This window comes from Cibotium barometz, chromosome 1, assembly GCF_041138505.1.
Source record: "Cibotium barometz isolate CiBa-2024 chromosome 1, ASM4113850v1, whole genome shotgun sequence".
Lineage (NCBI taxonomy): Eukaryota > Viridiplantae > Streptophyta > Polypodiopsida > Cyatheales > Cibotiaceae > Cibotium > Cibotium barometz.
In genome coordinates, this window is record NC_141046.1 from 59,411,592 (window position 1) to 59,470,364 (window position 58,773).

Consider the following 58,773-nt stretch of genomic DNA (forward strand, 5'->3'; position numbering starts at 1 on the left):
AAGGAAGGACATTTTGGAGTCTTTAAAAAATCATTTGATGCATGACAATAGGAGTAACATTGAAGAAAATTTGGAACTCCCTATTTTTATGCTTGAGGTGTATGGCCTTTGAATGATTTTAGAGATTTAAGAAAATTATTGTGTCATAATAGATAGTCCCTAATCTCAATCTCAAAAGGGTATATAATTGCAAACCTACGTTGTAAATCCCTCAAAAGCTATCATCTTGGCTTTTGTTTATGGAAAATTTATAAAAGCTCTCCAAGTTAATCATAAACCTCTTACTTTTATAGGCATTTGAAGACTTGGAGTCATACAAGTTGGTTAATGAAGACCCACAACACTCTCTTTATGATTATGTCATTATCTACACAATGTTTATGCTTGTTCATGATAAAAGAAACTAATTTGAATAATACAAGACTTTGCATGGAAATGTTTGATTTTGGCGATGTAAGCTTTGTAAAACAATTATATAAGTAATAAACATTAAGACCTTTCCACATGGCTATTGTTTGTTCATGAGGAGGCTTTCATGAGATGACAACAAAGATGATGGCTACATGAAGATATTTGTTCATCAAGTTAGGTGCCCTTTCAACTTGGGCTCTTCTCTTTCTTTCACTTTCTCAACGAAGTACCAAAAGATATTATTGTATTCAGAATAAGGTAATTTGAAAGAATTCCTTACAACATTAAAATTTGAAAAAGTATTGCTAAGGAGAGTTGAGGGTAGTGGCGTGTGTGACCACTCATCCAACACTAGAAGATTTGTGAAGATTAACATTGAAAGGGATGTAAACTCTTTAACTTTTTGAAAAGTTCAACAAGGCAACTCTACATAGATTATCATCAAGTTATGTGTTTTAAAGCTCCTTAGTTCATGGCTATTTGATGATGCTAACATCTTTTCAACATGTAACAATTTTTATTCTTATTATTACTAAGGAGAATTTGTGGAAGGGGTTCTACTGAAATGGCCCACTGAAAAGCTAGAAAGTAGAAAGCCATAATGGCTAAAGGAGCCCATGAATTCGTATTAGCTGTTGGGAGATGTCCAGTGCCTATATAAACTATTACAATACGTTTTTGTATTAGGTGGGAGATGTCCAATGCTATGCACAAACTATTTACAATGCACCATGCCGCAAGATCCATCGTAAATTTTTCACCGTCATGTGTAAAAACGATAAAAAAAGGTAAAATGGGGTCCATGAACAAAAATAGCTTTTTGGCTAATCATCTCACAACTTTTAACAAAGATTACCAAAGATTACCAACAACACAAAGTAGGTTGTGTAGTTCATGAATTGGGTTCATGTGATGAGAGATCCCATTCCTTCCACTTCAATTATGTATATAATGCTTGGTTAACACACACTCACTTCTCTCTCTCTCTCTCTCTCTCTCTCTCTATCACCCAATGTGTGGTAGATTGGTTAGCTCATGGAGTTGTTATTCAACACCTCTTGTGTTCGAATCTCACTCCCGTCGGATAGATCATATTTGGTCTCTTGGGATTGTTCCTACGACGTTAAAAGAGCTTCTTCTTCTTCTTCTTCTTCTCTCTATGTGTCTCTATCTCTGTCTTTGTGTGTGTCTATCCCACACACACGCACTTCATTTATATGTATAGAATGCTTGGCTATGAAGTAAAAAACACACACACAGAGGCACTTCATGTATGTATATAGTGCTTGGATACGACGTTGAAAACACACTCACCTCTCTCCCCCTCTTTCTTTCTCTCCCCCACACACGTGTGCGCATGCGTGGACACACACGTCTATTTTATATATACATTCTTATAAAAGATTCTCTCTGCCCCCTCTCTCTCTCTTTTCCTTTCCCCCCTTTTCTTTTCTATTCTTAGTATTCCATGGACAGTTTTGTATCACCCCAGTGAGATAACTATGTTTATGTTTTCTTTCTGTTTTATTTTCCATTCCATGATGAGATATGCAATGGTATCACTTTGGTCTCATAGGCCCATTGGGTCTTTAGTAGACGCTTAATATATCTCTCTTTCTTTTCTCTCTCACACACGTGTACACACGCGTACAAAAGTCTAACCAACGGTCAAAATGGCAGGGGCAAGAAAGTGAAAGAGGTTAAGCTTAACCGTGCCAACAAAACCGCTAATGGCAAAGTAGTAATGGCATGGCGCAGCTTGGAAACACAAGGCTTCGTATTTTCCCGGTTAGTTAGGGCTTTCTCATCACTCCCCCATCAGAGTTCTAATCGATCGAGACCACATACATGCGCTTGATTGCCAAGAAACCCTAAATACACAGGCTTTGTTTTCATCGTCTGCAAAGGGTTAACTAATCGAATCACAAATCTTAAGGCCTGGCGCATGGTTACAGCTTGGAAACAAGCAACAAGGCTTCATCTTTTCCCAGAGTTCCAATTGATCGAGATCACACAGATGCGCTTTTGATTGCCAGAAAAATTGATTAGGCTAAACCCTTGGTTACAAAGCTTAATCAGGATCACAAAGATTGAAGGCGATAACGGACCGTTGGACGAATCCGCGCTTTTCATCATTTTGGCTATCTCTGCCCCACTATGTGAAGCGGAAGTGGACCTTGCAGAGGCGTCGAATGGGATCTGTGTGCTCATGTGCTTGCTTGTCAGCCAACAATGGCGAGGGTAAGCCTTACATCTCTCTCTATTTTTTGCCAAACTGTAGTCCCCTGGAGTATTAGTACTTGTGGTGGCACAAGGAGGGTACGGTTTGCTTTAGTATTGGTTAATTAGATGGTTGGATGGTGATGGGATCATTGATGGATTGATAGTGTACGGAATCTGTATGAATAGCGGATTTGTGATTGGATGATGGATGGATGCATAATGCAAGGTGTATGATGGATCGATGGATGTGTGATGAATGATGGACGATGAATGAGTGGGGAACGTAGTGTGGATTGATTGTTGGATGCACATATGGATAGTTATCTATTACAACAGAAAAACAGCAGTGATCTTAACACAAGAAATAGCATTCATCACCGCGGGCGGTTTTTAAGAGCTTGGTGACAACTTGACTGCAAGATAGGTTTTAATTTGCCAGCAAAGCAGCTTGCTCCAAAAAACATTGCAGACTGAATAAAATCCCACCTACCTCTAGCATCTTACACACATTCTCACCTCCTAGAGAGAACTGTTGCTTCGTCCCAAAGTTATTATTGTAATAAAGTCCATGGTAACTTGTTCAAAAGGTAACTCAAAAATCTTTGAAGAGCGGCAATCTTTGAATGCTGCTTCTTTCCTTTCTGACAAATCGAACATTGATCACATAAGACAGCTTGTGTCATCATCGGGTTTCTTGCATTTCTTAGTATGTGTTCAATTTGGATCATGGTACTCTTGGAGCAACCTTAACCTCAACTTTGGGTGAGTAATAGGTGCTCTTTGTAGAATTATGACGACTGTGAATAGCATAGTATTCTCCATACTCTGTGAATTTAGCCTTGAAGACCTTGTTGGCTACGCAAATCTGTAGTCTTTTGGTCTTCACACTTCTTAGTAGATTTGACAGTGGGGTTGCAATATGTGAGAACTTATTCACCTTGCGCAGACCTGAGCAACCCCAAGATTCTTTACTCTTTCAAAACCAGCGAGCAACTTTGCTTGGGTGCTGACGAGAACATAAGTATTGTTTGTCTCATAGGTCATTGTGGCCTTTTGCAGATGTTAATATGACATTTCGTTTCATTTCCTCTCTCTCTCTCTCTCACACCCATAGTGCCCATGGCCCCCAATGTGTGTGGCCAAAGGGCTGCCCAGAGTCATTAAAAGACCTTAATACAAGTCCTCATTAGCTAGTTGGTGTTGCTAGTTCTTTAAAATAAAGGTTTGAACTTTGCACACACATGGATGGGAAAAGTGACAAATGGCTTGATGACGCTCACTCAGCTAGTAGCCTGATGAGGGGACAACATGACGCGCGCGCGCGCGCACACAAACACACTTCTTTTGTAAGCTAATTTTCTTGGTTTAGATCATTACTTGCTAAGTTTCTTGTTTTATTAGTAACTCTATCAGTTTAACTTTAGATTTTCTTAAATTTGTATTTTGCCCTTGTATACTTAGCAAAACTGTTTCTAGTGATTTTCTTGTTTGTAAGCTGGGATATATCCCAATCATATAATCATGCACGTTCGTAAAAGGTGAATTTGGGCATGTTCCTGGATTCATCTATATATATATATATATATCTATGTATATCCACAATAAATTGCTAGAGCGCATGCAACTTTGCTGCTCCACCATGTTCTTAATCTTGGCTGGGCTCAATGCTTTAGCTTTTTGCAGGATATCTTGTAGTGAGTATTTGAGCCAACTTATGACTTCCAGTGCCAACTTATGACTTCCAGTATTGAAAGCTTACATGCACGTTACAACATCATCATGTTCAGTACACTGCGCTAACTATTAACTTATATTAGAGTTTAAAAGTTTGAACTATTCTCTTGTCGTTTCCATTTGAGATACTCAAGCAATTGAGCTTCTATAATACATTTATAAGTTTCAACGTTACATGCAGAAGCTCAGTGGAACCTTTTACTTGACATAGAGAGATCATTCACAAACTGGAAATGAGAGAGAGAGAGAGAGAGAGAGAGAGAGAGAGAGAGAGAGAGAAGTTCCCAATAACCCTGAGAGCCCCCCCCCCCACCTGTTTGTATTACTGTATTAAATAATGGACTGCCTATTAGATGTAGCACAGGTGCAACAAGACACGACGATGGTCGCTAACAGGCCCCCCCCACCCCACCCTAGAATTCCCGTGTTCCAACACCTTAAAGGCGGAGGGATAGGGGGGCCAATTGGTTATTTAGCCTTTTATCTAAGGTCATAGACCTTCAGATTTTTTTATATGGGATATCTAGGAGTACACGTGTCAGCCGAGGAGAACGACCTGCCAACACCCTCCTGTCATCCAACTCGGTGTCACGCACAATATCTGACAGAGGCTGCAGCATGAGGGATGGCTTGGCTCAGAGGTGCTTAGGCTTGGCTTGGCTCTAATGGCCGCTTGGCTCCGAGGCGCATGGCAGGCTTGGGCTCGGAGAGGCTCTAGGGCTTGGCTTGGCTTGGCCTATGCCTTGCAGCTTGTACACAAGGCGGAAGCAGATGGCAACACAGAGGTAGACTGCGATGGCTCTGATACCATATTAGATGTAGCACAGGTGCAACAAGCCACGACGACGGCCACCAGCAGGTTGCCCCTGCCACCCTGGAAATCCTGTGTTCACCACCTTAAAGGTGGAGGGATAGGGGGGCCAACGGGCTATTTAGCCCTTTCTCTAAGGTCATAGACCTTCAGATTTTTTATATGGGATATCTAGGAGTATACGTGTCAGCTGAGGAGAACGACCCGCCAACACGGACCTGCAGGGCTGTAATTCTCTGTGTTTACTGACCAAATTGACGTGCAGATGCTGAGATATGGGGGCCGAAGGCTGGATGCCAGTTGTAGCATCTGCTGAACAGAGATGTACTTGCATTTTTGCTCCACACAGGCTGACATGCTTGTGTTTTACTTCAGTGCTGTCTTGGAAGTTGGGACTGAATCTAGACCTCTGCAGCCTTGTGTTTATGGAAGAGGGCTGCATCCAACAGCTGTATCGACCATAGATCTGGGAATGAGAGATGCTGGTTGTGGGCTGAAGTGCATGCTTGTGTAGGTTTGCGGGGGCTGGCTGGCTTCTTCGTGAGTAGGTGGACTTCCATCGGGGGCTGATTTTGTCTTGCGTTGACCTCTCCCATGGGCACCTAGCCTTTGGGCCTTGTGCCCAAGGCAATGGGCACCCATAGTGCCCATGGCCCCCAATGTGTGTGGCCAAAGGGCTGCCCAAAGTCATTAAAAGACCTTAATACAAGTCCTCATTAGCTAGTTGGTGTTGCTAGTTCTTTAAAATAAAGGTTTGCACACACATGGATGGAAAAAGTGACAAATGGCTTGGACGCTCACTCGGCTAGTAGCCTGATGAGGGGACAACATGACGCATTACAATCATACAAGAGGGCTACATGGGTATGTGGGACAGGAACAACACTAATGTGTGCGGGGGATGTACACGACATAGACCGTGACTACCCCTTGGTGGAATGTTCCCGGACAAGGGCTCACAAAAATGCCTGGTGTCTGGCCTTATGGCCTTGCACTTGTGTTGGTGTAGTAATCCCACGGTATCCAAGTTCGTGATGCATGTTACATCCCTTCATGTTTAGCTTGATGATGGGAGTCCCATTCATTGCCTCCTGATAGCCTGTCAGCAATGCTGGATACTCTGAAAAGAACTGTGGAATGTAGGGTTTACGGTGCATCTCCACTTGTGAACCTCCTTGAGGGGACATTAGAGTGCATACGTATAGTGTCATATTTATGGGCATGTGAACGGTCTCTAAACTAAGTGTGTGAATACACTTTAGTGCACTCACTTTGAGGCTAGGCCCAGTGCCTATATAAAGGATCCTCATGTAACATTATTTATAAGTGCAATCAAGCTGAAGCAAGTTCCCTTGTGCTCTATTCCTCTCTCTTTTGCAAACGTGTGTGCGCTCATGCAATCAAGTCTCTCCTCTTCTCTCCCATAGCTTTGTGTTTTACTAACGTGGTATCAAGGCTTTGGCTTTGAGCTGTCTTGGTGCGTTTTGCTGCTCTTTAACGTGAAGAATCGACTCCTATTCATCTCGTGGTGCCACAAATGCGTGTGGATCTGTGCATGTGCAGTCCTGCTCCTAATTCATGCGAGCTCTTTCTTGTTTTGTTGCTGTCGGCGCCTTGTTGGAGTTGTGTTTTTGCTGCCATAGCAGAGTTGACTGTGCGCACAGCGATAGGGAGCCCTGGTGAAGTCGTGTGCTGCTGTTCTTTATTGTGTGGGGCTGAAAATATAAAGGCATATGCTTTTTTTTCCATCTTGTGGAGTGATGATTTGCTGAAAACATTGCTCTTCGCGTAGAGGTGAAAACACAAGAGCTTTTGTTGCCGCTCATTGAATGAAGAAAGGGTCCGCTGAAAAACGTGCACTCAGTGCTGATTCCTCATCTTATGGAGGGAGGAAAGGTGATTCAAACCATCTTCAGAAAACGCAAGTGTTGTGCAACTCTTCATCAAGCCCAAGTTGTGGAGAGGATTGTTTCCAGTTCAAACGCAAAGGGGTAAGCTGTTTTTTTTTGCTGCAAGTGGTGCTCGTGTGGTTCTTGGAGTAACCGGTTGGGATGGTAGTACCTAAGGTGGATATGGCAATTGGGATGATCTATGCATACCGTGGTAAGGGGTGGCATAAGTATTGGTTTAGCCTACCACAAGGTGTCATGTCCGCACTATGGAGCCTGTCCATAGGTATGGAAGTGTAGAGAATGCCCATGTTACGACCCTGTGTTTTTCCCTCTGGACAACAAGCAGATGGGCATGGGCACGGGCACGGACAGTGTGAACAGGCCTTAGTTGGATATGATGATTTACAAGCATTATTATTTTTGAGGCATGCGTTTTTGCCATCTGCTTTTGGCGTTTTTGAGAAAAAGCGAATCGTATCTTTATAAGGTGAAGGGTGGCACATGGTGTATGATATTCCTTGAGCAATCGCACTGGCACGTGGAATATTCAGGCGCATCACCTTGGATTCAGGTTGCCGTGTGGAGTTGCCGCAGCTGCGCGTACATATGGTACTGGCGGTCGTGCGTGAGGAAGTATAGGCGGCGGGTGCTACTGTGCGTATGGCTACCAGGTGGTTGTACGTGTGGTACAGGCTGCGCATAAGTGTGGTATAGGCTACGCGTATGTGTGGTATTGGTGGGCGATGCTACACGCAAGGGTTACAGGCAGGCTGCAGCCAGCAAGCTACATATACACAGGATGATGTTCTTGGAAGAGATGTGTGTTGCTCTTCGTCCTGGACTTATGTGTATTCAGGGATTGCTTGACGCGTCCTCTATCTTTCTCTCTCTAGGTTTCGGCAACCTTGATTGGATAGTTTATCTATCATAGAAACATGACATTGGTTTTCGGGAAGAAACAGGATTCTGGTAATGAGGAAACAGGCCTATGGTTTATGGATACAGGTCTTTGGTTTATCGGATACAGGTCTTTGGTTTCATGTGGAAAACATGTCTCTGGATTCATGTGAACAGGTTCTAGTTTTCTCGAGCTTACATGCAAGCTGTGACTATAGGGAGGACGTGGTTTGGTTCAACGCTATTGCTGTTCGGGAAAGGGTTTGTGGGATCCATGGTACAGCTGGAGAAGACCTTTTTAAGCAGGGAGGTGTCGTATAGGTGTGCCTTCTCTATGGAATACTTTGTTGTAATAATGAGAGTTTTTATTTGGAAGTCCTGGGTGAAAGCTTCGAGGGATCCTATTGGTAGAGGATTCGACAAGTTGTACTTTGTACTCAAACTTTGATCAAGTAAAGAAATACCGCTAGGAGCGCCACTGCGTTTTGGGGCCAATCGGTGTCCTTGTACTATTTGCAGGAGCACTCTAGCTCCCCTTGTTTGTTTCCTTTTCTAGGTTCTCATGGGTGATGAAGTGTTTTATGTGCAAGTGTTTGTTTCACCGCCCGTCAGATTTGTGAAGGCCGGTTTCAGCCCAACTAATGACAATTGACTCCGGATCTTTACTTTCAACGATGGATTATTGGACCGATCCAACTTGCTTAGCTCTGAGAACCCAACAGGTAGTAGAGATGGATGCCATGCCTCAACCGGACCTACATCTACGCCAATTGTCATGTGGATTGACACCTCATGGTAGGGGATTGATGTCTACACTAGGGGCCAGTAGGCTGGGTATGAGAGGCTAGGGATTTTGGTCGGCGTGCATATCGAGATTACGGTATTCCGGTTGGCTTGGGAATGTAATGTCTATGCCTGGAATGACCGCCTGTTACAAGCTAAAAGAAAGGGAGATTTACCAATATATTCTTATGCATGGCATACTTGCATGCCTAGAACTATTTTCGCGTGAAATGTTTTATCGCGTGCAAGATTTGTGTGTAGAGTTTACGGGCAGGGGACGCCCTCTCGTGAACCGTGCGTGTGAAAGGTCCACTTATGGGAGAGGTGTGGTTTTGATTGAGGTGGCCCAATGGCCACTCATTATACTTATGGAAAGGATTATCCTCTCCCTCCCTTCAAGGGAAATAGGCGCCTACTTCATGAGGAGATAAGGGAAGGCGATTTTCAGCAAACCAGTCCATATACATACTTTTTGGCATGGTTTCTTGCTTCTCCAACTCTTGGAACAGCCGGCAAATGAGTGCTACATTGCTGTCCAGCCCCTGGGAGTCCTTTTCAGTTGCTATCACTTGGATATGCACTTGCTGAAAATGCTTTGGAGCATTTCTATCACCAACAATTTGATCAAAAGCTGATTTCTTCTCTCAAAATCAGAAAATTCAGCGGAAAGAGCTTTCACAAATTCTCTTTACCTACTCTACATCTGCAGGCTTGACCATTAAGGTCTTCTATGACTTGGCTTGGCACACACATGCTTGTGTATGGATGCCAATGGAGCATAGCTGCTTGTGGCAAGACACTGGAGATTAGGGAGTGAGGTTCTTCGTGACTAAAGTTGTGGAATCAAACTCTGCTTCGACAAAACATGGCTGGAAAATGTTTTCATTGCGTGGATGTCACTAGAAATTTGGCATGTGATGCCCATGAAGCTTGTATCTTGAAAATTCCTTGATAATACAAACATCAAGGGGATCGGCCCTTTCCGGCCCTATTGCAGTGTCATGTAAATTTCAGCATTGCTATGTGCCATTTCATCTTGTTTATTAGTATTAATAGTTTAAGTGTGTGACAAGATTGTGCTCAGCCCTAGCCCTATGTGGGGCAATTACATTGGTGTCAAAGCTTAAGGTCTTCCTCCTTTCCGTGTGGAAGATGATTCTATCTTGCATTGCATACACTAACTGTTAGTGCTTTAAATGTTATGGCAAGCGATACATGTAGTGGAGTGAATGTATACTCAAGAAGGCAAGCCCGTGGAGAACAGGTTGTTGAAAATGTACACCATGGAACCCGTGCAAATGATGAACAACTATGCCGAAAATGTATCTCATGCATTCCATGGCAATTATGCACATGAGGGACAGCCGTCCCGTAGTAAAGGGAAAGACTGTGGTGATTGTGTAAATGAGGGACAGCCGTCCCGTGGCAAAGAGAAGGTGCAAGACACTAATGAACTTGATGCTATGCATGCTGAGATGGAAAATCTCAAGAGGCGCTACGTGAGAAAGATGCCCAATTGAAGAGTTTGCATGAAGATCCAGAAGTTAAGTAGGTATTTGTTGCACAAAGGCTCTCAGCTTTTGTGAATGCTGCATTGGAAACTGTTGCACTTGAATTGGGTGTCAAACCAAGGATCAAGGTGATACGGTGGAGGAAAAAGAGGGCGAGCTTATGTTCAAAAAGCCACCTTGTCCAAACCCTCTTGGAGCGGCTTCCACAAAGCTGAAATCTACAAGTCAACAAGAGAGCAGTAACCTGTCGCTCTATTACACATGGAATCCCATCCCACAGGCATGCTTCTTCATTTTCAGGTACACATGGCAGGGAACCGACTCATGTTTTGGCTCCTACGTGGAAGGAATTGGACTGTTACATTCCTCATGGAGACAAAGGCAAAAGAAGAGCCAACATTGGTGAGGAGGATGTGCATCATAGCAAGAGGGCCAAAGAGTTCAAGGTAGGAGACAAATCTGTAAAATTTGAGAACCACCATGGTGACGAGTATGAGTCTACCAAAGCTTTATCTTTCATCTCCTAGTTTGAGATTGTTTTTCACGAGGGAGAGAGAGTTCACAGAGGGATCATAGCTTAGACATGTTGGCATGTACATGAAGGGAACTATTGCACATTGGTCGTTGGCCGAGAAGCTCTTTGGCAACACCATTGCTACATGGGCTGAATTCAAAAGCAAATTTTGTGCTCAGTTTGTCTCTCCCAATTTTGCGAAGAACATACGCAAAAAGTGGGATTAGTTGGGCTAGAAAGAAGGGGATTCAATCACTTCTTATGTATCAAACTTTTGGAAGGTATTATTGGAAGTGATTCCCTTTATGAAGATAGATGAAGAGGAAAAGAAGAGGAAGTTTGAGTTGGGGTTGCAACCCATCTTCCAAAATGCACTAGAAATTTACCACAATCAAACTCTTCAACAACTCATAAAGTTAGCTTTAGCCTCTGAGCAACTCAATGTCAAATGGGTGCAATCAAAGATTGACGTAAGCATGGGAAAAGAGAAGGACAAAGCTAGTTTTAGCGTGCAAAAAAGTGGACAGCCACCGAAAAGTGACTTTAAGGATGCCAAAAGTGCTTTGAAAGCCGAAAATGTACAAGAGAAGAAGCCTTGGAACAAGAGAAGCACTTATGGATTAGAAGCCTTGGAACAAGAGAAGCACTTATGGATTATCTCAGTAGCAAAGGGCACAATACATGCGAGAGGGAAAATGCTTTAAATGTGGTAGTAAAGACCACATATCGTGTCAATGTACAAGAAAGCAGATGATCGTAAAGTGCATGTGAGTATGGTGCCCGATTGCAAGGCAATACAGGACATGCAAGCATGGATAGAGTGGTATGCAAAGCATGGGGTGAACTTAAAGATCAGCCCGCCTCTTTCATGTTTGGTGATTGCTCTACCGACAGCTTCATCTTTCTATCCGTGTGCGTTGACTGCTTGGATAGGGTAGAGCACTTGGATTCCAAAAGTGCACAAGTTCGGGTTTGGGGAAAGTGAATATTTGGGTTCTCTTCAGTGCACTTGGGTTATTTGGGCTATATTGTACTTCCCTACTCCACCAATCCTTACCTCATTGCACATGGCTGAAATCCCTCACCCAATCCTTGATCACTTGATATTTGTCATGGATTCACAAATGCAATGACTTGCTTCTCAGCATGAAGGCATCCATAGATACGCAGGGGCTAAAATGGAGACTATATTTGTCTGGCTTGATAGGATGGAGTTCGCACCTCGAGCACCTAGTATTCCGGATTAGGAATCTACAAGGGCTTGTGCTTCGGAGCAAGTGTTGCACGATTTTCGAGGATGAAGTGGAAAAACTTTATGGAGGAGGAATTTTCACTCCTTTGAATGTAGGCAAGGATGTACTAGATGCGCTTTGCTCGGCAGTCATCATTCTACCCTTGTGCTGGCAGGAGATACGCCGTTCGTATCATCGATTGTCTCCTTCGTGGAGTCCTTGTCGACCAGAGTCTCCAAATAGCTCCTGCTCACCTTCATCGACTCAACGTCAAGGGACTTTGTTTGCCTAGTTCTTTTTCCATGCCTCATGAGGAATGAGCTCAATTATTGAAGCTTGTGAAGCCTCCCAAGTTCAATGAGAAGATGGACGAAGAAGTCGGCACCAATTGGACCCGCGAGATGGCTACCACTAGCAGCAGGTGGTTCAAGTACCTTTCAGCTCCATTTGGTGCATACAGCTTTGATGGATGCTGCTTTCTTGTGAGAAGACCACCTTAGGCACCACTCTGTGACTTGTTGGGATAACCGCCACAAGGTAGTCTTGAAGAAGTTTATTCTCGTAGATTATGAGCGTGAATTGAAGAAATAGTGGGAGCATTCTATGGAGAAACAAGTGGAATCAATAACCGACTCGCACTCGTTTTTGGAAGCTTTTTGCTCATGTTCCCAAGGACTGTCCAATGGTCGGAGTAGGTTGATTGATTTGTTGATGGTTTGAAACCTCCTTTGCATGTAGACAGTCGTGTAGACGGACCCCATGATCTTACAGATGCGGTTTGTCTTGACACAACCCCCTCCAGACGTAGGAGAGTTTGAAGTCTAGGACTCAACAACAACAGGAGCAACAGAAAGGCAAAGACAAAGGTAGCCAGTCCAAGGCCAAGGATGGTAAGGACAAGGCAAGTAGGGGGAGTCTGAGTGACTCGCCTCACCCCTGAAGAGTGTTGTGCCAAGATGGCAGTGCTTTTATTTTGACTCCAGCATGCACATCACGTTGAATTGTTCGAGGACCTTAGAGGAGCAATCCGAGAAGAAGGCTTCTTCGGAAACGTAGTAGTAGTCTGAGGAGAAGGCTTACCATAGGGTGAAGGAGATGCATGTGTGCGCGTCTCAGCTTTTTTAATTTCCCTGGTCGAGCACACACCCTAGGGTGCTTCATTGCATCATGCCACAAGTACGAACAAAGGAAGTTTTCAGCCAGGTCTTTGAGAGAGAGTCTTTAGATTCGCCGTTTGCACTCAGTGAAGAATCTTTGGCTTGTGTGGTGGTTGCTTCAGTTTCTGGGGTCGTTCATGAGGACTCTTCTCAACTGCCATTTGCATTGGGTGGAGTATCTTCAATGTTTGATGTCATGGAGGCACCACAAGAGGACATGGCATCTGATTTATCTTCACCTTGCGAGGATAGGCTAGTTGGTGTATCTTCACAGTACATAGATTTCTTGGTTACTGACAACTGTACAGAAAACGATCGATGTTTTGACTTTAGTGTATCAGCGCGGATGATGTATTTCTTGAAGTATGTTTGACATGACATGGGTGGTTTAGACATACAGTTGCGGAGTAGTGTTGATGTATATAGATTTGGTGCAACGTTTCTAAGGAGTATTGTTCTTGGTTTTGCTTCCTTCCTTTGGGGTGCATTGGAGTTGGTGCAAGCAGTTCTTGTGCTCCATCTGAGTTGATGCATTAGTGGTTGGGGACCGCAGAGTTTTGCTTGGCCATTCTTTGGATTGTTCTTCTTGTGGGCTACTGGAGGATATTCCGAGGTCTGTATGGACAGTTGGATAGACGGGGAGTGCGCAGGTCCTTTGTAGGTCTTCGTGCTGTTGTGGCGAGGACTGAATGTGAGCCTTTGCAGTGGACACAAAGTGGTCTCATAGTGTTTGGGATGTGGGGTATTAGCTTTGCTTGGATTTTTTCCTTTTATGGAAGGGCACTTTATATGAACACCGTGTAGTTGAGAGGACAGTTGCAATGCAAGTAGGAGAGAATGTGACACACCTATGAGTATGTAGGCTAGAGCCACACATCAGATAGCAATTGATGGATAGGGTTGGACAACACATGTGACACGTGGTAGTGATGATGTGGCAGTGACATGGCATTGATGACGTAGTTGTCGGGTACAACTAGCCGGGCAGCAATACTATTGGCCGACTAGGAGCATTGGTGCATATATATATATATATATACGTGGGTAGCCAAATTGTCATATTCATCTACGTTCCGTAGTGTTGGGAAGACTTCATAGGGCGTTTCTCTATAGGCTAAGTGCTAGCTAGAAGTATTTACTAGGTCATAGGGCTGTGATATGACGTCTTCTTTCTCAGCCACATCTTGTACTTGAATTCTAGTTGTATTACTTCTTTCTTGTACATAATACAGAGCAGTAGTTTAGGACTCGTATGTGTTGTATGTATGATTTTGCCGCGCTCTTCTTTCAAACCCTAGCACATAGGTGCAAGTGTTCTACACGTGTACATCCCAGCTTTTTTCACATGACTGGTTCAGCACACTTCAGGGGTGCTTCGTTGCATTATGCCATACATTAGGCCATAGGCACGAGCAGAGGTACATCAGGCTGGTACAGCATTTAGGGCATCTGGTACGGTTGGTACAACAAGTATAGAAGCTGGTACAGTAGGTACATTGGCAGTACAACAGTTATAGTGGTTGGTATAGTAGGTACAATGGTTGTCACAGCAAGTACGGTGGTTGGTAAAGAAGGTACAACGGCAATATAGTAGGTACAGTGATTGGTACAAGTAAAATGGTCGATAAACCCAGTACATCGGCTAGTACACTTGAAATAGCAAGAATACCGCCATAGAAAAGCTAGAGAGGTAGAGTATCATTTTGTAGAGGAAAGTGAAATAGTGTGGAGACTCTCCATAGAGTGTTGTAGACAAGAATGTGAGCAACCAACATGGTAGAGGCTAATTTGTAGCAACAGAGCCTGCTGAAATAAAGACAGAGGGATCCAATTTATAGATTTGTGGCTCTCATGAGCTAGAATGGCAATAAAAGCTATAATGACAAGTGGAGAGGTAAAGTGACGAGTGTGAGGTGTAAGCCCAGTGGGGAGTGCAGTGACAGACTCAACCATGTGACCAAGAGATAAAGATAGAGAGAGAGGGGAGAGAGAGAAGGGAATAGGGATCTTGCACAATACACCACACTGAGCGGGGAACATGACCCACCCCCTTTCAGGAATCTATTTAGGAGCAATCCACGGGCATGTTGGCCAGGATCAATACAATCAATGAATACAAAACAAACAAATATGGCGATGTAGGATATCCAAGTCGATGTCGATGTCGAGGCAGGTTGGCTAGGATCAATACAATCAATGAATACAAAACAAACAGATATGTCGATGTAGGATATCCAAGTCGATGTCAATGTTGATGTCGATGTGGAAGATCTCTGATGCCGAGCACACCACAAGGATGACCCACAAGAAGCTCTCACCGAACTAGTACCAGATAATCCAATGAATCCAAGTCCAATGAATCTAAATCCAATGAATCCAAGTCCAAGTCTAAATCCAAGTCCAAGTTCAAATCCAGATCCTAATCCAAGTCCAATTCCAATCACAGCCATTAAACAATCCACAAAGCTGAAAATAAAAGTTGCACAACTGACACCACATAGAGGCCGGAATGGGCTGACCTCCCCCGTGGAGTATTTCATTATCCAAGGAGAAATATAACATGTACAAGCTTTGAGGCTCAAGCCTTCCTGGAAGATGCCAGATTATCCATATACAATCATAAACCTGTCCTTCATCCAATATGGCTATCTAACATGTCCTTCCATAGGCACACAAACATGTATAACAGTCCACATGGCTCTTCCATATGCGCATAAACTTGTATGACAACCCATATGGCTCTTCCACGAGCACATAAACCTGTAAACCAGGCCATGTGGCTCATCCATAAACTCATAAACCTGTAAACCAGCCCATGTGGCTCATTCATGAGCTCATAAACGTGTATAAAAGCTTGTATGTCGCATCCACCATGAGTGCCAAAACCAGCTCATATGGCTCATCCATGAGCGCATAAACTAGTATAACAGCCTGTATATCACGTAAAACTAGAAATTTCAGCAAGCTTTAGGACTGTTTTACTGAAAAACAGCCATCCGGGGTATGCAAGATGGTGTAGAGTAGTGAAAATCATCTTCCCCAAGCTGGATATGGCTATGGTGGGTTTAGAAATGAAGAGAAATGGAGAAAAATCAGAGTTCATAGCCTCCAAAAACCTGCTTGAAGCTCAAACTCGCCCAAGTGATAACTCTCTCATGTTCAAATAAGCAAGAAAATGCTACAATGCCATGTGTAGAGTTGAATTGACAAGTGTGAGGACACTTGTCTCACTTTTATCCTCTTATCTGCCACATGTCCAAAATCCAAAGGCCAAAAATTCCACAATCTTTAGCTCTAAAAATATCCTAGATGATAGCTAATTTCACATCGGTGCTTTGGCAATACTCGATCTTTGTCGAATTCCGGAGGTAATTACATGAACGGAAATTCCATCGGAGATCGCCAAAAATAGCAACTTTTCCTAAAATTTAGGAGATGATCTCTTTGTGTTTCACCACATGAGAAATACATGTAAGCACCATGTAGAAACCTGTTTCATTGCTCGATCTCCCCCAAATTCTCAAGAGTTCACCATACATACTTTCCACTTGACACTCCAACTCCAAAACCCGTTTCTGTGTCCAAGAAACCGTCTCGAGTGTATGGACCATGCTACGAACACTTGGTTCTAATCCCCCATTTCCAAAGCTTGTACATTCTTGATCTTTTGGGCATCCAAAGCCCATCCACACACACGTATTTTGGAGATGCCCAAAATGATACATCCCATGAGTAATCTCTACAACTCCTATATTCTTGTTGATGAAGGAAACCATGGAAAAGCTCTTTCTGGCAAGAAAACTAATATAAAACCTGTTTTAATGGTTTTTGGGGGATAAAAACCTCCAAAAAGCAGTTTTAAGAGTTTTTGGAGCAATTTAGGATTTCTGAATTTTTCAGTCTATACAGCTCCGTACATTTCTGTACAATCCCGTATTACTGTATAGATCCATACAGTCGTACGGATAGGTGATGACGTGGCCTAACAGTTGATGGAGACACCCTTGAATCAACGGGCAACGATGAAAAATTCCATGATTTGATTCATGATCAAGTAGATGATGATGGAGAAGATGATCTCCCGGCTTCAATGAAGATGGCAACGTGATGAAGAGGTTCTTCTTCAACTTGATGCTCAAAAGAGACTCTTGCTTCTTTTATACTTGGAGAAGCCTTGCTTTTTGCCAAAAAGTGATGCTTTTGCATTTTTACTTTGTTTTTGGTCTTTTTAATAGTAAAATATTACTCAACTTTAGTCCAAAGTTCTTGTTTTGCATTTCCTTTTTTTTTTTTCTCGGGAAAAAGATCCTTCAATTAGTTAAAGAAAAAAACAGCCGCAAATGTACAACCACGAAGGGCTAAATGCAAACTCGCCTCATATAAGGGCGGGTAACAAGTAGTCATAAGGGGAAGAGATGCTTCTTCTTCGGCTAGCCGCTCTATGAGAAGAAGGCTATCTTATACAGGGGGTTTGCCGGGCCGAGGGGGGGGGGTGGCGGGGGTGGGGGACAACCACACAGGTGGTGTGTAATGCCAAATCGGGTCACTGTCTCTATCTGTGAGGAAGGGCCTGACCTCCAAAGTCTCAAGAAGGCTTCCCGCCGCTTCCGCATGTAGTCAGAACCTCCATGTAACTTCCCCCACTTACCGCGGAGGGTGTCAATGATATCAAGCCATATGCTCTTGATGGTCTCGGCCGGCGGAGTGTGGGTACCCTTGATGGCCTCGCTGCATCTACCACGCCAAATGTACCAGGTTGCGATGCTACTGCAAATCTTCCATCTCTGGCATGAGCCTGGCCGCCAGGCACCTGTAGGAAGGGTTGTGACTGGTTCTGCTGCAATACAATGGTGAGAAATGTGAAGGGCTTGTCCTCCCCTATCCTCCTCATAAGCCCTGATTGCACTAGCCTGTGTGGCCCAAGCGACAATGCCCCAAGTGATGATCCGGGTCAATGGCCCTGTCCATAGTGAAGATGCGGAGAATTCGTTGTCAAATTTGTTGAGCCTTCGGGCAATCCCGAAGGCAATGTCGCTAAGACTCTTGATGGTGGTTGCACCACGAACAAAGCCGCTGACAACCTCCAATTACGAGCCAAGTACCGACTGCCAAACTCTTGTGTGCCACCAGCCAAAGAAAGAGTGTGATCTTTCTAGGCCGAAAGCTATCCCAGAGCCTCTTCCAGAAATTTGAAAGGAAGCGTTGTGACCTTGTGACTGCCAATGTGCTGTTGCTGTCGGTGTGCCATCTATCTCAGGCATCCGGATCCTGCGGCCTAGCCGCGCTGTATATACAAAGAAGGGGGCATCCAGAGTCTCCTCCCGATCCGCAGGATCATGCCAAGTCCACTTTGCTGGGTCCCACTGCAGCTGTGTGAGAGGTCGGCACTCCCAAATCCATAGCCGCTATAGTCTCTCCCTGGCCACCTTGGCCGGTGCTAGATCTATGTGCCATTTCTGTGCCGGGAAACTGATCACCCTCACCCTCTGCAAGGTGCAGCCTCTGAAATCCTCCAAGGGAAGCTTTGATCTCTCTAGTCTGCCCTGGAATCCAATAGAAAAAGTGAGCCGACCGTTGTCCTCATTTGCTCCGTGGATCGCCACGAGGATATCGTGTTTGGTAAACACTCCTAGCCAAACTGGGGGGGGGGGGGGGGGGGGGGGGGGGATCTGGAATAGGTGACTGCCACTCCTGAGGGATGGCTGAGTCAATGCCGATACTGAGTCTATCTTGACCCCAAATCCCTGTCAAGCCTCTCTTCTGCTCCTCCAGTGGTAACTGCCTGTGTGCAATCCAATCTCCAAGAGACTTGGCTGGTCCCATGCTCAAGGCTTCCCAGGATACATGCGGTCAGACCCCTAACATGTGGCCACTGGGTAAACAGATCAGGGGTTCCAGACCAAAGGCTACTAAAGCCGCTTCTTTGCGGCCACTGGTACTATCTGTCTGAGGGCTGGCCTTAGATGATCCAAAGCTTGAAGTAAACTGGCTGCGAATCTATCTTCAAAAGCTGGGCTAAAACCACGGGCTCGCATCTCTATGAATATCCATCAGGTACTCTGCGGCCACAGGCCCCCTAGGCTCGGAGTGCGGGCTAAAATCTGGGCCAATAAGAAATCCTTCTAGGGCTCACCATCGGGAAGGAGTCCTCTGATAATCAACTTGCCCAGCAGGGCACGACTCTGAATAGTAGGATCGATGAGGCCAAGCCCCCTCTGCTACGTGGCTGAATGATCACTTGCCATGCCACCTTGGCCCTGGTTGGCCTCCCACCACTACCAGCCCATAAGAAGTTCTGGATCAATCGCTGCATATGCTTTCTCGAAATCTAGGAGAAGCACAATGAGGTCTTGCTCCCACATTCTGGGTGAAGTTGTCGCCACCCAGAAGGTAAAGATGATGTCCAAGATGCTCCTATCCTGAACAAAGCCAGTCTGAGTGTCGTGGATCAAGTCTGGGAGAAAAGGCTGAAGTCTCCTGGTGATGGCCTTGGGAGAGTGATGGGTCTCCACTGCCGGATCTCCAATCTATCACCACCCTCCTTGGGAATCAAGCCCTTTGAGTGCCTCTCTGGCATGGCACCTGTAATCATAATCTCATTTAAGGCAGCTCAAAGGCCGCCTTCCATGAGGTCCCAATGGCGAAGAAAGGAGATTGGAAGCCCGTCTACCCCTGGGAAGTGCCGTCACTGCCTCTGCCGACTCCTCAATCGTAAATGGTGTCAATAAAAAAGATCGAAGAGAAGGGGGAACCACCTCCCTTGTATGCCGCTAGACTCTCTTGCGTGCGTCCACCACCTGTGAAGATGTTGGGTCACCAATGAGGAGTCTGTGGCGATGGCTCTCACCTGGTGGGGGATCTGAAACAATAGCTCCATCTTGGCCACGCAACTTGCGAATACCATCTCTCCTCATGTGGGGTCCAGCTATCTCAAAGAAATCCCCTGTGACTCTGTCGCTTGCCTATGTCTAGAAAGAGGCCCTAGCATGATACCTGTACTCCATCCTCCTCTCCTCTATGGATCTAATCTCTGTGCGAGCGGCGGCTAGCTGACTCTCAATCCATTGGCTATCCGGGGACCTCTCTTGCAGCCACTGTAAAGAGGCAAGACGACTCCTCGAGGGTTTAGACGGGGAATAAGCACAATTTGTGCGGGGGCGAAGGCGCGCCAAGTGGGCACTAATCTTGTCCTCCATGTGGTGCCACTCTATACCAGCACGCGCATATGCATGCTCCGGACTCCATCAATCATAGTATAGGTATATATGTAAGAGGGGGGAAGAGGTACCGTCGCAGAGGTACGCATGAACACAAAGAGCGGCACCTCTAGACTAGAGACTACCATCTCTCTGTCCTGGCCACGATGGGCTGAACATCCAAGATTCATCCTAGCCAGGGGGGATTTGTTGCCATATATATAGGCAGTGATGTGTGTGAACACACTTAGGACCGCCGGGGCACTTTTTCCCTCTTTAGGAGGTTTTTTCCCTCGGCTTGTATATACGCCTATCATTCTAGGGCTAACTTATCTTTGTACATTGACACAATCTAATACACTTTGTGTTGTGTGCATTCTTGCTTCTTCTTCTCCAAGCTGTGTGCGCTTTCCTGCAACCCTAATTCCAACAGTACATCCATATGTTTTCAAGGTACTAGCCCCATTTGGTGAGCTTGTGCATCTGGTCTTTCCCATTATGTGGTGCCTTCTACCCGTCTGGCAACATCTCTATGCCTTTTCTTTGACCGACGTCCTTGTTCTTGATGGTACACATGTGATAGATATAATAAATGCATACTTACCTTTTGCAAAAACTAGATATAAGCTAGTCAACAAACAAGTATGCATCATTCGCGTCTACTGGGTATTCCATGTACTGGCCAGGTAGTCTAGAGCCCAGTGGACTATCACATGCCATAAATCCAAGCATTGTCCACACATAAAAAACAACACACAAAGTGAAAGAAATTCAAACATACATCAGTATGCAGTGCACAAGTAATGATCCTCCCGTTCATGGATTGTCCTACTTGGTTTCATCGAAACCGTGCTGAGCCACCTGGTTCTTGAGGGGAACCTCTTAGACTCTCGCTCAAGGCAGTCTGGTCACTAGGACTGCCCGAGAATTCTTGCATAGTCATCTGGGCCATCTGGTTGCATTGACTGACCGACTATGAAATCCAATACAGTTATCTGGGCCATCTGATCGCAATGATCATCCGATTGCGAAATCCAATAGTCACCTGGTCCATCTGGTCGCAATGACCGCCTGAGTGCAACATCCAATACAATCACCTAGGCCATCTGGTCACAATGACCGCCCAACTGCGAAGTCCATTACAGTTATCTGGGCCATCTAGTCGCAATGACCACCCAACTGCGAAGTCCAAGATATCTGGCATCGTTGCCGTCCAATGGGTCATTTGCAATCGTTGCCTCCCATATACAAATCTCATTGTGGCATCGACTGCGAAGTCCAATACAGTCACCTGGTCCATCTAGTCGCAATGATCGCGTGAGTGCGAAATCCAATACAATCACTTGGGCCATCTGGTCGCAATGACCGCCCGAATGCGAAGTCCAATACGGTTATCTAGGCCATCTGGTCGCAATGACCGCCCGACTGTGAAGTCCAAGATATCTGGCATCGTTGCCGTCCAATGGGTCATTTGGCATCGTTGCCTCCCATATACAAATCTCATTTTGGCATCGTTGTTGTCAATGGGTCATTTGGCATCATTGCGTCCCATATACAAATCTTGCTCCTTGGGCTATCGGGCATCGTTGCCACCCAACTAGAGCATGTCCAAGTAACCATTATAAGTAGAATAATGATCAATTCTAGTCCAATATATATATACAATGAAGAGGGCTAGAGGCACAATCCCTTCCTCTTGAAACTATCTTCATCGCAAGACATCCATACCTGTACTTCAAATACATCTGGACACAATCCCTCCCTCTTGAATCTATCTTCATCGCAAGACATCCATATTTGTACTTCAAATACATCTGGACCAACCGCTTCCTCATAAGGTCGAAGTATACCTGGATAGTTCTTGAAGTACGTCTCTGGGATCCATTTGGTATCCAATAGCAAATAATTCTTGAATTCCAAGAGGAATTTTTTGACCATTGTCCTTCCTCTTTTTCTCACAAAATGAAACTCAATCTGTTCTGACTCTTCCACCCCTGGTGGATCCTTCAAAACAAGTTCCTCTGGGGGTAACCTGTAAATGGTTTCAATTAACTGTCATGGAAAACATTATATATTCTCCAATGATTTGAAAGGTTCAACCGATGACATACATGGTTGATCTTCTTGGTATCTTGAAAAAGGTTCATATACCATGATTTGAAAGGTCCAACCGATGACATACATGGTTGATCTTCTTGGTATCTTGAAAAAGGTTCATATACCATGATTTCCATTTCCTGACTTAAAGGTAAATCCATAGCAATACTCTACCATAGAACATTCAATGGGTGCAATAATCTTGCTAGCTTTTGTCGATCAAAACTAGACCATTTGACAAAACCATTCTCGAACATATAACTCAATGTCCTTTCTCATACTAGGTCAATAAAAAGTAGCTCTCCAAAGGTGTCTCTATGTCCCATGTAGGGAGGAGCATGGCACTCTTCCATTACTTTGGCCTCATCACACATAACTTCATAAGAAACCCTTCACCAAATCTCTATTCTGCAATCTTGTTCCAAGACATGTTTGAAATCCTCTTTGGTAGCATAAAGATCCTTCATCAAAGTGAAATCCATAAGGTAACCCATAGAAACCGCAAGGCTCAGGGGTCTCCAAGATAATGCATCTGCTACCTTGTTGTCTTTGACGTTCATGCTGGCACGACACTGACGTGTGCGGGGGACGGGCACGACATTGACGTGTGTGGGCAAGCACGACACAAACCCCGACTACCCCTTGTCAGGACACTCGTGACTTATCCCTGGACAAGGGCTCACAAAAATGCTTGGTGTCCGGCCATAGGGCCTTGCACTTGTGTTGGTGTAGGATGTTATGCAAGTTTGCTATCTATGCCATATAGAGCACTTGGAGTGCCCCCTCCTGTATTTCGTGTACATTAGCCAAGGTACAAGGAAGTTTGAACTAAGAGAACCCTCTGAATGTGGACCGTCACAGGTCTATCGAACCCACAATTGAGAACATGGTCCTACCACCTCCACCATGGCATGGGTGGAGAGACCTTGAGAAATCAGCGGGCTAAGAATCAGTATTGAACAAACATTGAACTGTTAGGTTATTTTTGCACTTAGTTTGAGAGTACCTAGAAGTGCATGTGTCATGTCTTTCAGTGATATCATGTATTTGGTTTTTAGAGTTTCTTTTTTGAGAGAATCTCAATATATTAGATGTGTTTTACATTGCAGGCCAGGGGAAGAAGTTGAAAAAACCAAAGCCTTGGAAGCATACGGAACCGATCACAAGGTCACAACTGAGGCGGATGCGGGACGAGTTTTGGGATACAGCTCCCCATTACGGAGGCAAAAGAGGTGACTCATGGTTTTTTATTGCACTTGATTTGAGGCTTTAGTTAGTGGAGGTAGTTTTTTTCCCGCTGCATAGCTTTTAGTTAATTAGAATCTCGTGATTCATGGGGCTAATTTGTCTTGAGCTGACTGGCTTAGCTATTTGTTTTCAGTAAATTAAACAGCTTAACATGCTATATACAAAACTTGTGCTTGCAGTTGAGCTGATCATACCGGTCTCATTCAAAGATGAGATTTGCATCAGCAGAGTAGACACCAGTTTTTTCCTCATCATGGCATTGATATATGGCATTCACACCATGGGGACACTTTGAGAACTTACTGTAGTTCCAGAAGAGAGGAAGAATGGATATTTCTAATTTGGGACTCGGGAGGCTCATTACAGAGAGGGTCAGCAGGAGGTTGATTCCAAGACGGCTGCTAGTAGTAGCAAAGATTCCCACCTGTCAGTTTTGGCACATGATTTCTTGGTGGTTTATCCATTTGATGAGGGGTTGTCTCTTCATTGATGCTTTCCACTTTAGCCAATGTAATAGGATTGATTTAATTTGAACACAAGCACAAGGCATGCTTCAATTGCTGAAAAAAATGATTATGCCTGGCAAAGAGGCATGCTTATTGCTTATGTGAGTGAGTAGGTGAAGGGATTGCAAGAGAAAGAGAGAGACTTTATCATAGTGTCCCATGGCCCCTCCCCCTTGTTCACGATTGTCTTATCTAAAGCCCTAAAGACACACCGAGATATCTGTTGACTAAAAGAACGTAACTTTTTGATCAAGAGCCACACCCTTGCATTTCGGTTGTGATTCTTCACTTGTACCTCTTTGGGCTCTATATAAGAATGACCCCTATCTACACACAGTCCTTGCCCGCTCGCTGAAGCTCCCGCCCCCCCCTAGCTCTGCGCACCTTCGTTCCCCCCCCCCCCCCCTTTTGCCGCTGCGCCCCCCCTCTCCTACCTCGCTGCTGCGCCGCCCCCCCCTTCTCGCCTGTTTCGCCCCCTCCCCTCTGCGCCATTGCGCCTGCCCCCCCCGCTGCTGCCTGCTCGCCATCCCCCCCCGCTTCCGCCTGTTCCCCCCCCCCCCCGCTGCCGCCTCTCCCACCTGCTCGCCATCCCCCCCCCCGCTTCCGCCTGCTGACCCCCCCGCCGCCTCGCTCTCATCTCGCCCGCCTCCATTCAGCAGCGCCCCCCCCCCCTCTCCTTCTCGCGTTCGCCGCCCCCCCCCTTCCCTCCTCTGTCGCGCTGCCTTCCCCCCCTTGGGGGTTTGTGGTTTTTTTTTTCCTCTTCGTCATCCGTCTTCCGCCTCTTGGTGTGCAGCCCGCTTCTTGCTGGGGTTTTTCGCTTTCGCCTCGCCTTCGCTTGAGCTTCAGACTCTGATGGAGACTCCTCCCGCCTCGCCTCAGAGGGACTCTTCCGCAGCCCCCTCGCCCGCCCCCGAGGTCATCCCCATCAGGCTTTCTCTTTCGCCGGAAGAGGAAGCGAGCCTCACCGCAGAGGTGGAACGCCTTCAGGCTCACTCCACCATCTGCCGTATAGTCGGCACTCGCCCCAGCAGAGGGGAGATCAGGGATCTACTTCAGGCTCGCCTTCTTGCAGATGTGGGCAAGATCCTTGATGTACAGCTCTTGGGCCGGGGACATTATCAGATCGAGTTCGAGGCTGCCCAGAGCGTTGCCAAGGTCCTTGCCATGAGTCCTCTGGATATCAGGGGTGCTCGGGCTTTCTTCAGGCCTTGGCAGCATGGATTTGACCCAGCTGCGGCGGAGCAGGGAGAGCGCCTCTTCCATATTACAGTTTGTTTCCCTGGTCTCCGCCGGGAGTATCTTCCGCTCCTCTCCAGGCTCGGAGCATTGGTGGGCTCGGTTCTTGAGACGGGCCCCTCAGCAGCTTCAGTGGTGGCCAGAGCAGCTGGGCTACCTTCGGTCAGAGTGTTGGTATCTGACATCTCCTCCCTTCCTAAGGTCATTCAGCTACCTAGGATAGGGGGGGGGTGGATTGATCAGAGAGTGGAGTTCTCGGGGCTCCCGAACCAGTGCTTCATTTGCAGGCAGGTCGGTCATTTGGCCAAGGCCTGCCCTCGCAGGAGACCTCGGCCCTCACCACAGCAGCAGGCCACGGATGGCCCGCCCACAGATTCGGCTCGGCAGGTTGCCTCAGGGACACCTGCTCAGGCCACAGAGACCTCGGAGTGGCAGCCTGGACAGGGGCGCCGTCGAGGGAGACAGCCACAGCAGCACGCCCCGGTACCGCTGCAGCAGCAGCAACAGTCTCAGCCTCACTGGGTTCCCGTGAGGAACAGATTTGCTCCCCTTCAGGAGGAGACCCCTGCAGCGACCGAGGACCAGGAGATGCCAGCTCCCCCTCCTTCACCTCCCCCACACCCATCCCCTCCCACCGCCTCGCTTCCACCTTCGCCTCCTCCCGTCCCCGCTCCGGCCTCGGCAGCGGCTCCCTCTCCTCCTCCCTCGCCTCCCCCTCCTCCCCCTCCGCCCGCCTCGCCTTCCCGGGAGGTTCTGGCAGCTCCTTGGCGCTCACCTGCAGTCCGGAGGGCGCTGAGCACTGACCTCGCTCGAGCATCACAGAGGAGACCTATGCCGATTAGGGCCTCACGGATTTCATCTATCCGCAGTCGGCTGAGTCGTCTCGGCATTCGACAGCGCTCGGCGGCGTTTGATTATACCTTTACACGGCTTTTTGGAGCAGAGGGCCCCCATGAGCCAGCACCCATCCGAGTGCATGTAGTGATACCCCCGGCCCGCGGGGAGGAGGCACTAGACTCAGCGGTGGCCTTCTCGTTCCCTCTATGTGGACCTTGTGATCGGGAGTGGACTCTAGAGCTCGCTCTCAGCACGTTGAAGACTCAGGCAGTTGAGTTTTCTCACCACATGAGCGACTTGGAGGTTACAGATGTGCTAGGCCGACTTTGGGAGTTGGCTCATTTTGTCTTGGATCCCGAGGGAGTGGATACATCCGGGATTCGGCATTTGGTCGTGCGCATAGTTGCAGATTTGGCACGCGACCCAGGATATGTGAGTATTCACGAGGTTACTATGTCCGAGCAGGAGGCAGTCGTCATGGGTCACAGCCACTGGCGCCTGATCCGGGATACTTGCAGTACACCGGGTGGGCAGACTCGCAGCCGTTCGGATGGGGACTACTCTCCATCCAAGCCGCTTGCGAAGGCCCGCCGCACGGCTGAGACAGCCTCCACCTCAGTAGGACATCCATGAGGATCATCTCATGGAATGTACAGGGCCTTGGCGGAGCACACTTTATACGCTATCGAGGCTGCTTGAGGCAGGAGCTACAGAGATGCCTGGTTGGTGGCAGCATTGACATTCTGATGATGCAGGAGCATCACTTGGGTGAGAGCAGGATCCGGAGATATGGTTCGGTGATGCCTGGTAGATGGGATACTTTCTGGTCTGCAGGGTTTGGTCCTTTGGGAGGACAGGGAGGAGTATGCATGGTTATTGCAGATGCATGGCGGCAGGCCATTGTGGATCGAGGGATCATTGTGCCTGGTAGAGCACAGTATGTCATTCTGAGGATACATGATGAGCTATTGGGTGTGCTCAACATCTATTGTGGATCGAGGGATCATTGTGCCTGGTAGAGCACAGTATGTCATTCTGAGGATGCATGATGAGCTATTGGGTGTGCTCAACATCTATGCGCCCAATCACGCTAGTGCCAGAGCAGAGTTCTGGACTCAGGTTACAGATGCATTGCCAGAGGCCGCACATTGGTGTGTTGGGGGAGACTTCAACATGCTTGAGGACCCGGCAGATAGGGTGGGAGGCAGTCATGTTACAGTGCACGGCACGGAGCTTGCAGCTTGGGACCGGTTTTGTATGACATTGAGGATCATTGATGCATGGCAGCATGGGGCTTTCTCCCGGTCTCAGGACAGTCTTAGTTTCTCTCGGTCGGATCGCCGGCAGGGAGGGACTAATCTATCTCGGATTGATCGCTTTTATGTGGGCGATTGGTTGGGGGAGCGAGGGGGCTCCGTCGGCATTCTTGCTGGCACCTCATTTTCAGATCATGCGCCAGTTATACTGACTTTGGAGGAGGGGACACGGGAGCCCAGCTTGCAGTTGAGGATCCCAGAGAGGGTACTTGCAGACCCCAGTCTCGCTGAGGACATTGAGAGGATCTGGCATGATAGTCAGTGCTCTGACCAGGATGCAGCGGGCCAGTGTGCCCAGGGACTCATTGATCTTAGCTCTTTTCTTCACGCTGCAGCTTTGACACGACTGGGAGAGATTCGCGAGCGGGAGCAACGGCTGAGACGCAGCCTTGCTTCGCTACAGCGCCTTCAGGAGCAGCAGCCTGCATGTGAGTGGGTGGCGTCCCAGCTGAGCCAGGCACGCCAGGAGGTTAGAGAGGCAGAGGAGCAAAGACATGAGTTTTATTATCGTCGTCAGGCCTCTCAGTGGACGCAGCTTGGTGATAGAGTGACTGGGGAGTTTTTTGAGATCACTGGACCCCGTCATGCGCGAGCAGGGGTTCGCCAGCTTGGTAGACCGGATGGATCGATAGCTACTGAGCTCGGGGAGATCAGAGCCATTGCCACTGCTTTTTATCGTGACTTGCTTTCAGCGGAGCCAGCCACTGAGGATCGAGATGTATGCAGACAGACAGTGTGGGCCCATGTGCAGAGGAGGGTCACAGACCATATGCGCACAGTTCTAGGTGCGCCTCTGTCAGAGATTGAGCTTGCCGAGGCCTTGAGGGTCCTGCCGCGACATAGTTGCCCAGGGGAGGACGGACTGACGCCGGCCTTTTTTATGCGCTATTGGGACCTTTTGGGGCCAGGCCTCCGCAGGGGCTTTCAGCATGTTTTGGACACTGGGGTGATGCCGCAGAGCTTTTCAGAGGGCTTGATCTATCTTATCCCCAAGGGGGAGGGAGTATCGGATGACATTCGGCATTGGAGGCCTATTACGATCCTCAATACTGTATACAAGGTCTTGGCAAAGGCCTTGAGTTTGAGGATCCAGCCCTTCCTGGGGGAGTTGATTCATGCTACTCAGACAGGATTTGTCAAGGAGCGCAGTATCCTTGACAACATCTTTACTTTTTGGGAGGCGACGGCCCGAGCTAGGTTTCTTGGCGAGGACTTGGTCGTGATGCTTCTCGATTTTGAGAAGGCATACGATAGAGTTGATTGGGGATTCTTAGAGGGCACTATGCTGCGCCTGGGCTTTGAGCCAGGATGGATCAGAGGGGTGGCAGCTTTGTATTCCACAGCTCGCAGCCAGGTGCTGATTGCAGGAGGTCGGGGGCCGAGTTTTGAGCTGACCAGATCAGTCCGTCAGGGGTGTCCTCTCGCCCCTTTCCTTTTTCTCTTCTTTGCGGAGGCTATGAGTATGTATTTGACGGCAGAGGAGGTTGGTTTGAGAGGACTTCAGCTCCCAGTCCGGGGGGAGGATTTGCTTGATGCAGAGTTTGCAGACGACACGGGCTTATTTTTGCATGGCCAAGAGGCCAATCTTATTCGGGCAGAGCAGTCGCTCCAGGTTTTTAGTGCAGCTTCGGGAGCATTGATCAATTGGCGCAAGACAGTGGCCTTTTGGATCAGTAGTGCTCCCACTCCGGCATGGAGTCCGGACCCCGGTTTTAGATGGATTCCTTCCGGCACAGCAGTGCGGTATTTGGGATGCCAGATTGGCCTCGATTTGTCACCCGAGCAGCAGATTGCCCCGCTTCTTCTGAGCATTCGGAAGAAGCTATTGTATTGGAGTACAGCTCGACTATCCTTGGCTGGGAGGGTGGTGGTGGCAAATCAGGTGCTGTTAGCGACTATGTGGTACATTACGTCTTGCTGGATTTTCTCGAGCTCTTGCATCAGCCAGGTACAGAGGCTGATCAGGAACTTTCTGTGGTCTGGGCGGGACGGTCAGCCAGCCCGGGCAAAGGTTGCATGGGCAGTTATTACACTTCCGTTGGCTCAGGGCGGTTTGGGCATTATAGATCCAGTCGATCAGAGTAGAGCCTTATTGGGGAAGCTTATTGTTCGGGGGTTGCTTCCAGGCGCTGAGCGTTGGAAAGAGCTCCTCTTGCAGCGACTGCAGGCCCGGGCGCCTCCTGCAGGGGGTACTTGGGCACCAGAGATTCGCTGGATATTCATAGAGATGAGGAGGACAGGCCTCAGTAGAGGATGGGAGGACAGATTTGCTTTGAGTATCCTGCGAGCTTGGGAGCTACTGAGACCGGGGCTCTCTCAGCGGCCTCCGTCTTGTGTTGAGGAGCGGGCCAGGCAGCCGCTCATCTGGAGCCCAACGGTTCGTACAGAGCAGGGTCATATGCTGGGTTCTCGGCCTCGTCTAGCCTGGGGACCTTTAGCGGCAGGCCCAGCTCGTAGTTTTGGAGACTGGCAGGCTTTCTGCAGTCTACCAGAGGCGACCCAGGTGGAGAGGCTGAGTCACTTCAGAGGGGGGTTGATTATGAGGGATGATATTCGGGAGGCACTTACAGAGGAGTGGTTCACACCTCTCGAGCCAGTGGCCCCACGGTGGATGGGTGCCTTCACACAGTTGGAGATCCTGATTGCTGTCAGAGCTAGCACTGAGGATGGCAGATGCCTCTATTATGAGATTCAGGATGAGGGCCGACTCCAGAGAGTGGAGGTGGAGTCGCCTTTGGTTGCAGAGTGCACCTTTCAGAGGATTCGGGTAGTGGCTGCCGCTTCTCGGAAGTGGCATATTGACCCCGACCCTGCTGACGTGCTCCCGGATTGGCGCATATGGGCATATGCAGCGCGCCCCTTGGCCCGGCTGCAGTGGGACCCCGGAGAGTACGAGTGGCATGATCCTTATGCATCCCTTGAGGCCACAGAGATCACATTTTTCCAGTATACTGTTCGGCTGGGACGGCATATCTTGACGGCGAGGAGGACGGTTTCTCCAGCGGCATCGGGGCATTGGCGATTGCAGGGACTATCACAGGAGTTCCTGGAGGATTTCTGGGCTCGGCTCTGGGCTAGTCGACAGGCCCGCAGGATCTCGGCTTTTCAGTGGCTGGTCGCCCACAGGGGCTCAGCAGTTGGCACTTGGCTTGTTTACAGCGGTCTCCCGGCGGCCTGCGTCCGATGCGGCCACCCTATGGAGACACAGCGACATTGCCTTTGGGACTGCCCTCAGGCTCAGCAGATTTGGCTGCGGATGCTGCGTATTCTGGCCCCCCTCTCTCCAGAGGGTATGTTTACGTGGGGTGCCGCTGCTTGGTCGACTTCGTCAGGGCCTGCTATGGGCTATGAGATGGAGCAGGGCAATCAGGCCATCCGCTTTATTAGGGGCCAGCCTCGCCTGGTTCCGGCACCGGATTACTCGTCCGCCAGCTGGACACAGGAGAGGGATTTACGATGGGAGCTCCTCAGCAGCCTCACCATCTGGTTCACCTGGAGGGCCCGGTGCTTCACGGCCTTTGAGGGGAGATTGGAGCCACCAGCAGAGACTGTTCGAGGGATTTGGCAGGAGTTGATCCACACCCTGCGAGGACAGTACGACCGCATCCGGGGAGACTCGGATGAGGCGATCTTACGGCGCCAGGCCTTTCATACCACTTGGCGCTGCGGCCCGTTCTACACCCTACACACGGGATCCCCCCGTTGGCACTACAGGCCTCCTGTTTGGCTCTTCCCCCCCCCCATTGTATGATTTAGCCGTTCAGTCCTTTAGACTGATGTTTGTATTTTGCAGCACCTAGGGAGAGTCTCCCGGGCTGCCATGATGTATTCACTGCTCTTCTCTCTGTTAGGAGCAGGAGAGATCTCTTTTGTAGCCCTACGGGCGTTTTTTACATAACTAATGAAAGGATCTTTTCTCGGAAAAAAAAAAAAGAATGACCCCTATCTTGGGGCAATGACACTCAACTTTCCTCTCGATTGTCTTAACTTTCAGTACTAAGTCTTCAATTATATTTTATAAATATAATTAGACTAGAAAGTCCTTACAGTGCTATGAGATGCTCACAACTGGACCGAATTATGGCCAACTGAGGCCACGTAATTTTCGAAGGTTCCGTCGTGGCACGACCTGCTGTCTCCCCCCTTCCTGTGGTGCTGCATTCGCCTCTCCCCCCCCTTCCTTCTTCGCCCCCCCCCCCCCCCCCTCTCTCTCTCCGGTAGCCGGTAGCCTCTCCTCCGTTCGCTTCCCTCCCCCTCTCCGTGTGCGCGCACCCCCCTCTCCCGTAGCCGTTTTTTTCTTTCTTTCTTCTTTTTATTTTCTTTCTTTTCTTTTTCTTTTTTCGTTTTTTTTCTTTTTTCTTCCTCTTCTTTTTCTTTTTTCTTTTTTCTTTTTCTTTTCTTTTCTTTCTTCTTCTCTCTCTCTCTCTCTCTCTCTCTCTCTCTTTCTTTCTTTCCTTCTTCTTCTTCTTTTCTTTTCTTTTCTTTTTTCTCTTTTTTTTTTCCTTTTTCCTTTTTTCTTTTTCTTTTCTTTTCCTTTCTGCGCCCTCCACCCCTTCCTTTCCTCTCTTCTCCACCATCTCTAGCCCGTCCTTGTCTCTCCGGCAACACCCCCAGGTTGTGGTTATTTCTTCATTGTCTCGGCAAGTTTCGGCCTCTTCTAGTCTTCGCCCCCAGGAGGACTCCATGGCAGCCGCTTTGTCTCCCCCGACCAAGGCCACTATTACCTGCCTTTCGTTTTCCGAAGCGGACCTGCAGCATCTCGCTACGACTGTCGCATCCCTAGAGGCCTCCACTCTGGTATGCAAGATTGTCGGTAGCCGCCCCGCGCGTGGCCAACTCAGAGATCTTCTTCAGGCTAGCCTCCTAGGTGTGCCAGCAACGATCGCAAATATTCATCCTTTGGGACGTGGCTACTACCAGGTTGAGTTCGACTTTCCAGCGGCGTCTGATCTTGTCATGTAGTTGAGCCCCGTTGCACTACGTACGATCCATGCCTTCTTTGCACGGTGGCAGTCGATTCCTCATCGCGACTCCGCCTGATTCATCGCTTCTTAGAGCCGGTGGAGATGACCATTGCGGCCTTACCAGTGAGGGCTCTCCCACCTGAGTCCCTAGGCGGGCCCCCCAAGATCTTGGGGCAGCTTGTGGATTATAGTTTCTTCCAGTGTCTTCCGACGGCGGAAGAGACAGAAAGGTTCGAGGAGACCATAGCCCCTATTCGGGTATGTGTGGTCTTCCACCACTCCAAACCCTCTACGCCAGAGAATGGCGCGATGATCTTCTCTTTCCCCTTGAGCGTAGCCCCCGAGACAGAGTGGGATCCAGAGTCGGTGGCCGCTACCATACAAGATCAGACAGTTGAGCTATTGCATCATGTGTAAGATCTCCGGATCACCAATGTTCTTACTGCCAGGATGGAGCTTGGTGGATTAGCCCACAGAGACCAGGGAGGGGAGATGGTGACCTCTAGCCTAGAGGTGCTGCTTTTTGTGTTCATGCATACCTCCCTCTCTCCCCTTCTTACAGATACCTCCATTGTGATCAATGGAGCACGGAGTATGCATACTCTCATGCTCGGGCAAAGTGGCAGTACATGGAGGGCAGGATCCACGCCCACTTGGTGCGACTCCGCATTAGGAGCCAGGACAGATTGTGACTATTCCCCGTCTTAAGCCCTCGCCCAAGACTCTTCGAGTGGAGGGCGGTTCCGGTAGTTCCGCCTCACACAGAGGTTGATATGAGGATTGTCTCATGGAACATTCAGGCCTCAGTGCTTTCAGAGACGAGGCGTCCTTAGAGGAGGGCTGCATCGTGCTATGGCGGGGGATCTATCGACATTCTTTTCCTCCAGGAGCACCATCTTACTAAGGGGCGTACCTGCCACTGCGGGAAGATTCTACCAGGTAGGAGGCATACTTTTTGGTCTCCATCCTTCGGCCCTTCAGGGACGCAGGGAGGCGTGTCTCTTTGTCAGTGAGCAGCTTCTACCGTCTGTGGGATCAGGAGTCATAGTTTTAGGACGTGCTTAGTGGGTTACCATTCTGATTGGAGAGGATAGCGTTGGCTTCCTCAACATTTATGCCCCGAATGCAGTTGCAGGTAGAGCTATCTTTTGGAGCACTGTCCGACAGGCCCTTCCCCAGGCTGATTTTTGGTGCATGGGCGGTGACTTCAACATGATAGAGGCAGCAGAGGACAGAGTTGTAGGTGGGCCACTGTCTCTGGGGTGGAGTACTCTGCATGGGAGGAGATGATACTGATTCTTAGGGGATAGGTCCCTTGGCATATTCCAGAGTTTGGGCGCAGCCCTGGGAGTCTTAGCTTTTCTTGATTAGATAGGCGGATCATGCCCCAGTTATTTTGTCCCTTGAGGACCCATGGAGGCATGATAGACATGCGAGCTCCAAGATTCCAGACAGCCACATTCAGGACCCTGAGATTTGTAGCCGGATTGAGTAGATATGGGCGGGTCTGGACTTTTCCTCAGGATTTGCAATGTGCACTTTGGATGAGGGCCTTGGGGAGGTCAGTATTTTCTTGCAGGAGGCAGCTCAGAGTAGATTGGAGGGATTTCGAGAGCAGGAGAGGAGTCTGAGGAGGGGCCTAGCCTCTTTACAACGTCTTCAGGACAGTTCCTCGGATAGCCTGTGGATTGATAGTCAGATCGCTGTTGCCCGCACGGAGATTCGGTCCATTGAGGAGAGAAGGGTGGAGTATAGATACCATGCCAGGGCCTCATTTTATACTCAGGCCGCTAATAGAGTTACCGGAGACTTTTTTTGAGATAGCCGGCCCTCACAGGAGGAGAGACGGTATTTGCAGGCTACGTGGCCAGGTTGGAGTTATTGTTTTCAATCCCCCGCAGGTAAGAGCCATTGCCACGGATTTCTTCCAGTCTCTTCTCACTGGTGCCCCATTATCCCCCCAAGTCATGGATGGGCGCGAGAGTCTGGAGACACACGAGAGAGGTGGTTCCCCCCTCCCTTTGGTCTTTCTTATTGACTCCTTTCACTGCAGAGCAACTGGTGGAGGCGGTGAAGGCATTACCAAGGGGCAATGCCTGGGGGCGGATGGGCTTCTTGCTTCTCTCTTTCTTCGCCATTGGGACCTCATCGAAGGTGGCCTTCGCGCTGCCTTCAATGAGATTATGCTCACAGGTGCCATGCCAGAGAGGCTTACAGAGGGCTTGATACATTTGATTCCCAAGGAGGGTGGTGATAGATTGGAGATCCAGCAGTGGAGACCCATCACTTTTCTAGGGAGATTGAGCAGACAACTATCCTCATCTGCTCCATAGACCGCCACAAGAATATCGTGTCTGGTGAACACGCTTAGCCACATCGGCGCGGGGGGGGGGGGGGGGGGGGGGGGGGGGGGTTCTGGAGTAGGAGTCAGCCACTTCGGAGGAATAGCTGAGTCAATGTCGATGCTGAGCCTATCTCTACCCCGGATCCCTGTCAGGCCTCTCTCCTGCTCCTCCTGAGGTAACTGCATGTGTGCAACCCAATCTCCAAGAGACCTGGCTGGTCCCATGCTCAAGGCGCCCCAGGATATGTGCGGTCCGGCCCCTAGCATGTGGCCACTGGGTAAATGGATCAGGGGAGTCCTGATCAAAGGCTACCGAAGCTACTCCTCTGAGGCCACTGGAACAAGCTATCTGAGGGCTGATGATCCCAAGCACGAAGTAGACTGGCTTTGAATCTGTCCTCAAAGGCAGGACTAAAACCACGGGCTCGCATCTTTATGAAGATCCATCTAGTACTCTGCGGCCACGAGCCTTCAACGCTCGAAGTGGGCCAAGAGAAAGTCCTTCCAAGGCTCATCGGGTTGGAGTCCTTTGACAATCAACTTGCCCAACAAGGCACGGCACTATATAGTTGGATCAATGAGACCTAGCCCCCCTCTGTTACGTGGCTGAATGATCACTTTCCATGCCACCTTGGCCCTAGCTGGCCTCCCATCACTTTCGACCCACAAGAAGTTCCAAATCAAACGTCGTACATGGCCAAAACAAGCCCGAGAAAAGGCCCAGCACGAGGTGATGTACCACATGGTGGCAAGCAATACCTGGTTCGCCACCACCACTATGCTTGCTAGGGATAGCCTCACCGAGCTCTAGTAGAGAAGCTTCTTCCGAATACTCAGAAGAAGTGGAGCAAGCTGCTGCTCGGGAGAGATATCAATGCCAACCTGACAACCTAGGTATCAGACTAGAGTGCCCCTCAAGATCCACTGGAAAGCCTCAACTGGTCGTCAAGTCGGGGTGGGTGATGAGCCTACCCAAAAACCACACGACTTGTGCCAGTTGATATGTGCTCCTACTGCACAGCAGAAAATCTCTATCGCCTCCGCGAATCTCTGGAGATTCCTAACATCTCCAGCAAGGTAGGTTGATGTGTCGTCTACGAACTCTGAGTTTAGCAGATCCTCCTGCGTGCGCAGGGGAAGGTGCAATCCTTGAAGTCCAGTCTCCTAGGTAGAGAGAGCACTACTCATGGCCTCGGTAACAAATAGAAAGAGGTAAGGTGCCAGAGGACAGCCTTGTCGAACCGAGTAGGAAAGGGGGAATCTGTTGCCTCAGGCGACCTGAATGAGAACCTGGCTATGAGATGCTGAATAAAGTCCTGAGACTACACAAATCCACTCCATGGGGAATCCCATCCGGTTCATAGTGCCCTCTAGAAAGCTCCAATCCACCCTATCATAAGCTTTCTCAAAGTCAGGGAGTAGCACAATGAGGTCCTGCTTCCTGGCCAAAGCTGTCGCCTCCCAAAAGGTAAAGATGTTGTCCAAAATACTCCGATCCTGAACAAAACCAGTTTTAGTGTCATAGATCAAGTCTGGGAGGGAAGGCTGAAGTCGCCTGCTGATGGCCTTCGCCAAAATCTAAACTTGTAGAGGGTGAGGGTGATTGGTTTTCGGGCACGTGCATGGCACATAGATCCAGCACTGGCCAAGGTGGCTAGGGAGAGATTTTGGCGGTTATGGATTTGGGAGTGCCAACCACTCATGCGTTTGCAATGGGACCATGGAGAGTGGATGTGGCATGATCCCACAGATCGGGTGGAGACTTTGGATGCCCCTTTCTTTGCATATATAGCGAGGCTCGGCCGCAGGATCGAGATGTCGGAGATAGATGGCACAGCGGCAACAACAGCACACTGGCAGTCTCAGCGAGAGGTCTTCCTAGTCTATTAAGACATGATTAAAATTGAATACAAGAACTAAAGATAATTATAGAGCGGAAAGCTGAGTTGTTTGCATTGAGACACAAGGCCTTGTTAAATAGGGCCCGAAGAGATACAAATGAAGAGGCACATCCCTGATGAAAGGGTGTGACTCTTGAATGAATAGTTATGTCTTTTGGACGTAGAGGTGTGTCCTTTAATCAATAGATGTGTCCCTTTGAAGAGACGTGTCCTTTGATGATGACCCATGGGACAAGGTGTGATCCTTCACTGGTGTCCTTTCAATGATTAAGAGTAATTAAGGGTAATTAAGTCACAATCGTGACATTCCCTCCCACTTAAAATAAGATCCATGGTTATATAAGTGACTGTTGTTGGCGACAGAACTCTTGAAGTAATTTTGGGTACTGTCATAGATCTTCATCACTTTGCCAAGTTGAATCTGAATCATCCAAGTCTTTCCATTGTACTAAGAATTCTGTAATAATCTTCTATCGAGTTTCTTTCTGTCATACATCAAGAATCTTTTTTGTCGTACATCAAGAATCTTTTTTGGGATTAAGATCATATGCTCATCTTCAATCTCTTCTGAAATATCTGGAATAGGAGTAAGGAGTCTTTGGCTCAATTTGTCAGTAAAATGAAAGCATCATGACCCAGATAGATGGAATAGATGCTAAGATTAGAGATAAATATGCACCTACAATACTCATAAAAAGCATGCCAGAGGAATATGGTGCACTTGTAACCACTCTAAAGAATCTACTTGAACTTGTACAAATTTCTTGATCCATGATATGTGAAAAGTTGGATGAATCTTTCCCCATGAAAGTGGTAACTCCAACTTATAACTCAAAGGAGAATTTTTCTTAATAATCCGAAAAGGACCATAGTAACGTGGTTGCAACTTTGGAAAAATTGATTTCACTGTTTTATATCGATGAGGAGCCATGAATAAAAGAACCATGTCACCTTCTTTGAATTCATCATGTTGGCGATGTCGGTTAGCTCCTTATTGATATTGTTCTTGAACTTGAATCATCTGATCTCAAACTTGAAGAAGAACATCTTGCATTTCTTGAACTAACTGATCTGCTAATGCCACCTTGTGTTGAAGAACAAAGTTTGATGGTACAATTGGTGTATGACCATAAGCGGCTTGAAAAGGACTCATTCCTATTGCTGTGTGATGAGAATTATTGTAAGCAAATTCCATCAATGGTAGATAATGCGAGACTGAATATAACGTCGAAGCATCTCTTCAAGAATTTGATTAACTCTTTCAGTTTGGCCATCTGTCTGTGCATGATTTGTGCCAAGTGACTTAAAAAGTGAAGTCCAAAAATGTCCTGTAAACTTAGGATCTCGATCTGAAATAACGGACTTTGGCAACCCATGTATCTTGAAAATGTACGGAAGAAATAATGAAGCAATATCCAGAGCTTGAGCTGTCTTCTTGCATGGTATAAAATGTGCCATCTTGGACAATCTGTAGACCACCACCATTATCTGTGTATTACCTTTCGAAGAACAAGGTAAAGATGTAATGAAATCCATACTGATACTTTCCCAACGTTCATTTGGTACTGGAAGTGGTTGTAGAAGACCAGTTGGAGCTTGTCTACTGGCTTTCATTTGTTGACAAGAAAAACATGCTGTAAGAAACTTTATAACATCTTGCTTCATTTGAGGCCAATAATAAGAAGTTGTCAGCAACCGATATGTCTTGTTGATACCAGGATGAGTTGCATAAGGAACCTCATGATGTTCCTTTATCAAGAGTTTACACATACTTGGGTTATGAGGGACACAAATGCGATCTTGATAATATAATAATCCATGGACAAGAGAATAAGCTCCATAAATCTTCAAATCAGAAGGACTAGAGTGTGGAGTCGTAATCACTTGAAAAGCATTTGCAAAATCTCGATCATCTGCATAATGATCCACAAAAGCTGCTGGAATGTCGATTTGAACTGTAGAAATCGCCATTGCTAAGGCTTGAGGCATTCGGCTAAGAGCATCGGCAACCACATTGGAAAGGCCAGGAACATATTCAATAGTCATATGGAAGTTTGTCAGATACTCCACCCATCTGCCTTATCGTGCATTCATAACTGGTTGGGTGAAAATATACTTTAAGGAATGATGATCTGTCTTCACAACAGAATCTGCTCCCAGAAGATAATGTTTCCAGGCTCAATAAGCATGAACAATTGCCAAGAATTTCTTATCATACACTGGATAACGTTTTTGAATTGCTGAATGTTTATGACTGTCAAAGGCGATGGCTCGGCTTACAGAATTTTTATATCAAAATAAGAGTTCTCTTTAATCCTATGTTTAAATCCCATGAATATTGGTAAATGAATAAGTAAATACTTTGTGAGAGAAAATTCTACCGTTTCATATTCTCTAGGATGGTAATGAGAAAATTCAGAAAAACTATCGAAGTCGGAATTTTAGATAAATGATTAATTTATTCCTCATAGGAATTCATGAGTAGTTTTAAATTCAATTAAGCAAAATACTCAATGAATGAAATTCAATAAAGTAGTAATTGAAACATTACCCTTCGAGAAAGTTAGTTCAGGGAGAACCTTTCCAGACTCAAACCCTGAATCAGACTATGACCAAGACTTAATCTTCTTCGTCAGTTTGAAGAAAAGACGATGTGACCAGTTCAGGAAAAATTCACTCAAATCACCCACTGAATTTGAAATCAAGTTAAGACCCTTGATTCTGATCTGAGGATCAAGGTTACAGAATTCAGGAAATTCTGTTGGAATGAGAACTGCGCCAGTTGCAAGATCAGAAGCATCTGTCATAACTTCAAAAGGAAGATTGGGGTCTGCGATTGCCATTACCGGAGTTGTCGTCAATGCCACCTTTAGCTTATCAAAGGCATGAGAAGCATCATCTGTCCATCGGAAAGCAAGTGCTGATTTCAAAACCTCTGTCAAAGGTGCTGCAATTTCTGAAAACTTAAAGACCTTCCTGTGATAAAAATTGGCAAGACCCAAAAACGATGGATATTTTGTGGTGTCGGCCAATCTTGAATAACTTGTATCTTCTTAGGATCAACAGAAAAGCCTTCAGTTGAAATGATGTGCCCGAGGTACTCTAGTGATGCCTTGAAAAATTCACTCTTTTTTGGGTTGACTAAAAGTGCATTATCTTGTAAAACCTGGAAAACTGCATGTAGATGCTTTTTGTGCTCATCAATTAAAGCACTAAATACCAGAATATCATCCAGCTAAATAATCACGAACTTGTCCAGAAATGGTCAAAAGATATCATTCATGAGACTCATAAAAGTTACCGGGGCATTGGTTAACCCGAAAGGCATGACCAAATACTCATAATGTCCATACTTCGTGCGGAAGGCAGTCTTGTGCTCATCACCTTCACGAATACGGATATGATGATATCTGGACTTGAGATATCTTGAAAATCCACACGTCAAATTCCCGGTCACGGGATGTGGGTATGGCAACTTGGATTCAGAAATAGGCTGGAGGAGCAGGAGCTAGCACTGGAGCAGGAGAGGTTACAGGTACGGGAGAGGTTGTGTCCTGAATATAGCTGAACTCGTATGGTCCCTCAGCCGTAAGCCACCACCGTAGGAAAATTTACTGAAAGACGGTGAAGTGTGTCCAGCGAATATGAGTTGGTGTTTTCAGCCCGTGTGTTAATTAGCATTAATGTTCTTAAGTATGCTTAAGACTGTGGATTAGTACAGCAAGGCTTCTGCGCATGCAACATTGGTATTAGAGCATTCAGGCTCAGCCCACTAAGCTATGTCCCAAGGAAGGTGTAGAGTTTCAGCAGGAAGGATGCAGCAAGGTAGTAGATGGAGTGGTTTGCAAACAGGTGAAGCTAGAGGAAGCAATCCCTGAGGGTAGGTACGCAGACCCAATACCTCAGTAAGCCCTCAGATCAGTCCCAAAGGCCTAGCAACAGGCATGATCAGTTCCGGCAAGTGACCCATTGTTGTGTCAAGATTAAGGGAAAGCAGGCATAGGGACAACAATGAACAGATGCTGTGTTCTTCACCAAAGACTTGGAAGTGGAGATCAGGAGTGAAGGTGTTCAAACTAAAAACATCAATCTAAGTCAGTAGAAGTCAAAGTCAGAAAGCAGTAGCAGTTCAAAGTCAAATGCATGGAGGAAGGATGACCTGGTCATCAAGTTTAGCAGAAGGGAATGCCAGTGCACGCTCGTGCTATGGCTAACCCTGTGCAGGAACAGTCTTAATCCCTGATCAGTGTAGCAGTTAGGACAACATATAGTGTAAGCATCAGTAGCAGAAGCATCATCATTAGTGTAGCAGCATTGTCTACATCATCAAAGTCATCATCAGGCATCGTCTGCTTTGGGCACTCGGGGGCCTGAGCCTAATTGGTTGTGCATGTTCTCAACTTGCATCATACCTGAGCACACTTACACATTTGGGAACAGTAGGCTTGTAGATGCAAAAATGTGTGCATTTGCATACATGTAAAATTGAGTCTTCTATTAAATTAAGGCTTACAGAACGTTCAACTTTTGGCATTTATAGAAACTGCTTTTCTTGTGCAGAAATTTGGGATGCCCTTCATGCAGCATCAGAAGCTGATCTGAGTCTTGCCCAAGTGATTGTGGATAGTGCTGGCATTATTGTCACCTCAGAAGATATGTCGACCTGCTACGATGAAAGAGGTAGGGTTATTTTAAAGTCCCATTTAATTATTTGTTGCTGTTGCCTGCTATGCCACTCAAATATGCTCAACTATGATAATACTTGTGCAGGTGCCAAGTACGACCTTCCAAAGTATGTTTTAAGTGAGCCTGTCAACTTGGAAACTCATTGATTATGGTCTCTATAAGAGAATATAGAGTCTTTTCCTGAAGCATTCATAGCAGGCCAGCCTTGTGAAGGCGATACTTCACATTGTGCAATTTTTGCATGCAAATACTCTGGGTTTAAGGAGCTGAGATACATAAATATGTGACCCAATCTAACGTGCAGATTAAAGCAGATCAAATAGGTCCTATAGGTAGTGATTTTTGCAGTTCCAGGATTGAAGTCATACAACGTCTTCCTTTGAATGTATGAAGGCCCAAGGCTTCTGTCATCATTGATCATATCGGAGTGGCTGGTTAAGCAAGAAGACCTGCTTCTTAAAAAGGCTTCTCTTTTTTGTTTTTACAATAATGGCCTTGTATTTTCCACCTCATCATGATTCCCTGGCCTGTCATGCTCATGGGCTTGGCATCCATATACTAAAAAACTGCATCATAGGAATGTACTAAGTATTTGACGTGACAAGTACATCTCAAGTATGGATATAACTCCTTCACACATGAAGGCTTTTCCTTCTGTTTAAGAAAGGCTTGAACAAGTTCTCAATGTTCTCTAAATGTGGTTCACTTCTCATTGATACATGCCACTTGTTCAACAGTCTTTTTAGTTCTCTTTGTATGCTCCCTATTGGTGAATCGAGGTCCATAGACGGGCACGAATGATTTTTGAGTCTTGCACTTCTGGGGTTTTATGTAAGGCTTTCGCAAATGGCATGGGTGAACGAGTTAATTCTGTATGCTATGCCTCAAAAGTTGGACAGTTGGGATTAGCATTTTGATGGTGGGCAAGCTGTTGAACATCTCGGCCATGGTTCATAAAAATGAAAATTGTGGATGTATTTTTTTGCCAAGACTCCAAGAGGGGTGTGGATGATTGAGAAATGTTTATATAAATCATAGTTGGGATTTGAAGTGGACAGGTGTATATATTACTTTCTTTGATTGCTTAGTTTTAAGTTGCTAATCAAAGAGTGTTGTGTCTTTTTTTTTACCATGCCTTGTTTGTAAAAGAACATTAGAGACATGATGGTTGAGGAAATTAAAGGATTGGGTGAACAAGTACTTTAGAGAAAGAACTGCAAGTTGTGTTGGGAAGAGTGGAAAGACAGATTTTGTGATAGTTTAAAGAAAGAAGTGCAAGCATTTTATGAGTTGGGAGAAGTGGAAAGGTCAAAGAAAAAGTAGGGAGAGTTCGGAGGAGTGACGTGTCATCAAGGGGGGAGGTAAAGGGACATGGTATATCAGTGCATCCTCTTTGTATTCCTCCTGGTTTGCTGAACACAAGGCGCAAACAACACGCTACTTTCTGTAGGAGCAATATGAAATGCTGTTGTTGAAAAGATGCAGGGGAGAAGGGAGCTTGGGCTCTTGCAAGCACACATACACTCACAAAACCCTAAAAGAGAACACACAAGGTGAGGGGTTGAAAATCTTCTTCTTCTTCACTCAACACACTATACAAAGATAAGAGTACACACAATATGAAAAGGTACTCAACCAAATACATACTAAGGTTCTTTATAGTGTGAATCCAACTAAATGAGTTGGCACTATAACTATGCCAGTCTCTAGAATGGCTGTCACACAGCCTGTCATCCACTGGTCGCATATCACCCATGATCTCACCAACCATGCCAGTGGTGTAAGTGTGGGCGGCCTATCCCCCAGGCGGGTCATCAGTGTCTATCGCCTCACTAGATGAGCTCGATATCTTAACACTCTCCCTCGAGCTCCTCCATCTCATGTACACCAAGCGAAGCCCTAAATCTGCAGAGCTTCTCTGTACCCAATGCTTTGGTGAAGATGTCAGTGACATGATCCTGTGTGCTGACATAAACAAGGTTAACGTCTCCTACCAGAACCTTCTCTCTGACAAAATGGTAGTGGATCTCTATATGCTTTGTGTGAGCATGAAAAATTGGGTTCCTGGCTAACTGGATATTACTAATGTTGTCACAAAAAATGACAACTTGTCTATCCACTGATAGACCCAAATTTGCAAGTAGCTTTCTCAACCAAGCTACCTCACATGCTGTCATAGCAGTACCTTTGTACTCGGCCTCTGTACTCGATAGAGCAACCGTAGGCTGCTTCTTGTTGCTCCAAGTCACAGCAGCACTCCCCAAAGAAAACATGAAGCCAGTAGATCTTCTATCTGAGATACTACTAGCCCAATCAGCATCTGTGTACCCATGTCCCAATTTCATAAAATAGTCCACAATGCAAATTAGACCTTACATACCTCAGTATGCTCAATGCATCCAAATGCGACTTCCGAGAGGAACCTGCATAAACTGACTCACCAACCCAACAGCATAGCTCAAATCAGGCGTGGTGATCGTCATGTAGATCAAGCTTCCTATGATGCGCCTATACATAGTAGGATCCTCCAAAATCTCTCCTGAATCTGCACTCAACTTGCCATTCTGATCCAATGGCACTGAGATAGGCTTACAGCTTGTCATACCATACTTGGACAACATGTCCAAGCCATACTGTCTCTGCAGTAATCCAATACCATGTGGTGACCTAATCAAATGCCCAAGAAATATCTGAGCTCTCCCAGATCCTTCATCTCAAACTTCTCTCTAAGCAAGATCTTTACATCAAAGATCTCTGCATTATGGTTCCTCGTAATGATCAAGTCATCTACATAGATAACAAGCACAACCCCTCTATCACTGTGTCTCATATACAGCGAGAAATCTGCTTTGGCTACATTAAAGCCAATAGTGACAAGATATTCAGAAATCTTGTCAGACCATGCTCTTGGTGCTTGTTTTAAGCCATACAAGGCCTTCAACCTACAAACATGCTCGGGGTGACACATCCTCATAACCAGGTGGCTGCAACATATACACCTCTTCTTGCAAATCCCCATGCAAGAATGCATTCTTTACATCCATATGATGTAAAGACCATTGCTTTGATGCAGCCACTGTTATCACAACTCTCACTGTTGTCATCTTGGTAACTGGGCTGAAAGTTTCCTCATAATCAATGCCATATGTCTGCGCATATCCTTTGGCTACCAATCTAGCCTTGTACCTGCTTATGCTTCCATTACTGTTATGTTTTACTTTGTACACCCACTTGCATCCAATGGCTTTCTTGCCTTTAGGCAATTGCACTAAATCCCAAGTCTCATTTTCATATCGTGCATCCATCTCCTCATCCATAGCTTTCTCCCAACACACATTTCCAACAGCCTCATCAATGCATGTGGACTCTACAACTTGCACAACTTTTGCCATGTATGCATAGTGATGTGCCACATAACCATCATAGGTAAACCTCTGCACAGGATTCTTCACTCTCCCAGATCTTCGCAGCTTTGCATTCATGGCTTCCATAGCCTTCTTTACACCAGGTGTTCTCATAGCTGGTATCCCAAGCTCCTCATTAAGGCTCATCTCTGAGTCACTAGACTCTTCATCAACATGAGAATGCCCTGCAGAAATGTCAGGCATACTAAGGGGCTCAACCACTTTCTCTTTGCCTTTATGTGATGTACTAATCACATTTGCAGGATTGGTATTATGACGCAGCCTGCCACTCCATGGTCTATCAACTGAACCACTAGATGAGGACTCTCCTGGTCCACTCAAGGACTGTGATTGTTGACTTGCATTCTGTGCAACCATTCCACTCACATCAGCCCCAACAGATTCTTTTTCAGCAGCATACCAGCTGCTCATCTCATCAAAAACAATATCCCTGCTTACTCTCAACTCACGTGTAGCAGGGTTATAACACCTGTATCCCTTTTGCTCAAGGAAATATCCAATAAACACACACTTATCAGCTTTTGGATCCAGCTTAGTTCTTAGCTCATCTGGCACATGCACATGCACATATGCAATGCATCCAAAGACTTTCAGATGAGACAAATCAGGTTTTCTGTCAGTAAACCTCTCCTCTGTAGTTACATCATGTATGGCTGCAGTTGGAGTCCTGTTCTTGATGTAAACTGTTGTAGAAACAGCCTCAGTCCAATAGCTATGCGGCATATTCTTCTTTTCCATCAATGCTTGCGCAATCTCAGCAATGTGCCTGTTTTTCCGCTCAGCAACTCCATTTTGCTGCGGAGTGTATATCTGCATGTAAACTGTCTCCGAATACCATTCTTCTTCAAAAATTCAGAGAACTCATTGGAGAAGTACTCTCTCCCTCCATCTGACCTTAGGCACTTTACATATTTCCCTGTTTGCTTTTCAACCATAACTTTGAAATTCTGAAAATGAGTGAACACCTCACCCTTCTCCTTCATGAAGTATACCCACACTTTCCTTGTGTGGTTATCAATAAATGTCACATAATACCTGCAACCTCCCATAGACATGGTCTTTGTAGGACCCCATACATGTGAATGCACAACATCTAGTGCATTTCTGCTCACATATCTGTTACGTGAAAATACATGCTTTGTTTGCTTTCCAAATTGGCATGCTTCACATATTTTTTGTATACCTTCAACTTTAAACTTTGGCAGCCCTGTTACAATTCCTTTAGTCTGCATAGACTTCATTCTCTGCACATTCACATGTCCAACTCTTTTATGCCAAATGTTTGTGTCTGCAACAATTCTTGAACCATTTTGCAAACATTGCAGCACTCACTTCAGGCATGTTTACATTCAATGTAAACATTCTGCCCACTCTGTTGCCTTTTGCAACCAACCTACACTTGTCTTTAAAGTCTTCAACAACATAACAACAACCATCAGGGTTAAACCGAACCTGCAAACCCTGCTCAATCATCTGGCCAATTGAAATCAGATTCTTTGTTATGTTTGGAATATGAAGAAGTACATCTGCAAGGTACTTCACTTTGCCATCCTGCATAGACAATGGCACATCTCCAACATGGGCAATTGGATGAGCAGTGTCATCCCCTGCTTCCACAAAACTTGGTCTTTCAAGATTTTTCATCTCCTTGAACCACTCCCCATGACTTGTCATGTGGTTCGAAGCACCTGAATTAACGTACCATACATCATCTTTATGTGCTGCTTCAATATTTTCAGACATGGCATTAACGACATGCTGCATAACAAATAACCTTTCATTATCCTCATTGTTTCTACTCGAGGATGCATAGTTATTTTACTGTAATTTTTCATTTTGCATGTCACCCTGCTTCTTATAACAATTTGCTTGCACATGTCCAGGCTTACCGCAATAAAAGCATCCACGTGTATCATTATGCTGCCTTTGTCAATTTCCACGACCTCTTTGACTCTCCGTGTTTCTGAATTGGCCTCTTCCACCTGCGTGTTGGTGGTGTTGTGGATTCTGGGATTGTTATTGTTGTTGCTGCTGGCCATAATTTTGATTACCTGTTTAGCCACCTCCTTGGCCACGTCCACGGCCTCCTCTACCTCGTCCAACCACGGCCTCCTCTACCTCGTCCTCTTCCTGAACTTGTGTAGAAGGCTTGTTACTCTTAACTGTTTTTGTTTTGTGAAGACTGATGGTCTTCACCCAAGCTCTTCTCTTCTATAATCAACAGACACCAAATCTGTAAAATTGGAAATGTTTTTTCGAGTCTGAATAGACGTCTTGAACGCCTTGTATTGTGACCCGAGACCACGTAGACAGATTTCCAGCTTATCATCATGGTCTCGGGTCACAATATAAGGCGTTCAAGACGTCTATTGAAACACCAATAGATACAAGGGATTCCACAATACCCTTTATCTTCAATGCATAGTCATTCACAGACATACTCTTTTTCTCCACAGTATGAAGTTCATTCTTCAATTGTATCTTTCGTGCCTTGGTATTTGTTTCATAGAGTTTTACCAAGGTGTCCCATGCCTCCTTGGGGGACTTGGCATCCTGTATGTGCCCAATCATGGTGTCCTGTATACTGATAGAGAGCCAATAAATAACTTTTCTGGCTCCTTGGTTCCAATCCTTGAACTCTTTCACATCTGCAGTAGTCGGATTGATCTCCAGTATCTCCGGTGCCTCTTCATGCTCACCTTCTATATAGTCCCAGTAACCCTTGTCAGTCTGAACCTCCAAGCATGGGAGTTATTCTTATCAAGCTTCTCAGCAACAATCTGGTCTATGCTATCATTTAACATCTTGCCAGACACACAAATTTACCAGAAACAGCACTCTGGTTTGTCTTGCATAAACTGCTGTATTTTCTGCAGCGGAACTAGTGACCTCAATGTGCATACATACACCCAATGGCAACTGTTGACCTCCTTGCAGCACACACAATGTCTGCACAACCAATCTGTCTTCCTGCAGTTCTTAAAGCAGAGTTCTGCTGCAGAGAATCGATGACTTACCCGCAGTGCTCGAGATCGCCTGCTTTCTGAAAAACGAAGGTCGTAACGTGTCCAAAACGCGTTTTTGGCCCGAAAAATGCCGTCCGATAGAACAAAAAGTTATCCTATAGCTTTACTCCCGCGAAGAAAGCTCCTCAATCAGAGATCGTTTGTCGGTGCTTCCCGTAGAGCTCCCGACAAGGGTGTAGTCACCAACACGAATAGGGAAGAGTAGATGAAGCTCTTATCGTCGTACCGCTTCCTGTGCTTCTCTTGCTTGCAGCTCAGCCCTTAGCATGAACCAAGCTTTGATACCATGAAAAGATGCAAGGGAGAAGGGAGCTTGAGCTCTTGCAAGCGCACACACACACTCACAAAACCCTAAAAGAGAACACACAAGGTGAGAGACTGCAAATCCTCTTCTTCTTCACTCAACACTCAACACACACTATACAAAGATAAGAGTACACACAATATGAAAAGGTACTCAACCAAATACTAGGGTTCTCTATAGTGTGAACCCAACTAAATAAGCTGGCGCTATAACTATGCCAGTCTCTAGAATGACTGTCACACAGCCTATCATCCCACTGGCAGCATCACCCATTATCTCACCAACCATGCCAGTGGTGTAAGTGTGGGCAGCCTATCCCCCAGGCGGGTCATCAGTGTCCACCGCCTCACTAGATGAGCTCTATATCTCAATAGCTATGTAGCTTGAGAGAGCCTTTAAATAGCTTATTAGGACAGATCTAATATTTGCTGCAACCAGATGTACACTAAGTCAATCATATGGCTTGCTCTTGAATCCCAAATCATTCACAATCCATTTCACAAGAAATGAGAAGTGTGAGGCATAAAGTTTTGTCCTCGGTTTAGTCCAAATCATTCACAATTAAAGCCAAAAAGCTTAGTGAGTCACTGGCTTGTAAACACAAGGTGCAAACGACAACCTTCTTTTGGAGCAATATGTAATGTATTAGTTTGCTGGACACACGAGGTGCAAACTGCTATCTCTATGAGCAATATGGAATGCTGCTCAGTGGCTTGAGAGAGCCTTTGCATGGATTAGGGTAGAGCTCATAAATCATTGACAAGTAATGAAAAGGGAAAGCCATAAAGCTCTTGTCCTTGGTTTAGTACAAATCATTCACAAGTAATGACAGATTGTGGCCGTGGTTGTCAATGGGTTCTTGGATCCCTTTGACATAGATCGCTTAATGTAAAGTCACGGTTGATGTGAGTGGTCATTATATGCATTACACCGAGAAATATAATAATCTTTAAATCATCTTTTGTCACTCTTTGTTTGTGTGCAAGTAAATAAAAAATAACTAGAATTCTGAGGGGTTGTGTTTTTGACAACATATGGCTCTCCTCTTAAATTTATAAACATAAGGGAACGATAGAGGCCCTTTTCCCATTTAGGGCCAATTATTTATTTACTTTCAATGTTGACAATGGGTGTGTTTTTTTAGTGTTGCATAACACAAAACTTCATACTTGCCTTGCACTTTGCTTGAATAGAGTGGCTCCTCTAAGATGAGCATCTCCCAATCACCACCATAGCACTCTTGCTCTGCTGTTGTTTTTCACTTCCTCTAGCATGCTTAGTATAGTTGCACATGGTAGCATCTCTGACGCCAACGATTAGAGTGCGCACAAGGTTGCCCAAAAAAAAACGTTTGAAAAAAGAACAAGAAGAAGATAACTTTATGGGGATTGAACGTGGTAACAACCACAGAAAATCAATGCTGCGCGTATCCTTATGAGGACCTTGGAGTCGACCGAGAGCGAGCGTGTTGTAGTTAGCTTTTTGTCTGCATGCTGAGATGCTTTGCCATGGCCATCTATAAAAAAGTTGAGGGGTTACCATCACTTTAATTAATAGAATAGAACACTCTTAATAAAAGTACTCTTTATATGGCTTCTTTTACAATGTCAAGATGTTTGCCTTGTCCCCAACTCCATAAGCATAGTGGATATGGCTTTGGACTTGTTACGGGAAGTCAGGGGTTTAAATCCTCTTGAGACATCTCATACTAAGGGTGTGTTCGTGTGCAGGTGGGCACATAGGTTGCCATCCGCACACCTTAGACCGTCATCGTTCAATCGTCTTGGCACTTCCTCTTCGACGATCTTGCGGCGGCGAACAATAGCGTGCAATGCTTGCCCTTCAAGCTCACACTCTCGATTAGGGACAAGGGTTGCCATGGACATCAAAGACCGCAACTCAACTCCAATTCTATCAAAGCTGTGCAGTGGTGTTCCAATCAAGTTACCCAAGCGACGACTAACTTGTGGGGTTCGTTGTACTAAGGATGTGTTCGCGTGAAGGTGGGCACATAGTCTGCCATCCGCACACCTTAGACCTGCGAGACAAAAACAGTGTGCAATGTTTTCCCTTCAAGCTCACACTCAGGATCAGGGACGATGGTTGCCATGGACATCAAAGATCGTGACTCAACTTGTGACTCCCAATTCTACCAAAGCAAGGTGTTCACTCAAGTTGGCAGAGCGAATAACTTGTGGGGTTTGTCCTGCAACTTGTCCATTGCCTATAAAGTGGCTAATACCCTTGTGGTACTTGTGGGTGCATGTGTGGTGAGTAGTATGGTGTGCGTATGTTGGTAGCCGGGTGAAATTCCTATGTGTGGCTCCCATACCCTAAAATAGAGGGTATCATGTAACCACCTCCTTATGTTCCCTCACGACATGAATATGTAGCAAAATACATGCCAAGGATGGTGTTTGAAATGAGAAGAGAGGTTTCCATAAGTAAAATACCTAAAGACTCAGAGTTAGGCAAAACAAAGCCAATCAACATCTCAAAGATGATGAATAAATTTGATGGAATTGGGGATCCCATGTGTGTGTGAATACATATACATATGCATACATATAATATATACACACACACACACACACACATGTCGGAATGCACAACAAAAATGAAGACAACTACTGTGGAGAGCAAAACGTAGATGAGAGAGGGAGAAAGAAGCTCTATAAACTTTGTATATACACTAGAAAAATCCTGAAATGGTACAATGACAAGTGTGGGGGGTAAGGGCCATATTATATGGCCCAGGTTGCTAGTCGACCAGACCAAAACAAGCCGATAGCACCCAGATGTCTACGACCAGTAAAAAAACATAGCCAACAATAACTCAGTTGGCCAGTATTGAATCAGTTCAGGTAGCAACTCCACCAGTCAGCCAGCACAAGGTGACAGCTGACAGCCCTCCCACACCTAGAAAAATAGAAAAAATACATGGAAAGTGAGGAAAAATGGGGGAACGCCAAAACTGGGCGAGCACACCCACAACAGAGGCCCTGGTGTAATGTACAGACAGGAGATGATTGCTAACCCAGGTTGCTAGTCGACCAGCCCAAAACAAGCCGATAGCACCTAGATGTCCACCACCAGTAAAAAAACATAGTCAGCCACCAACAATAACTCAGTCGGCCAGTATTGAATCAGTTCGGGTAGCAACTCCACTAGTTAGCCAGCACAAGGTGACAGCTGAAATAGAAAAAATACATGGAAAGTGAGGAAAAATGGGGAACACCAAAATTGGGCGAGCACACCCACAACAGAGGCCCTGGTGTAATGTACAGACAGGAGATGACTGCTCTCAACTCCTAGATGTGGAATCAACCCCAGTGAGCTGGAGTGCTGCCGGAGCATAGCCCTGAGGTAGAGACTTCGTGAAGAGGTCCGCTGCATTGTCCTCCGTCGTCAAACAATAAACAAGAAAGATGTCACCAGCTAAAATCTTCTCATGAACAAAGTGATATTCTATCTCTATGTGCTTGGTTCGGGCATGGAAGACCGAGTTCCGAGCAATAGCAATACATCTCTGGTTATCGCACCATTGGATCGCACCACTGGATGATGGTGGGCTCCTTCTATGGAAACCCAATCTTGCCAAGTAACCTCTGCAGCCACACAACCTTGTAAGCGGCACCATAAGCAACCTGGTACTCTACCTCTGTAGACGACAAGGCAAAATAGTTGGCTGCCTCTTCCTACTCCATGATATAGCTCCTAAGCCAAGGGTAAATTTGTAGCCTGATGTAGATCTCCTTGTGTCTAGATCTCCTCCCGAATCATAGTCACTCCAGCCTTGGAGTTGGACTTGGTCCTTTGTTTCCCCTCCACCAGTGTCGCAGAAGAGTCCAAGATCCTTCATACCTATCTGTAGATACTGCAAGATCTGTAATCTTGCATCCCAATGAGACTTCAAAGGCTTTTGCATGAACGAGCTCAATAGCCCCACAGAAAATCTCAAGTCTAATCTGGTGTTCAGTAACCAGATCAATGAACCAACCAGCTTTCGATACAGAGAGGCATCAACTGGCTCACAAAGATCATTCACTATAAGCTTCATGTTCAGGTCCATCGGTGACGTGATAGGCTTGCAGTTCTCTATCCCAAAGGCCTCAAACAACTCATGAACATACCGCTGCTGAGAGAAAAAGAACCCCCTCTGGGTCTACCAGATCTCTAATCCCAAGAAGAAGTGGAGTAATCCTAAGTCGATCATCTCAAACTCCTTTGACAAGGCAACCTTCATCACTGCACATGACCACTAGTGAGAATGAGGTAATCCACATAAAGGATGATCAACGTGACCAAACCGCGTTCCCAAAAGAGATACAAGTTAGGATCTGCAACTGATCTCTAAAATCCAGTCCCTAGAAAGAAGGAATCAATCTTTTGATTCCAAGCCCTGGGAGCCTGCTTAAGACCATACAAGGCCTTTCGTAACCTGTAAACCATCCCCTTTGATCTTGGAACCTCAAAACATGGAGGCTGCTCAACATACACCTCCTCCTGCAAGTCACCATTAGAGGAACATGGATTTCACGTCCATCTGATATACGGGCCACTGCTGAGAAGAGGCAAGGGCAAGAACGGTTTGAATCATGGTCATCCTCGCTGCTGTTAGTGCAAAGGTATCCTCATAGTCAATGCCAGGCCGACTGAGCATAACCCTTAGCCACAAGCTGGCTTTGTGTTTGTCCACCGATCCATCAAACGTATACTTGGTCTTAAAGACCCACTTGACACCAACGACTGACCATTTTGACGGCCTCGGAACCAACTCCCAAGTTTTATTCCTCTATGGCATCCAATTCCACTTGCATGGCTTTCCTCCAAGTATCCTAAGAAAGCACTGAAGCTTCACAGAAGACGAAAGTGGGCTCTTTGTCCTGCATGATACAAGACATCAAAGCATAGTTTACCAGTAAGAGCTTCGCTGAATGACTTTTGTCAAACTCTATGGCAATCTTCGAGGACCGTCCTCTATGGTCCACTCGGAGGGAAGCTCCATAACACCTGACTCCCGAAGGGTGTCTAATAACCACTTGGGTACTCGAACAGAACACGGAGCCTCCTACTGCTGCCTGCGGGGGCTCATCTCTCCAACCACGTGCTTAACCTCTACAACTGACTGAGGTTGTCCAGCTGGTACAATCGATTGGAAATCATCATCAGACTCATCTGGGTCTCCAAGAAGTGGCGGCTCTCAACAGTGGAAGCTGGAACATGTTCATCAAAAACATCTTTGCTGACAACAACCTTGTTGCAGTGTGGGGTCATACAACCTGTATCCTTTGGAAAGAGAGTTATATCCCACAAATACAAGCTTTTGGGACTTCGAGCCAAGCTTCCCCCTCTGCTTCTTTGGAATGTGAACATAGGCATCACTCCCAAACATAGGCATCACTCCCAAACACACGAAAATGGGAGACATCTGGTTCCCGTTCTCCACTCCGCCTTCCCAAACAACCTGGCTTGTTTCTCTATCCTGTAGAGCAACAGAATGCTCCTCAAACTCCACCCAGAAGCCAATCTTGCAAACCTCATGCTCTAACAATAGATGAAAACCATCCTGCCCTCATTATGAATCGGTATAGTGGAATTATCACCAATGAAAATGCAACCTGACTCTGCCGTTTAAGATCTTGTAAGAACTCACTGGGAAGGAGCCATGCTTAGAAGCACCACTATCAAGAATCCTCTCCCGAGTATCCCTGGCAGTGAAGCCAACTGCCTCCTCGCTCGAAGAAGATGAAGCATTTGCATCCAAAATCTCCAAGTGCACAAAGGCTAGAGCCTTTGCAGAGCTGAAGTTGAGGACACCTTCTCCAATAGTGGCCTTTCTCGCCACAATCATTTCAGGTCTGCTCGGCCTTGAGTTTCTCATGGCCTGAATCGGGCTTCTTCTTATCAGAAGACATGTGTGTGTGTGTGTGTGTGTGTGTGTGTGTACATACATACATACATACATACATACATACATACATATATATATATATATATATATGTATGTATGTATGTATGTATGTATGTATGTATGTATGTATGTATGTATATATATATATATATATATATATATATATATATATACATATATGTATATATATATGTATGTATATATATGCATATGTGTGTGTGTGTGTGTGTGTATGTATGTATGTATGTATGTATGTATATATATATATATATATATATATATATATATATATATATATATGTATACACACACACACACACACACACACACACATTATATAGATAGGTATCTATCTATATAATGGTGTCAATTAACCTAGCTATATTACAGGCATGCTATATGTGTGTGTGTGTGTGTGTGTGTGTATATACATATATACATATATATATATATATATGTATATATATATATATATATATATATATGTATATGTATATATATATATATATATATATATATATATATATATATATATATACATATACATATACATATACATATATATATATATATATATATATATATATATATGTATATGTATATATATATATATATATATATATATACATACATACACACACACACACACACACACACACATTATATAGATAGGTATCTATCTATATAATGGTGTCAATTAACCTAGCTATATTACATGCATGCTACATACACTACCTAGGGCATGTTGTGTGTGTGTGTGTGTGTGCATAGATAGGTATCTATCTATATAATAGTGCTAGTTAACCTAAGGAATTCACTCTATTTTTGCATATCCTAGGGCTACTGGCCGGATTAGCAACTTGCGATTCGTTCAAAATGGATACGAGAAAGAAAGAAAATTCCATTGTTATTGATAAACTTGTAGAGAATGTAATGCATGCACTACTACATAGGGCATGTTGTGTGTGTGTGTGTACATATAGATAGGAATCTATCTATGTAATGGTGCCTATTAACCTAACTCTATTACATGCATGCTACATGTAATGCATGCACTACATAGGGCATGTACAAAGCATTAAAGTACAAATTCTTATGCTGCATGCACTACATGGAGCATGAAAATGTATGCAACATTCTAAACACCCTCCATGACATGCACTTCAAAACTAGAAATATGTACATACAAGCGCGTGCGCACACACACACATATACACGCATGCGCGCACACATGGAATAGAATATAGATTGCAGATTTTTATGACACTAGTTATGTGGCTTTTGGATGTATCTGTTGATGTTTAGTGAGAGTCATCAATCCATACCATGGCCTCACAAATTTGATTGAAATTCTCTTGGAATTGAATGGGATCTCCAGTTTTACCAAATTTGGTCATTATCCTTGAGATGTGCATTGTCTTGATTTTGCTCAACTTTGAGCCTCTAGGTGCTATGTTGGTTGCAGCCCCCCTTCACATTTCGAACGCCATCCTCAACATGTCTTTTGTGTATTCACGCAGCAGTGGAATGCAAGGAGGTGGTTGCATGCGCCCTTCTATTTCAGGGTATGAGATATCTTGCCCTATGGGGTTCCCGATGGTACTTGTCCTCCACTAGCCTGCTAGCCTTGAGGTTGCACACTCACTGCAAGCTAAGGACCCTTGTGGACCCCTTTGTGATGAGGTAGACCCTGCGTTCTCTATTCCTCATCTAAACAGAGGACAACTTGAACAAAAATCTACATGATCAAATGGTTGTTGTCAGGATTACAAAGACCAGTGAGGAAATAGCTTGGAGGTGCATTCGAATTCTTTCTTAAATGTATGATGGCTTGGTTACGGTACTAAAACTAAGGTCAAAGTATCACCTCTATTATATTTGAAGAATTTATTGCTATGTTGCTTGAGGAGGAGATGCGATTAAAGACTCATGATAGTGGTGATGCTACATTTTTGGGCAATGCTAAAGGCAAAGGTGCAGCCAAAGAAGAGGAAGTTTCAAGGAAGCTGCTATTACTATGACAAGAAGGGTCACATTGTCAAGGACTACAAAAAGAAGCAAGCTGATGAGAAAAACGACATCCTATAGTCTTAATGAAACGTTGAGACTAAGCTTGAACTTTGGATCACCATTGAATAGGTATGCTCATCTGCTCGAGATCTAGTTATTGATTCATGGATTTTGGATAGTGGAGCATTCCGACACATGACCAGTAAAAAGGGATGGGATAGTTCTTGGAAGCCTCTACAAGAATCCATCAGTGTTGTTGAGAATAATGTTAAATGTCTAGCCAAAGAGTATGGAACCATCTCTTTTGTGGCAACTATAGAAGCTACCAGACGTACTCTACGTACCTCAAATCAAGAGGAATCTGTTGTCATTTTTCTACCATGACAAATTGTGGGCTTGAAGTATGCTTCAAGGAAATGAAAATATAAATTATACGTACTGGTTGCAAGTTAGTTGGCAAAGGAGTAAGGAGCAACAATCTATATAAGGCGAGTGCCCAAATAGTTGCCACAAATAAGAGCACGAGTAGACGTTGGCACAAGTAATTTGGTCACATCAGATTTGCGAAGCTAAAGGAGATGCAGAACAAGAAAATGGTAGCTAATTTTCTTACATTTTTAGAATTGTAGGAACCGTATGTGAGACTTACATGATGGGCAAGCAAATAACGCAAAGGCATTTCCATAGGAGAGCAGCGATAGGGTAAAGACTTCTTTAGAGCTGGTACATGCTAATCTTTTGGTGGTAAGATATCTACTATTACATTAGAAGAGTCTTCCGACTTTATTTAGTTAGTCGATGATTATAGTAGGAAGATATGGGTTTATTTTCTTAGGGATAAGTCTAATGTATCAATGTACAAAGGTGAAGCCTTCACAAGATTAAATTTTTTATTTCTTTTTTTCTAGGGTGGAATTCATGTGGAGCTCATTTTATACAGCATTTGTTGGTCATGGTAGTGCTAGCTGAAAATGCGTGTAGGAGGAACTTAGAAAAACTTCCCTTGCTCGGAAAGCACAGGCGATTCCTCCAGGATAAAATTTTACTCTAACGTAGTCAGGGTCATTACTGACCAAACTGATCCAACCGAACCTAAAGTCACTTGGTTAGATCAAGGAAGAAACTTGCACTTGGATCATAGAGATCAACGCTTTTTTCCCCATCGAGAGGCACAGCCGCCGTTGATTCCTTTTTCCATAGAACAATTAACGGGGGAATTACTCTAACAAGTCAAAGTCTTAACTAGTTAAGACTGATCTGACCGAACCTGAAGTCACATAGTCAGATCAAGAAGAGACTTGCACTTGGTCCATGGAATCACCACTTTTTTCTTCATTTACGAGGCAGAGCCGCTGATCCCCTCCCACAGAACAAGGTCTTCTCAGGATTTAAACTAATTAATGTAACTGATTGTATCTAGTTGTTTCTCAGGAATCCTCCGATCTAACCTAACCCCATCCGGCCCATGGGTTACCCATGGGTTAGCCAACCACCCGACCACTGTATTGGTGGGATTCCTTTATAAATATTTGGTCTTTTTCCAGTCCACTCATTACCGCATACAGATAGCCACACCGACTTCTCACCTCTGAGAATTCGACGTGTGGGTGATTCGTGTTCGTACTTCTGCACGATCTGGATCATTATTGTTTTATGCTCAGGCGTCATCCTTATCTGGGCGCTATCCTCCCCAAGTGTAGCATCATTTTTTCATGAATATTGCACCTATTCTGAGGACATTCATTCATCTTCATTTGCGGTGCGTCCCTCTACACCGGAGTATACACCCTTGACACCAGTAGCTACCCCTACTCCTGTACCTGCTTGAATGACATCAAGTGCCAACCCACCCCTGCTCACACACCTCAACAAATTGGTATTGTAGAACGCTATAATCAGACTCGATAACTCGATGTATGCTAAAAGGGTGTTATGGCTCACCCTAACCCCCTTTGAAACACATCCAACAAGAGATTACCTAGTGAACTGCAAATGTCATGAGGATCTTTCCAATAGCCAAACTTGTAACCCTTGAGGTCTCCAAGCTCTAGAACTCCTTGAGAAGTGATTCCACCGCGTCTCCTGCCCCGCAAACGTTGTCACACCGTGTCTCTTGCCCTGCAAGCGTTCACACCGCCGAGTTGCACTGCGTGTACTCGTCCCTCCTCTCACCTCACTTCACTCACACACACTCACTAGCATGCATTAGGGAGAGAGATTAGCAAGAGCAAGACTCAATTGTACAATGGGAGAGTATGTTGTATTATGAGAGAAATTCACTTATATACATAGCCATAAGTGTTCACACTCAAACTATGGCCGGCCAAGCACTTTAGGCTCATAAGAGGCCTAATGCTATTACAATGACTACTCTCGTAATATATCCATGAAGTACATCACTTGGGACTTCATCCTAACTTGCTAACCACACGCTCTTGGAAGCGAGAATTGCCATAAATACTTTGTCACACCATTACAGGTGCCACGCCCATCCAAGTTATAGCGTTGGACACCATTGCTTCATATCTTGAATGTATGACCTTTCGGTGTATCTACTTTGACTTCTTGATGTAAGATAATGGTGGTAGCTCTTGCTAA

General features: G+C 45.7%; 1 protein-coding gene across 1 annotated transcript; it reads left to right on the top strand.

Annotated features, from left to right (window-relative positions):
- Positions 1 to 2,137: 2,137 nt before the first annotated feature.
- LOC147642246 (uncharacterized) lies at positions 2,138 to 42,151 on the top strand. Its single transcript, XM_086804377.1, has 4 exons — positions 2,138 to 2,652; positions 23,568 to 23,690; positions 41,371 to 41,490; positions 41,581 to 42,151. The coding sequence occupies exons 1-4, from the start codon at positions 2,604 to 2,606 to the stop codon at positions 41,640 to 41,642; spliced, it is 354 nt and encodes a 117-aa protein (XP_086660503.1). The 5' UTR covers positions 2,138 to 2,603; the 3' UTR covers positions 41,643 to 42,151.
- Positions 42,152 to 58,773: the final 16,622 nt, after the last annotated feature.

Bases quoted from the DNA above. Each gene is read 5' to 3' on its own strand.
- LOC147642246 (XM_086804377.1), top strand. From the start codon at position 2,604: ATGGGATCTGTGTGCTCATGTGCTTGCTTGTCAGCCAACAATGGCGAG. The intron at 2,653-23,567 runs GTAAGCCTTACA...TTTACATTGCAG, and splicing joins GTCAGCCAACAATGGCGAGG to GCCAGGGGAAGAAGTTGAAA. The intron at 23,691-41,370 runs GTGACTCATGGT...TTTCTTGTGCAG, and splicing joins CCATTACGGAGGCAAAAGAG to AAATTTGGGATGCCCTTCAT.